This window comes from Budorcas taxicolor, chromosome 12 (assembly GCF_023091745.1).
Source record: "Budorcas taxicolor isolate Tak-1 chromosome 12, Takin1.1, whole genome shotgun sequence".
NCBI lineage: Eukaryota > Metazoa > Chordata > Mammalia > Artiodactyla > Bovidae > Budorcas > Budorcas taxicolor.
In genome coordinates, this window is record NC_068921.1 from 20570000 (window position 1) to 20638689 (window position 68690).

Sequence of the window (68690 nt, forward strand, 5' to 3'; positions counted from 1 at the left end):
GAGAAAGTGTTAGAGGCTTCTCTGTAAACTGATAGTTCTTTTGGTCAAATGCTTAATTTAAAAAAACTTCTTGATGTGTGAAGAACTTATAATGACAATTTTCTTTGCGGAAGGATACACTAATAATTAATCACAGACGTTAACCAGTTGAATCACATTAGTTATGACAATATATTTTGAGGCAACCTCTTGATTTACTTCTTGGTTTAAAATTTTTGAAGTTCCTGATTTTTAATAGGTTTTCCCATTTTCTTTGCTCTGATTTTTTTTCCTTTTAGTTTGTTAGTGCTCATCAGGCCTTCCTGTGATGGGGGTGGTTCAGTCTGGCCGGTTCCACCCACAAGATGATATTCTCCTTGCTTTGTTGAGCTCCTGAGAGGTCCATTTCTTGAATAATTTGTGACTTTGGTCTTCTTTTTGCTTGTCAGTCATGTTTTCAACCCTTTTAAATTCAGGCCTTTATTGAAGAAGATACTTTAATGATGTTTTTCATTCCTGCAATGCAAGTTTATAAGAGTATTTCCAAACAAATGTGTTCAGTAGAGATGAAGAAAGTCAAACTAGCTTTTCTGTGAGCGGAAATTTTTTCCTGACGAAGCTAATGCTCTAAATGATTTCGGATCTCCTTAAAAGTTTTTCTACCCTTGAATAAGATAAAACAAGTCACGATTGGACTGGTGTTTATTAGTCACTGGCAAACTAGTGGACGTTTCTGGACACGCCCTGCTTTATTTGATTGATACATTCTTTCTATCATGGGACCTCATTGGCATTTGTTGATCTAGGAAAGCATTAGAGATTCCCACATAAACCTATTTTATTTATTTTATCTTATGCTTAGTTTACAAAATGCCTTTTATAGAAGATAAAATGTCCTTCCTTTTTCTCAGTTCCAGTTGGCATCAGCCTCGCCCAGTCCAAAGGTCATGACGTAGTGGGGGAACTCACAGGCTGTGAAGTCCAGAGCCTCAGACCAAAGCCTGCTCTGAGTTTTTTCCTCCAGGACACTGAAGAGCAGCTAGGATTTGGGGACACCTGACTTTTTGGTAATATGGTTCATTCCAATCCGGTCTGGGACACATTGAGCAGTAAATCTTACTGCATGTTTCAGGCTCCAAACTAACCATTTGTTTAAACAGCTGGATATTTTAGGGGGGAAATTCAACTTCTTTTTTTTTAGGTCTCTCGTGTGTGTGTGTGTGTGTGTGTGTGTGTGTGTGTGTGTGTGTGTGTGTGTGTGTGTTAGTCACTCTGTCATGTCCGACTCTTTGCAACCCCACGGACTGTAGTCCGCCAGGCTCCTCTGTCCCTAGGATTCTCCAAGAAAGAAGACCGGAGTGAGTCACTCCAACTCTATGCATGTGACTTAGGTGCTTTCTAAGGGTGCACGAGCTATTGTGTGTTATTGATGTGTTAGGAAGGTACAAACCACTGGCCAAGAGCTAAGACCAGAGTCGGGCAGGGCCAGAACTGAAGCCCAGTTCTTAACTCTGTGCCCATTTCCCCATCTGTAAAATGTGGGTAATCATGGACCTACCTCACACACACAGGATCGTACTGGTGCCCAGCAGTAGCAATTACTGGCCCAGCAGCCACCACGATGATGTTACCACCATAGTTTCCTGCATAAGTGCCTGTGTTTAACGCTGCCCATTGACCAGAAGCTGCTCCATCAGGTAGATGCCAGGCCACGACCAGCCCCTCTTCTCCTTAAGCCCGCTACAGCCCTCTGTACACGGGAAGCCAAACAAGAGAAAATACTGCAAGGCTTTGCACTTGGAAGCTGGAAAACAGATGTGCAGAGCAGCTCCTCTGTTTCAATTGCACATGTGACGGGTGGGCTGATGGCGCCTTTACAAGGATGAGTTAAGTGGTTCGTTGACATATCATTATCACATTTTGAAGTTAAACCGCCACGGGATCCATGAACTCTCATCATGCAGTTAATTATTCCTGGATTTCTCTGCGCTCTTGAAACATATTCTGTTTATTTAACCATCCCCTGGGAGCGCGGGCTGCCTTTGTCCCCATGACACAGCCAGTGGTGTAAAACCCCTGCATCTGTCAGAATTCTGTGTGTGCAGCGTAATTGCCTGATTTCCATTTGAAAGTACAGCCCTGACGTTACTACCGCATAGACCCACCAATGATCACAGTGATGTCCCGACACCTACAAGGGGACAGGGGTGTGGGGGTGAGGGGGGGCGCCTGATGCCATAACAAATGTGCACCAGATGAATGCTCGCCTTCAGATGGACCAGGTCTGAGTTTACAGCTGCAGATGAAGTGTGCCTTGGGAACAACAACAAAAAAAGAAAAGACTAAAGAAAAAGAAACCAGCAGATTAGCATCAGCGTGAGTCTGGTGGAGCCAGATGGCTCTCTGTGGAAACGGATCTTTCCCGCCCTCTTCCAGTAACCCCGACCAGCAGACAGTGAGCGTGCTAAGAGGAGAGAAAAATGATCTCACGCCTCAGCCAGGCACACGATTCGCCTTCTTTCTCTCACATACAACTCAAGCTGAAGGAAAGTTGGAAAAGAAGAAGGGATGAAAAAAGAAGAGAGGGCGGGGGGTGCGGTGGTGGTGGTTGGGTTGCACTGAAGAATAAGCTGGTCAGAGCCCAGAGGAGGGTGAGGTGCCAGCTCCCTGGCCAGGCCAGGGCTTCGGAAAGGCAGGCTCAGATGTCCACAGAGGGGACAGCCACGCCAAGGCGTGGGAGGTGGGAGAGACCCCTGGCACATTGTTAGCCCCTCTGCACACACCCACCAACTTGTCCACAGGGGCATGGTGTGTAAGAGGCTGGAGGTGGGTTTAAAAGCGGTGGGATTAAGCTGTGTGCTCCCTTGGGAAGGACAGTGGATGGTGTTTTCAAATTTTTGCAAAGTCACTTCAATCGTATCCGACTCTTTGCGACTCTCTGGACTGTAGCCCACTGGCCAGGCTCCTCTGTCCAAGGCATGAAGACCAGAATGGGTTGCCATGCCCTCATATCCACCTCTCTCTGAGGGCCGGAGGCCAGACTTTGTAATAGTCCTTGACCTGCCGGACGAGGTCGAGGAGAGCTGGATCAGAGACCTGGGATTCCAGTCCATGGCATCCTGGGAAAGGGGCTGGAAAACCAGACAGGGTTACTGGGGAAAAGGAACCTTTCACAGGTTGTGGGTGTGGGAGAGGGGCCTCCAGAGTCACTCCACCTCCCCGGCTGAGCAGAGCATTCGCTGCTCATAAACAGAAGTCTGTTACCTGCAGTGACAACCAGAACTTGGACTGCTGGCCACGAGGCAGGCCACCAGCTGTTGGTGCCCACACACAGCCCTGGCAGGGGCCAGTGGGTGCAGGCATCTCGCCAGCTAATCTAATGTGCCCTCTGAGCAAGTGTGCACACACCCCCAGCCTGGCACCAAGGGCTCCAACCCAGAAAGAATGCTCCCCTGGGAGTGGCAGGGGCTCACAGTCAGCCTGGGGAGGTTTCCTGGGCACCCGAAGTTTGTCTCCACCAGTGTTCACTCCGAAGAATAAATAGTGGGCTCCAGGAGAGGCCAAATGCAGGCTGTAGTCATTCGGTTACAGCTGGAGAAGATTACCTTGATCATAATAAACATGGAACAAAATCCACCCCGTTTTCAGCCAGGGCTGGGACACCTGCTTTGCCATTTCTGGCAGCCTTCAGTGGAGCTGAGCATTAAACTGGCATAGTCTGTCTGGGCCAAGGGGGCAAAGCGAGCTGCCAGCTGGGAGCTGGGGCTGCAGGCTCCAGCTTTTCTCCTTCCAAAAACAAAACAAAAAAACCACTACTCAACCAAGCAACCATTTTGCCCTTCATCTCTCAGGCAGTGCTACCACCTAACCATGTTCCTAGTTCTAGGCGGGTTTCTCTCCCTCACAACTGGGCTGAAGGATTTTGAAAAGAAAGCACACAGGGAAAGTCACAGGAATCACAAGGTGGATCCGCTCTCCCCACTTGAGCCCACTTGAGCAAGAAGACCACTCAACAGGAGAACATTTTAAAAATAACATTTACAGAGGGGTAACTAAATGTCAGTAACTTTAAGTGCTTTGTGGATATGTCATTAATCCTCATGACACCCCTACAATGCAGGTCCTCTGATTACTCCCATTTTACAGATGGAACCTTCAGGCACAGAGATGTTAAGCAACTTTCCCCCAACACATGCAGCTGCCAAATGGTAGAGCAAGGATTCAAACTGGGCTCTACCTGGCTCCAGGGTCCACATCCCGGCTATTCTGCCTTTTTGACCTTATAGTAACACTGGAATGTGTTCCACTCGGCCAGTGCCAGCACTGTGGGCTACTGAGTCTCCCAGAGTTGACTTCCTCATCTGTCAATCAGGGACTGGAAACCCTGGCTGCTTATGGGGTTGTTGCCAAGAGCAGAAGTAACGAGTCACATATGTGCAAGGCCAGTGCCTAGCATTTGATCGAAGGTCTATAACATGTTAGTAGTTACTGTTGTTGTGAATATCAAGGGCAGCTTTGTGCTCTAGCAGTTCACTGTGAGCTCAGTGGAGCAGCTGCCACTAACCCCATTTTACAGGTGGTTAAATTGAGGTACCAAGACATCCAGCAGCAGAGTCTGGACAAGAACCCACATCTCTCAAAGCTGCATTCAGTCTAATCCTGACTCGCTGTGAACTACAGGCTGCACCCCCTATTTCTAGAAACAAGATACCGCTGTCATCTAGAAGGACAGCAGAGCAAGGAATTCAGCTGTCACCTTCTCTTCCCCTCCTGCTCCCGGGATTGGCGGCCACAGAAGTCAAGCCTGCCCTCCCGGAAGACAGTTAATGCCTCTGGGGACAAGTAAGGTTCTGGCAAGAATGAATCGCAAAATTCTGGGTGCCCTTCATGTGGGTTAAAAAATACTTGTCTTTTCACCAAACCCAAGGGCAGATGCAGAGACCCCTGGACCACTTCTCAGCCTCCCGCACCCCAGGCCTCCGAGAGCGTGTCCAGCACTCACCACCACCCAGGTGTCCCCACGCCGCAGCTAGAAGCAGCAGAGGAAACTTGAGTCTGAAGAGGGACAAGGGACCTGGTGGGCCGGCCGCACTCTGCCTCATTTCCCCATCTTTCCTCACTCTGCCCTTCTGGTGATTTTCACATTTTCTCCTCCCTTTTACGTTCATAAAAACCTCTGGGGAAGGCAGCTTTTATTCCAGGGCTGGGAATGAAAGTGATTTCCTTTCACAACCCCTGGCTGAGTGCCTTTCACATCCCGGCTGTGTTGTGGGGTGATTTATCAACGGCAGGGGCCAGGGGTCCTTCCCCATCCTCCCCGCTCCCGCCATCACTTAGAACAAGAGCGTGCCCACAACCGGCTCCGAGGCCAGGGCGTCCTCTCAAGACGGCTCCGAGGCCAGGACTCGGTGGAACCGCCGTGATGAGAGCCGTTTGTTCTCCTCCGAGACAGCAAACGCAGCCTGAAGTCTCCAAGTGACAGGGCTGGCTTTGAACCGAGACTGTGAAAGCATATTTTTCCAAACTTGTCAGGATCGTGTTTCATTTCTAGACCTTTATTCTCCGAGGGACAATGAGAAAGAGACACAGTTTAAGAAGTCTTGGGCTGAGAGATGAAGTTCCTTTTGTTTGTCACCATTAAACCGAGCAGGGGGAAAATGAAGCTGAGGGGTTCATGTTTCGCTGTCACAACAAAGCGCAGAGGCCAGACGGCAGCGGCCCACTGGGAAGGCCACGTGTCTCTGTCTGAGCTGAAGGCCGCGGTCTGGCTGCTGCCTCCTCGGGTTCCCGTCCCTCCACTGGACTCCCTTTGGCTGCTGACCAGTCAGAAGCTGAAACGAGACAGAGCGGTAAGCGGAACAGTTGGCCCCAGACCGATCCCCGGTCAGGGGGGTTCTGTCTGCGCCTGGCCCTGGGGTACAGTGTGGGCACCGTGGGGTTACCATACCACCTCCTGAGGCCGAGACCATCTTCCCATTGAGGCCAGAGATGTCCATTCAGACCTCAGCCTTGTTGCTCAATTATTGCTCTAACCTGTATCACTCTGTTGGCCACTTAGCAAATCCTGGGAGAAGGAAATGGCAACCCACTCCAGTGTTCTTGCCTGGACAATCCCAGGGACAGGGGAGCCTGGTGGGCTGCCGTCTGTGGGGTCGCAGAGTCGGACACGACTGAAGTGACTTAGCAGCAGCAGCAGCAAATCCTGACTCGTGCACAGCTCTCATAAGAGCCCCAAGCCTCCAGACCTGCTGCCCCATGACTGTCTACACGAGGCCTGGGCATCACCACGCACAGGGTTCAGAGCCACGGCTGCCACTGCTCATCACTACCCCGTCCGGGCCTCGTTCGTCCTCATCTGAAAAGTAGGGAAATGCTGAAGCTGAAGCTCCAATACTTTGGCGACCTGATGCAAAGAGCTGACTCACTGGAAAAGACCCTGATGCTGGGAAAGATTGATGGCAGGAAGAGAAGGGGACGAGGGAGGATGAGATGGTTGGATGGCATCACCAACTCGATGGACATGAGTTTGAGCAAACTATGGGAGACAGTGAAGGACAGGGAAGCCTGGTGTGCTGCAGTCCACGGGGTCACAAAGAGTCAAACACAAGTGCACAGCTGAACAACAGCAGCAGTTATAGCCTCCTCCCAGAGTCGTTGTGGTAATTCAATCAGATACCTTCTATGAAGTGAGTACATCATGCCCCACACAGAGCACAAACTCAAAGATGCCAATTCTTATTTTGAAGTGTGGGGAGCCCATGGAGGAGGTACTGGGAAAGAACCTAGGACTGTGAGCCTCAGCAAGGAGGGGGAGGGAGCAGGACTCAGAAGGAATGGAGACCAGCAGGCTGGGTGGAGACGCATCTCCTGCTTGCCCTGCAATTTCATTGGGAAACGTCCGCATTGAAGATTTTAAAGTCGTCCATCATTTCCACTTCTCTCTCTCTCTTCTCACACTCATCATTGTTCTAGAGACATTCAAGTTCAGAGGGGCTCCTGTATTTGATTTGAGGTTCTAATAGTCTAGAAATCAGGAAATGCAGGCGGGGCTTCTGTCTCCAGCCTTTTATCCTCAGATGAATGAATGACTTCCTTCACCACTGGGGGCTGTCAGTGTCTCCCTTCCTCCCCAACCTGGATCGGTTATTACCTCTGTTTTTAGATTCTAAAAGCTATGGGCAATTTTCAGCACAGAGAAATCAGACGGCAAGTTCCATTTGCTAATGGACCGGTCATTAATGAATGTAAGTGATGACACACACGTGGAAAAATGTGGGTGACTGGACCCATCCCCAGGCTCACTCAGACTCAGGATAAAGTGAGAACTTGCAGATCTAGAACCATGTCACTGGGGCAACTCTGAGTGATGATTCATATGGAGTATTTAACTCCTGCAGAAGCCGGGGCTAACCTGATAAGGTCTATAAACCCCTCAAACTCAGCATAGTATAAGGTATGACTTGAGACCAGAGCTGGCTAGGTGACGATGTCATAAACTACAGGTTCATTTGAGCATTGTGGTACAGCCCACTCCACACTCCACCCCGCAACCACACACACACACACGTGCAAAAGACTGACTCCTGCTCAGCAGGATTTTATGGTCTTTGGAAATAAATTATTCCAGTATGGGGTGGGATTTTTGCTTTGTTTTTGCTAATTCTCTGCTAGTTTTATTATTCCACATAGCCTTTATCCCTTTCACTTTGAATTACAGAGTTGATTGCAGTATTGTTTTTCTTTGACATGTAAGCCCAAGTATGATTTAAAAAGGAATTGAATTTTTCAAAAAGGGAAACATTCAGGATAAATGTTAAGGACAGTGTGTTTGAAAAAGCTGAGTTCGGTTTTGTTTGGGCATCATCGCAAATAAAGGAAAAAAAGGAACTGATTACAGACAGAAATTGTAGTTGTTGTTTTTTTTTCCCCAGTAAGTGTAGCACAGCCTCCAGGTTGCCCATCAGCACCAGGAAAGGCTGAACCCTCCCCATCTAGTTTCTCCCTGTGCCTCCCCTGTAATGGGATCCTAGACCATACATCGTCTCCTACTCAACCCATGGAAATGTTATGAGAACCGGCGAGAGTAACTCTCCACAAAGCAGTGCTGCGATCACAGAATGTATTCTGTGTCTTTGTAATTATACCCAAAGTAGTGGTTACCCTGATAAAAACAAGAAGGAGCTGGAGTTTTGTTTTGTTTTTAAAAAAGAGGGAATACAGCAAAGAAAAACTGTCTCTTTCCCTATCAGCAGTTCAGGCTCTGTGTCTAAGGTGCTCCAGCATAGAGATGGCACCAAGACTTCTGTTGTAAACATGATGAAAAATCTATTTTATGACTTAACCTCTCACAGATAATCTTGGAAGTAAACTCAGCACTAGGAAATAACATTTACAGACCTCTTAATCTTCCCTTTATGCAACACCTAATTTCTCTTATCAAAAAAAAAAATGTACAACTTAGCTTTTCACTTCTGATTTCCTTTTCTTGTATCCACAGCAGTTTTCTCTCGTCGTACTTGGACGTGTCTCATTTTCTTGCTTATGTCTTAACTGTGGTCCTCCTCCTCCTCTTCCATTTCTGCTGCCATTTCCCTGCCTATGAAACCTGTTTTCCCCTCTTCCTTTCTCCCCTTGAGGAAAAGTTCCTTGATCATTAGACCAAGATGACAACCTAGGACTGTGTTGGGGAAAGAGCTGAGACTGCCTATTGAAAGCTAAACAGGCCCAACCTGAATGATGCTGCCTGCCAATGTTGAATGAGAATTGGTCAGCACAGAATTGCAAGACTCTTGGAATCTCTACACATATGTATTTGACATTTTACCCAAATCCAATTCCACAGCCCGGATGGTGGAAGAATTTCCTTGTTTACTTGAGATAAATTCTCACTCACCCATCATCCTTTGTTCCCATGAAACCATTGCTGATAGCCCTCGAGGACTGCCTTGCAGGACCCTCACGTTGCTACAGTTGAATGCTCATTATTGTGCACAGCTAGGAAACGCAGCATCCTGATTAATTTCGTGTTCTAACTGAGAATTACAATGTACATCTTCTAATCTAAATACCAAACCTGAATGAACTAGGTGAGTCCTTGGAAAACTCAGAGGCAACTTCAGGACTCACGGAATGTCAAGGTCACCACAGAAGTGGTACAGATCGGCAGAAGGACAAGATAATTGGGGTTTCAATTGGATATAAAGGAAATGTAGTTTTTGGTGTGTAGCATCAGGGAGCAAAAATAAGTGCACCATTTCGAGCACATTATTTTTTTATATACATACAAAATTCGAAATGTTTTGAAATGTTTAGGTGTTCAAAGGAAAGAAATTCATGGCCTGCCAATTTACAAAACAATCTCTGCGTGATAATCCCAGGACTGTAAGAAAAAGTATATATGTACACACATATACACATACCCTCATGCACTCAAGTCTGGGAAAATAGCCACCAAAATTGTAACAATAGTCTCTCTGGGTGATGGAATTAGAGAAGCTTTTGTTTTCTTCTTTTGTTTTAGCTGTACTTTCTAGTTATAAAAGATAATGGTTAAATATTCCTTCCATAATGTAAATGAATAAACAAATAGCCTTAGTTGAGCAAACCAACATGGCCCGATAAGTAATTAAAGGCAGCACAGAAACCCATTTCAGTGTAGATTAAGAATGGATTAAATGGAAAGAGTGGTAGCAGAAGAAACCGTCCTGTTACGAAAACAACCATCACACGAGCCGTGTTGTCAAACGTGGACTTGGCTGGGGAGGGCGGTGCGGAAGTGATATTGAGGGGGAGTTTGGGGGACTGCCACTGCCTTGGAGAGTATACACGGGATTTGGGTCATCGCCCGGTTGTTACAGGCAGGGCTCTGCGAGTCATAAAGGATATGACTATCTTGGGGTCACAAGAAGGGATTCTTAACATTTGCAATGAGAACAATTCCTTGTCTGCATTTTTGCATCTGTTTCTAACTTCCTAGACAGAATCAGATATGGGAAACCACATCTTGGTTTCAATCCTGATTCTCCCCCACTGAGGGGAGGGGGTTTGGCTTGAGCCTGAAGTCACGCCGTCGGGTCTCCCCAGGACCCAGTCTTGGTCCTTCCCAGCACAGGGATGCTTGCTGGCCTTCCCGTCTCACCGGTTCCTCCCACCCCGGCTTTTACTCTCCAGGGTCTCCATGTGTGGGGGGCATGTCATCTCCTCCCCCTTGGTTCCATCAGGGTTAATGTTCCAAGAGACTGACCTGCTCTGAGGAAAAGACAAGCGGACCACACCATAATGTTCGTAGGTGTGAACAGAGAAAGGAGCCATGGGTTCTGGGAATATTTGTGGAGGGAGACACCATCGGTGAGGGAATTTTATCCCGTTCATAAAAAGGGCTTGATGGAGCTTCCACGTTTAGGGCAGGTGTTGCCAGTCTAGGAGTGCCCACCCGCCTGCTTCCTAAATCTGTCCGTGAGCAAAAGAGACCATGCCCTGGAGGAATGACATCTCCAGCTTCCGGAAGCCTCTGCATTCTCCAGGGATCAGAACAGAGGCCCCATCCTTGCTCAGCCCTTTCCTGCCGTCACCTGCACCCTCCCTATGTTGTCATTGTTGTGTTAGTTACTCAGTTGTATCAGACTCTTTGCGACCCCGTTGACTCTAGCCCACCAGGCTCCTCTGTCCATGGAGTTCTCCAGGCAAGAATACTGGAGTGGGTCACCATTACCTTCTCCAGGGGATCTTTCTACCCCAGGGATCGAACCTGGGTCTCTTGCATTGCAGGCAGATTGTTTGCCATCCTGCCACCAGGGAAGTCTGCACCTCCCCAAGAGGCTCTCACGTCCTCAGTGTGCCTCAGCCTCTCCTGTACTTGCTGTTGGCCCTGTAACACCTCACGCTGGGCAGTGGTCCTGACTTCCATGGGGCTCTGCTACACCTGCTGATCTAAAGCTCCCTGTGTATGGCAAACCAGTCTTCTTGAGTTTTGTGCCAAGACTCACCTCTTTGTTAAGTGAAAGGATTCTCAACAATAGAGTCCCTAAGTGATGAAGAATTGGCATCCTTGACCTTTTTATTTTTTAGCCCTTTACAGCTTTCAGATGATGCACAGCATCTCACATGTTCCTCAAAGCGACCTCAACCTCTTAAAGCAGGCGTTCTATCACCCCTGCTCTCCAGATGAGAAAAATGAAGCAAAAAGGGTGGCCCAGAGCCACCCAGCTAGTTACTGGGAGCAGACCTGGGAATTCTGATTAGGGGCTAATGCTCTCGCCACTATGACAGTGGTTCTGAAGCCTGGCAGCTCATCCGACTGCCCTGGGGAGATGGCAGAGAAACCAGGGTGGGATACACCCTGCTCTGGACCTGCGGAGACACTCGGCATGAGGCTCTGCCACCTACATTGTCAACCACAAGTGACTCTGATGCCCCCCTACAGCCTCCCCACACCCCCAGCTCTGACGCTGCATCCCCATCTGTGACCCCAAAGCTGACAACCAGCGACTTTACGGGCTAGCCCTGACCCAGAAAGCCGGGTCACTTACACCTCCCAAGATCTTCCTTCTTTTAGAACATTGCTGAGTTAACAGCTCAAGGTCTAGAAAGCCCGAGGTTAAAAATAACCATGCCTGTTCATCAGCCCCCAGCAGAAGGGGTGAGGAGAAGGTGACAGCCGTGCTTATGAAGGCCTCAGAAAAGCTGCTGAAAAGCTTTGGAGCCAAGAATAAGGGCCCAGGTCTGTCAGCCTGCTCCAAAGCAGGCCTCAGCAGACCTCAGTTCGTGGGACAGGTCTGGGAAAGACCCTTGTGTTCTCAAGACTCTGTAAAGCCAGGGACAAAGACCCTGACGATTAAGTGACCACAAACCCATCCAAGAATTACCCATGGAGGGTGGAGGGTTTGTGTGTATGGTGGAAAGTTCTTCCCGTCGGGAAGGAGCATGTTAAATGTGAAGGCAGAGTCCTCTGCAGGCGGACTACTAAGAGCTCAGTCAGGAGAGAGAGCTTCAACACTCATGTCTCCAGGACAATTAGGAACTGGTGTAAGAAGTCCTCGGAGCTGACTTAACCTGCCCTGAACTTGGCGAGTGGACATCCTCAGCCCATGATTTATGGGGGAGCCCGGGCTCCCTGCCTGAGCGCCGTATACGGGTCAGCCTGGAACCCATTATAATAATCGTCGGGAGAATCAGCTTGGAGACAAGTTGAAGCAAGCTGAAATTTGAAAAAAACACATTAACAGGGGTCTGAAGGGATGCCAGAAGAGCCTGCCAGCAGGGGCAGCTGGAAGGCCAATTTTTCAGTCAATACTGAAAGGTGGTTGGTTAAATCTCTGAGTCAAATACACAAGATTTTCTCTCCAGCTCAATACTCCCGTTTAATTGCTCTGCGGAGTCTCTCCACTGACGCATCTAACACCCAAATACCGAGTGGGGAGGGAGAGAAAAGCGTGTCATTGACGTGCAAATGAGGAAATGAGGTCCTGGGTGCAGCCTGGGTCCTGCACTGACTGCCCCACCCCCCCAACCCCAGGGGGTCACCAAGGCCCCCCTCCATAGAGATGGCTGGGGGTGGGCGGGCGGCACCTCTCAGCTGGCCTCAGGACTCTAGCGGGGGGGCAGCTCTTCACCCCTGCAGCTCCGGGGGAGGCTGACCTGAGGAGGGTCTTCAGGAGCCAGGGTTTTCACAGGTGAGAGAGGGGCAGGGGCCCCTCAGAGCCCAGAGGAAGGGAAATGTGAGCCACCGGAGGGCATTCCCACATTTGACACCCAGGTAACAACCTGGAGAGACTGAGGGCAGACGTGATCGTGATCGGTGAGGAAAGCCTCGACTGGGGTCCTGAGATTGGGGAACAGAGGGGTCCCTGAGGGAGCGAGGCCCAACAGCCTGACCTTCAGAGGGAATCCTGACAGATGGGCGGCTCCTGATAGGAGCGCTTACCGTGACGACGCCCACAGAGGAGCCCGGGGCTAGGTCTCCATTTCTCGGAGCCTCTGGCTCACACAGCACCGTTTCCTATTCACCCGCAGCGTGGGGGCTGTTCCTTGTCCACACTTCTGCTATTCACACCCAACAATCAGAAATCCACTCACATGGGACCCAGAGGATCTGACAGAAGCATGGCTGTCCTGAAGCCAAGAAGTCCACGCGCAGCTGCCTACACCTGGGGGCCTTGACTGCACGCGTTCCCGCAGGAGGGCGCCCATGGTCTGCCCCAGACAGACAGCCTGAGGGGCGAGTCCAGCTTCACCCACTCGCTGGTTGTGGGACCTTCGATAAATCATATAACCATTCTGAAATTCAAGCTTCCCACCTCTTAGGGGGTTAGCCATGTGACTGACGTATAACGTGACTTGTATGGAGGGCACTATGTCTGGAGAAACCTCATTTTGTGGGTTCATGGGTACTAATAAGCTTTTCTGAGTATTAGAGGTTCTTTGGAGGAGGGCAGCAAGGGCCCTTTCAGAATGAGGGGGCCCCTACTTGGGACACTTGGGATGGGGAGGCGGGTAGGGTGGGGAGCATAGAGAAAAACTTGCTCAAAACACAGAGAACAACCATCAGAAGCATCCCGCCCAGGGGCCCCTCTCTGGCCCTTTCCCCTCCCCCGGGAGCCGGGCCTCTGGCCCAGTGCAGTCTGGAGGGCTCTGCAGCCATCTGGGGTACTCCCCACAGGCCGTGTCACTCTCATGCAGCTTCCAGCTGTCCGCATACCTCATGGCAGCCAGAGTCTTGCCATCCCGACTTCCCTGATCACTTGCTTCTGCGAAACAGGCGTGAGGGGAAAGGCTGTGAGTACGGGTCAAGGTGGGACCTTTCTTTGAGCCCCTGGGGACCCCTAACCACACACAGGACACGGAGGGTGCCCAGACCCCTCCCTCGCTGCACACTGGAGACGCCTCCAGTCCAACCCTATCTGGCCATGAGGGGGAAACTCCCACAGCCCCTGGAGGTTCAGGGGTAACATTCTCGAGTCCCCCCAGACCCCGAGCAGTGTCAGCATGGGGTCTTTCCTGAGGGATCCCAGTCTTCCTGTTTCCGGTGGGGATAGGAGGGGCAGACTCCCCAGAGCCTGACAACCAAGGCTCAGCATCAGAAATCCTAGGCTGATGAGGGGAAAGGAGAGGGAGATACAGAGAAGCATGAACATGAAAAGAGGCGGCGATCCCCCCGCTTCTGGGTTCCAAACAGGGTTGTGTTTCTCTGCACAGAGATTCCTAACCAGGGGTTTGGCTGGGGCTGCCATTCACCTAGAAGAAGGGTGACTTTCCTCCATTATAAGCCATGTCTGGGGACTACCTATGCCCAAAGAGTGCCTTTTCCCGTTTTACACACACACACTGTTTGGGGTCTGGGAGGGGCTGTCCCCTTCCCTTTTTCACATCCTCTCTTCCTCCTCTTTTTCTGGGTCCATCGTGAAATCTGCAACCAAGAGACCCTTTACTCATTCCTGTTTTGTTTCCAGCTCAGAACTGAAAGTGGGTTGGATTCTACTGGCCCAGACCAGGAAGAGAATCCTGTTTCTCTAATTTCCAGCTCAAGCGCCCCTACAGGGAGAAATAGGAAGAAGTGGTCCGTGGTTTGAGCCAGGTACATCTAGTCAATTTATCCCGTACAGCCCTCCATCCTTTGGGGAGGACGTGCTGGTGAGAAGGACAGATGATGTGGGTGGGTGAGGCACCCAGAGCCTAGAAATTCAGAAACTCTAATTAGGGTACCTCCTGGTCTTTATTAACCAAAACTCTTTTTACTTTTTCATTTAGATCTTTCTACCTCAAGTGTCTCCAGCAATAAAATGCGGCCAAAATCAATCACAGCTCCCAGGCACACTAAGGTGAGCTGATATTTGAATGACAGCGCCACCAAAGCCATTGAAACAGCTCTCAAATTCCCCTCTCCATTGGTATAACCCCACTTTTAAAAATAGGAACCGTAATTCATTCATCCTCAAGTGACCTCCCGCATAAATGAGCTACATAAATGGGGAACCTGTGGATTTAGAGATTTTTCTCTGTAGGCCCCAGGAGCAACTAAAGATTAGTTCCAATCAGAATGAATGCATTTCCTTCATGAGTTTGCTTCAAACGTTCAGGAAGCTTTGCCTACTGGATTAGTTTTAACCTAAACTCATCCTCTTGCCATTTCTGGAACCAAGTGAGTCACAGATTTTATCTTTCTTCCCAGTTTTGGAAGCCAGCAGACAATGGGGAAGGTGGAACCTTCCAGTGTGTGAAGAGGAAGTCTGTCTGGAGCCTCCCTGGAGGCTGAGGAGCAGAGGGAGGCTCTGAAATCCTCCCCCAGCTACAGGCTGATGGGGAAAGCCCCTTTCTTAGACAGGGCAGAGCCTTAAAAATGAACGCATGTGGGACTCTTGAGGCTGTGTGCGTCAGCAAGAGAGGATTCAGGCACAATGGTCCCATGACTCGTCAGGGGCTGTGACTGAGTAGAAGGTCATAGCCTGGGGGTGGGGGGGATGGTACCCAGGCTGGCCCTCAAATACGCTTGTTGCTGTTGTTCAGTTGCTAAGTCGTGTGACTCTTTGTGACCCCATAGACTGTAGCCTGCCAGGCTCCTCTGTCCATGGGATTCACCAGGCAAGAACACTGGAGTGGGCTGCCATTTCCTTCTTCAAGGGATCTTTCTGACCCAGGGATCGAACCTGCATCTCCTGCATCGGCAAGTGAGTTCTTTACCACTGAGCCACCAGGGAAGCCCACTAAACAGAGCTGAAGTTGTTGGTGGAAAAAACACCCAATAGGAGTATTGATGAAGCTTCTCTTTCTTGCTTACCCTCGGAATCAAGCCGAGCCTGAGGTTTCCCCATGATCTCATCCTCTGAGGCCTTCAGGTTTCGTATCAGAAAGTAGGTGGTCATCTTCCCTTTCCCTTTCACTTTGATTTCACCCCGCTCGGTTATTTCACACCCTTGACTCTCCAAGGCTCTGCACAGAGAAGAGAAAAAGATGCCCCAGGTCACAGAGCTGTGACTCAAGAGTGGGCTGCAGTGGGCAGGATGATGTGCGAGGAGAAGTCTGAGACCCAAGTGAACGGGGAGGGGCCTGTGCAAAGGGACAGGGCTGCAGAATGACTAGGAAACTACACGTGTTTATGTATTTACTGGCTGTGGAGAGATGCCGAAGACACACCACAGACCAGTGCAGACTAACATCATGTCCAGTTCACAGTGAGCTGCCCCAGCCAGGGCTTAGCACTCATCAGTCTTCCCTTGTCCTTGGCTCTGCCTGGTTTCGTGAAGATTTCAGACCCGGTTTCGTGGAGATTTCAGACCTTCACCAGGCTCCTCACATTCCCTCATTAGGCACCTGAGCTCCTCGCCCACATGCTGCTGACCGTGCATCCTACTGCGTGACTTGTTTAGCTGCTCAATCGTGTCAGACTCTTTGGGACTCTATGGACTGTAGCCCACCAGGCTCCTCTGTCCATGGGGATTCTCCAGGCAAGAATACAGGAGTGAGTTGCCGTGCCCTCCTCCAGGGGATCTTCCCAACCCAGGGATCAAACCTGGTCTCCTGAATAGCAGGCAGATTCTTTACCACTGAGCCACCAGCGAAGCCCACTCCCTCACCTGATCTGTCCACAAACTGCAACCCTTAGAGCCAAGACCCTGTGCCTTCTCATCCCATTGACCACACCTGCCCTTTCCCCCAACTTCAGAGGTTGAAGTATCTTGTTGAAGGGTGCCCACAAAAAATCCATTCCCACCTCCCCAAGGCCCAGCCCCTGGGCCACCTCTTCTTTTATCTTCAGCTCCCTCTCCATTTGCCTCCTCCCCTAAGCCTAACCAGCTTGCTAAGGTCTCTTCCACCCTAGTGAGTGAAGTCGCTCAGTCGTGTCTGACTCCTTGCAACCCCATGGACTGTAGCCTATCAGGCTCCTCCATCCCTGGGATTTTCCAGGCAAGAGTGCTGGAGTGGAGTGCCATTTGCGTAATAGAAGTAAAAATCTTCTTACTTGTCCATCTTATGCTCTAATGCCATACGAATGCTCGTTCCTTTCATCCTTCAACCCACAATCCAGTGTCGATTCATTCCCCTGCCCCTCACTGACCACAGTTACTTCTGATAATGTTCCCACACCTCTGACTATTTTTCACTCCTTGCCATGGAATCCATCAGAGAGCCACCAGGGAAGCCCAATTATAGTTGATATTTTCGTTCCATTCTTCCTCCATAAAAATAGCCAGAAGGGTGCTTCTCTTCCTGAATTCTCTGCCTCTCCTGCCTTTTCCATGGCTGCTTCCTCCATCTGCCAGTGAAATGTTAGTTCTCCCCATTGTCCTTCTCATGCGGCATCCCTCTGCAGGCGGGATAACCACCTCTGTGTTATTACTTCAAGCCTGGTTCCCCAAGCAACAGCCTGATTCCAAATCTCACCCAGTGAGTTAATGCCACTTCTCTCTAGATGCTTCCCAGTTCCTTTTATTCAATACTTCCAACCCTGAGCTCATCGTCTCCCTCCTGGACTGGAATCCCTTTTCCCTTGTCGCATCTCAGATGATGAGATTCAGGCCCAAGTTGCCCACGATGGAGACCTGGGAGACAGTCAAGGCTCCTCCCTCTTTCTCAGACCCCGTTTCTAGCAATTACCAAATTTAATTGATTTTATCCTCAGATTCCTACCCACGAATGTTCTGGTTCAAACCAAACTCTTAACAAGTCTTGTCTTTCCCATCTCGTGATGCTCAAATCTGCCCTTACGTGGCCTTGAGTGGTCAGTGTCAAGCAGGACCCTGACCTTGCCGTCGTGTCCAAGCTCACACTCCTTAGGGGCTCACACTCTTCACCGTCGGTGTGAGCCCTGCCCCTCAGGGAGGCACACACAGCTCTCCCCACTTTCTGCCTCACAGCTTCCACCCCAGCAATGCTAAATCATTTGTAGTTCTCAGCCCTTATTCTACGTCTGTGTTTGTACTGCTGGATATTCACTCCAATATCCCAGTTTGGGCTAAACTCTGCTCTGGAATTCCTTGTTCAAGACCCCGCTCAGGAAACTCCCTTCTCCACACAGACTCTCCTTACTGGGCTGGGCTCCCGTGCCCCACAACACACACAATAATTCCCACAGGCATGGGAATGGATGGTTAAAGCCTGACTCCCTGGGTTACATCCAGGCCATTTTCCTTCCTAGCCAACTTGTGACCTGAAGCGAGTGAATTACCTCTTTGTGCCTGATTTTTTTTTCTCATCTGTAGATGAGAATGATAATAGTATATCTTCATAGGGTTGTCGCAACAGTAAATGGATTAACATATGTTGACGAGGGCTTCCCTTGTAGTTCAGCCGGTAAAGATGTCTGCCGTGCAGGAGGCCCAGGTTCGATCCCTGGGTCGGGAAGATCCCCTGGAGAAGAAAATGGCAACCCACTCCAGGATCCTTGCCCGGAAAATCTTATGGACACAGGAGCCTCATGGGCTGCAGTCCATGGGGTCACAAAGAGTCAGGAACGATTGAGCAATTAACACTTACTTACTTATGTTGATGAACTTAGAGACTGTGGCCTTTAACAAGTTCTCAGCAAACTGTAAGTATTGTTTCATGCATATCGTGACCACTGCACTTCTCACACTTTAAAAATAATTATCTGTGAATATTTCTTTCTTCCTGCACTACACCAGGGGTCAGCAAACTTTTTTTCTTCATAAAAGACCAGATAGGAAATATTTTCAGCTTTAGGGACCACGGTCTCTGCTCAGCTGCTCAACGACTCAGCTCTGCTGTGGTAGCATGAATGCAGCCGTGGATAAGATAAAGATCCTGGCTGGGTTTCAGTAAACCTTTATTTACAAAAACAAGCAACGGCTGGAAGTAGACTACCTGCATCTGATAGCTGTGAGGTACTCTGTACCTTCTGGAAGAAGAAGGGGCAAGGAGCGGAATAAGTGGTACCTGTAGGTCGTGGGGCTGAGATGCACTTTGCTGGGAAGCCCATGACTTTCCATCCGAGAGGCTGTGTTCACAGTGTCACCAAACAAGCAGTACCGCGGCATCTTGTCCCCCACAACACCTGCCAAGACTGGTCCCATGTGGATCCCCACTGTGATCTGCACAGAGAGAACCTGACTGAAAAGGGACCATCAAATACTCTTATTTTTACTCTTAAGTTGAGGTATAATTTACATAAAATAAAAAAGACTTTAAGGTATTTAGCTCCACCAGTTTGGCAAATACCCCTGAGCCACCAATCGAAATCAAACACAGACTGTCTTCATCACCTTGCAAAATAATCTCCTCCCCTTTCCAGTTAAGTTCCCTCTCTCCCTGCGGAGGTCACTCCTTTCTTATTTCCTCTCCCCAAGAGGAATTTTCCTGTTCTCCAACTTCACGTACATGGAGTCACGTAGCATATTCTGTTTCGTATCAGACTTCATTGATGAAAACCCATGTTTTTGAGACTCACCCACATTATGTGCATCAGCAGTTCACTCTTTTACTTCTAAACACTATTCTGTTGTAAGAATTACATCACAGTGTATTAGTCCAGGCTTCCCTTCATGATCATTTAGGTTATTTCCCATTTGGAGCTGTTATGAACAGTCTCATACAGATCTTTTTGTGGACATACATTTTCCATTTTTCTTAGGAAAATATCTAGAAATGGAACTCTTGAGTCGCAAGGTAGATCTATACTTGGAGGACATTCTGTGACTGTATATATACATTTTTCCTTAATAAGCAGACGTTTAAAATTTTAATAAATATATTAGTCTGCTGGGGCCAACAAAATGCCACAATTGAGTGGTTTAGACAAGAGAAATTTACTTTCTCACAGCTCTGAAGTCTGGAAATCCAAGATCAAGGTGTCGGCAAGTCTGATCCTGAGGTCCCTCTGCTTGGCTTGCAGATGGCTGCCTTTTTGCTGTGTTCTCACACTCTCTTCCCTGTGTGTACACATCCTTGGTATCTCTTCCTGTCTCCAAATTTCTCTTCTTACTAAGGACATCAGTCAGATTGGAGTAGAATTCACCCTAACAGCCTGATTTTGACTTGTTCACCCCTTATAAGGCCCTGTCTGCCAATGCAGTCCAATTCAGTCACCTTCATGAAGTAGCCGGGATTAAAGCATCAGCATATGAGTTTCGTACGTACCTCGGAGCAATGTGTCATGGTTCCCTTTCCCTAACAATACCCTTCCATGGGCCAGCAACTTGTATTTGGGAAGGCCCCATATACTTCTGGAACTGGAGCTCTCTCTCAGGTCTCCTCCCCTATCCATAGCCTTTGACCAAATGGACCTATGCATTTGTGAAGATCTGTGGGGAAAATGTTGGCAAATGGCTAGAGACTCTGTGGCTAGAACTTATCAAAGTCGAGCTCTTTGGGATTCTAACCCGTCATTCTAGCTCCAAGGTGGCCATGAAAATGTCACTAAACTTTAGATGGGTTTCATCTTAGCCTCCCCTTTGGTGGCTTATTTCTGCTGCTGTCTCCTAGGGAAGAACCATCATGGGTGTCCTCTTGAAAGGTCTTGCCACTTTCTAGAATTTAGTTCATTTCTATTTCTTTTCTATGTGATTTTTTTTTTTTTAACTACTCCAGTGGCTCAGCAGTAAAGAATCTGCCCTCAGTGCAGGAAACACAAAGAGATGGGTTCATTCCCTGGGTTGGGAAGATCCCCTGGAGGAGGGCATGGCAACCCACTCTAGTATTCTTGCCTGGAGAATCCCATGAACAGAAGAGCCTGGTGGGCCATAGTCCGTGAGGTCACAAAGAGTTGGACACAACTAAGCATGCATGTGGAAACAGATTCTCTTGCAGCTTTCTACATCCCACATTACTTGTCTTTTCATCTTTCCATGGCAGATTTTCTTTTCCTTAAAATAAGATTTTAAACTCTTTTCTCTGAATCCTTTAAAGCGCCTTACTTTCATGCAAGGGTGACCTCAGCAAATGTGGATTATAGGCTTCACAAGTGACAGAATGAAAGATCTCAATGAGTATTAATTTTAAAACTGTAGAAGTAGCAGCACAATTCTCTTAAGGGAGAGGATGTCTCCAGCCCTTTCCTCTACTTCCTTAAATAAACTCACATGATATGCAGTTTCTGGTGGATATTTAATGAGACTCCTATGTCACTATTCTTTTTTTTTTTTAAATATTTATTTATTTGGCTGTGCCAGGTCTCAGTTGCACATATGGGATCTTTAGTTGCTGCATATGAGATCTAGTTCCCTAACCAGGGATTGAACCCAGGCCCCCTGCATTGGGATCATGAAGTCTTAGCCACTGGACCACCAGGGGAGTCCCTATTCCCTATTTCTATCCTTAGAATTGATAACATCTTTTCCTCTTTTTCTCCCCCCCTTGGTAAGTCCACTATGCAAGTTTCCAGGAATTCATTGTTCATTTTCAATCATATTGGTGTAGCACTATTACCATCTCTGTTGCCATGCCTCTTTCACAAACAGACACTCCATTTACCCAACAGTGTATTTTCCATATTCTTCAGTGGCTTTCATTGGGGGTTTTTAGGTGGCGCTAATGGTAAAGAACCTTATCCCTGGTTCAGGAAGATCCCCTGGAGGAGGGCATGGCAACCCACTCCAGTATTCTTGCCTGGGGGATCCCATGGACAGAGGAGCCTGGGGGCTACAGTCCATAGAGCTGCACAGAGTTGGACATGACCGGAAGGATTTAGCATGCACAAACGTGCACATGGCTTTCATTAGAATTCTTTAACCAAAACACTTAGCTCATTTCTGACCTTCTTGTCTCTTCTCTCTCGTTACTTCCCTTCCTGATTTTTTATTTATGACATTGGGGGTTTTATACAACAGCTGTCTCTGTGTGTTTGCAGTGGGCCAGTATCATGGCCATGACGTGTGACCAGCTTTTGCTCTGAGGACTGCCACAGACACCACTACCAGTGCCTGCAGTACTCCTCAGCTTCTAAATCGTTAAGGGGATGGTGAACGTGGCACATTTCAGAATCTCCTACACAGGGGCTATCGCTAGGGAAAATCCTACTCCATCTTATAGCCGGCTTTGTTTTTAGCTGGCTGTTTAGTTGATTGCACAGATCTGATTGACAGGAGCTGCGAAGGGACTTCGATTTTTAGAGGACAGAGACTGTTCCAGACCACCTCGGGACCGCTGGGCTCAGCCGAGCAGACAGAAGATGGCATTTACTTTTCATCATCAAAAGCGTCCAACTTTTATAGTGTGAACAAACTTCCATACTTGGAAAAGCAGCTTCCTGTGTTCCTGTGAGAAAGCGAGCAGATGTCTCGCTCGTGGCCACGTGCTGGAGGGAAAGCTATTGTGAATATCTTACGGCACCACGGTGTCTGGCCTGCTGGCTGGAGGCAGTTTCACACCTCAGCCTGAGTTCCAAACCCGTCAGACGGCATGTCGGATACACAACTTCCCTAAGCAAAGAGAACTTGGCTGTTTAGTCAACCTGAACCACTTGTTGAAAATGCTCGAGCAAAAAGGCAGGAATTGGAAACGAGCTGGCTTCCTAAGGATGGAAATACAACTAAGCCAGGATTAGGGACAAAGGAAGCCTGCATTAACCCCATCATAACCCCGAACTCTGAAGCCTCTTCTCAAATTAGGGAAAAGCTGAGGCAATAACCTGGAGAAGGAAATGGGAACCCACTCTAGTATTCTTGCCTGGAGAATCCCAGGGACAGAGGAGCCTGGTGGGCTGCTATCTATGGGGTCGCACAGAGTCGGACACAACTGAAGCGATTTAGCAGCAGCAGAGGCAATAACACCCTAATATCTCTGTTACTTTATGCAAGAGAAGAGACAAGTTGGGAGAAATGATGCATTTCAATTATGTCACATACCCAGGAGCCATCCAAGCAGACTAATAGAATTCTACTATACTGTGTGAGGTAACTGGTATTAAGCAAAGAACTCGGTTGCTCTTTACCTGGATGGGTTTCCCAGTAACAGAATTCATCACTTCTTTTGCAGAAATCATCATCCCCAAGGCAAAGTTCACTACCCTCTGAGCGTGGCTTCCAACAGGCACTGGTATACCCCCCACCACCATATAAGCGTCTCCTATTGTTTCCACCTATGAGGGGGGAAATAAGAGGGAATTCAGAGGGTTTTCTTAATGCTCTAAATATAACGCTACGTATTTTTTTGTCAATCTCTGGTAAAGAACCTGCCTGCAAATGCAGGAGAACCAGGTTTGATCCCTGGGTTGGGAAGACCACACCTCCCCCACCCCGGCCCTGGGAGAAGGAACTGGCCACCCACTTCAGCATTCTTGCCTGAAAAATCCCATGGACAGAGGAGTCTGGTGGGCTACAGTCCCTGGGGTCACAAAGAGCCAGACATAATTGGGTGACTAACACACACACATTGATAGAAGGACCATATTAAAAGCTGGTGGTTATTTTCTATGGATGTGAGGGGCATGAGGGAGGGTGAGGTGAGAAAAAAAAAATGACTCAGGAGATGCCACAAGGGAGCCAAAAGTTCTTTCTGCTTTTGGCAGAGGCAAGTCCCAGAGAGGACCAAGCTGTCTATTACAGCCACATATAACGCTATATATTAGATACACATTTAGGTTAGACTGGCTGCTGAAATGAAGGCATAGTATTCTCTGGGAAAACAGTATGTTTCTTGAAGGCAAACTTACCACTGGGCAGTATAGAAGGATTTTTGAAAAAATTTAAATTTTTAGCTCTTCCTCCCATCCCCTCTGGCATCCACACCAAACCCTAGACTAGTGAGGGGAGAGGAAAAATGAAGACCCAGCACCAGGTACGCACCCTGCCCCGACACACAGGGACACACACAGCCCAGGGCACCACATGCTTACTTTGTAGACCTCATGGACACTGGTTAACCTGTCGAACTTGGAGTACATTGAATTCAGCATGTTCACTATCTGGATAGGTTCGCAGGCAGCACAGATGTTCGTAAACGTCACCACGTCACTGAAGAGAATCATGCAGGTTTTAAATTCTCCTGCAACATAAACCAGATGTCAGGGAGAGCCAAGGATGTAGAATAATAGTTCTATTAATTCTGGATTCAAGTAGCCTTTAGGAACCAAATTTGACCGTGGCGCAGGGAGAAGGAAGCAGGTCCGCATCACCATTTACCATCCACCCACCAGACATCTGTTGCGTGTCTGTTATGAGCTGGTCATCGTGCTGGTGGAATCGTATGATATGAAGCAAACAGGAGTCCTTGCCCATAAGGACTGCCTAGTCTAGGGAAGCAGAGTGCAAACAAACACTTAATAGGATGTGCAGAGCACCAGGGGATGTCAGAATGGTCTGGGTGGACACAGGCTTACAGAGAGGTCGGTGAGTTAAAGCAAAGCCTGAACCACAGGAGACACAAAGGGAAGGGAAAGTTCCATGGAGGGGAGATTATTACCAGAGGGACACCCGCTCAGAACTCAGCAGGCAACCCTTCACCATGTACCCCTGTGTTCCAGGTACAACACCCTGCCGTGTTTACCATCAGAGTGCCTTACCTTGATTCTTGCTGTGCCATTCTCTTGAAATGCCTTTCCTTATTTTTTTTGGCAGAACTCAAGGCGGCCCAACTCAGGTGCTACACTCTATATATCAGCCTTCACCCCCACACCTAACCCCTGTCTCTTTCTCTTCTGACATTTATAAACCATGAATTTCTGTGTTATCTATATTTCCAGAGTAACTTCCATGGTGGGGAAAGAAGGACGAAATTTGGAGTTAAATGGACTTCTGATCAGTTTCCTGCTCTTTTACTCATTAACTGGAGTGAACTTGTTCCACCCTTTTAGCTAATAACACCTCCCTTCTGGAAATGTTCATAAAATTAAATGAGAGAGCATATATAACCTATCTAACAGAGATCCTGGCAAGATAACTTCTCCTTAATGCACATAAATTTCCTTTTTTTCGGTCACCCCCATTAATGTATTCTGTAGGTACCAGTCAAACTCACAAGACTATAAGCTTCTTTGAGTCCCAGCACCCAGGACAGCATCTTGGCATTCAGCTTCCCATGCTTGCCTGGTGAAATGAACACTCACTGGTGACCAGCGGAAAGTGAGTTCGGAATAAACATGGCCGCCTTCCCTCTAGAAAAAGCTTGCTCTCCCAGAATGGTCCTTAGGGACATCCCTTTATTTATTTAGCGTGAATGTATCAGCTTCCCTAGTGGCTCAGACAGTGAAGAATCTGCCTGCAATGTGGGAGACCTGGATGCTGGGGACCTGGGTCGGCTTCCATCCCTGGGTTGGGAAGATCCCCTGCAGAAGGGAAGGGCTGCCCACTCCAGTATTCTTGCCTGGAGAATTCCATGGGCAGAGGAGCCTGGCCAGCTACAATCCATGGGGTTACGGAGTCAGACACGACTGAGCCACTGCCACTTTCATTACCACGTCATTTCCAATTGTGGTGAAGAACCCTATATGGTCACTATTATTATTCTCAAGGTAGAAAGAAGAAAGCTAGGCTATGGAGCTTAAGTAATGAGCCCAAGACCACAGTTGCTAACAAGCGATGGAGACAGACTCCAAACCTTGATCTGCCTGGTTTCAGAGCGGGCGCCCCCAGCCAGCAAGGCGCCCTGTGCGGGGCCGGCACACCTCACCTGCGGCGACCTTCCTGCCCTCCTTCAGCTGGTTGGCCACGTGCTCAGGCAGCATGGCGTACAGCAAGGTCTGGTCTTCTTCTTTTCTGCGGCCAAGTGCGTGGAGAGGACCCGCAGCTCCTCCTTCTTCCTCTCCAGCTGGTTGGACAGCTCGATCTCCGCCAGGCGCTGCTGGTTGAGGAGGATGAGGTCCCTGGTGGGGTCGTGGGGGGCGATGTGGGAGAGGTGCATCCGGCGCTCCTCCAGCTCCTGCAGGCTGCGGAGCCTGGGGGAGCCACAGGTACAACACGCGGCGCAGGGGCTCCGTCCAGATCATCTGGCCTTCCGCCCGGGAGAGAGATGGGACACGGCGGCAGGGCACAAGACGCCCGACCGCCACCCCCACGGCCAGCCCTGCTCACACGGCTCAGTTGCGCTCCTCCCCTCTCCGTGAAGGTCCTGAAAGTCCTCTCCTTTCTTCCTGTCTCCACGTCCTGCACTCCCCCTCTGTCCACAGCAGCTCTCTCCACCGCTGCTTTTCTAACCTTGAAGGGACCCCCGTCCATGACCTCCAAACTACCTTTCCTGTAACACAAGTCTTTTCCTCACTGGGCCCTTCTGCCATTTAAGGGCATAGAGCTAATCCTGCTTCCTGGAATCTATCTCACTTCTGGGGACTTTTCTGACCCTGCTTTCACTTAGATTTCTCCTACCTCTTTCCATCTCTCCTTTAGGACTTTCACTCAACCCTTAGATGCTGGCGTCAGCATGCCCCAACTGCACTCCCACAGTGAATTTATGGAAAAACCTTGCTTCCTGGACTCAAGATACCTATTACTTTTAACAATTTATGTCTGTTCTCTTATTATAAAAGCAGTAGACATTCACTGCAGAAAATGCAAAAAAGTGGAAGAAAATAATAAAAATCACCCACAATCACACCACTGATAATTGCTGTTAAGATTTGGAGGTATATCTTTTCACTCCCCCAAAATGGGATTATCAGCCATCTTCTTTGAGTAAGCTCAATTTTTCACTTAAATTCTATAATAGATATTCTTTCATAGCATTAAATATATATAGGTGTCACTGTTTGCTGGGTACAGGAGTTATACTGTATTTAAGCAATAAGCTAATATTGATTATATTATATCTATTTCATCATTCCATATACAGTGAACTACCTTGAAATACTGAGTGTGATCACTCACCTAGAGCCAGACATCCTGGAATGTGAAGTCAAGTGGGCCTTAGAAAGCCTCACTACAAACAAAGCTAGTGGAGGTGATGGAATTCCAGTTGAGCTATTTCAAATCCTGGAAGATGATGCTGTGAAGGTGCTGCCCTCAATATGCCAGCAAATTTGGAAAACTCAGCAGTGGCCACAGGACTGGAAAAGGTCAGTTTTCATTCCAATCCCAAAGAAAGGCAATGCCAAAGAATGCTCAAACTACTGCACAATTGCACTCATCTCACACACTAGTAAAGCAATGCTCAAAATTCTCCAAGCCAGGCTTCAGCAATACATGAACCATGAACTCCCTGATGTTCAAGCTGGTTTTAGAAAAGGCAGAGGAACCAGAGATCAAATCGCCAACAACCACTGGATCATGGAAAAAGCAAGAGAGTTCCAGAAAAACATCTATTTCTGCTTTACTGACTATGCCAAAGCCTTTGACTGTGTGGATCACAATAAACTGTGGAAAATTCTGAAAGAGATGGGAATACCAGACCACCTGACCTGTCTCTTGAGAAACCTATATGCAGGTCAGGAAGCAACAGTTAGAACTGGACATGGAACAACAAACTGGTTCCAAATAGGAAAAGGAGTACGTCAAGGCTGTATATTGTCACCCTGCTTATTTAACTTACATGCAGAGTACATCATGAGAAACACTGGGCTGGAAGAAGCACAAACTGGAATCAAGATTGCCGGGAGAAATATCAATCACCTCAGATATGCAGATGACACCACCCTTATGGCAGAAAGTGAAGAGGAACTAAAAAGCCTCTTGATGAAAGTGAAAGTGGAGAGTGAAAAAGTTGGCTTAAAGCTCAACATTCAGAAAACTAAGATCATGGCATCCAGTCCCATCACTTCATGGGAAATAGATGGGGAAACAGTAGAAACAGTGTCAGACTTTATCTTTTTGGGCTCCAAAATCACTGTAGATGGTGACTGCAGTCATGAAATTAAAAGACGCTTACTCCTTGGAAGAAAAGTTATGACCAACCTAGATAGCATATTGAAAAGCAGAGACATTACTTTGCCAACAAAGGTCCGTTTAGTCAAGGCTATGGTTTTTCCAGTAGTCATGTATGGATGTGAGAGTTGGACTGTGAAGAAACCTGAGTGCCGAAGAATTGATGCTTTTGAACTGCAGTGTTGGAGAAGACTCTTGAGAGTCCCTTGGACTGCAAAGAGATCCAACCAGTCCATTCTGAAGGAGATCAGCCTTGGGATTACTTTGGAAGGAATGATGCTGAAGCTGAAACTCCAGTACTTTGGCCCCCTCGTGCGAAGAGTTGACTCATTGGAAAAGACTCATGCTGGGAGGGATTGGGGGCAGGAGGAAAAGGGGACGACAGAGGATGAGATGGCTGGATGGCATCACCGACTCGATGGACATGAGTTTGAGTGAACTCCGGTAGATGGTGATGGACAGGGAGGCCTGGCATGCTGTGGTTCATGGGACCGCAAAGAGTCGGACACGACTGAGCGACTGAACTGAACTGAACCTTGAAGTACATCATTGTGCATAATTGTGGCTATTTTGTTAAAGGATATACTCTTAGGCAAAAAATATGCTCCTTTTAAGATTTTTGATACATATTGCCAAATTGCCCTCTAAATTGTGACAGTTTATAGTCCTTGTTAAAATGATTTATTATTGTCTTTTAGGTGTTTATACATGGATGTTTCCAACTGGGCTCACCTTTAGTCCCATCTACAAATCTCTTTTCTTAACTCTTTTATCACAGACATTTTTAGTTCCTACCATAACTCGGGCACACTGCTGTAGGTATGGAAGAGGATACTGACAAAGTTGTACTCAAGTTCTCAATACCGTCTTTCCTTAATCGCACCTTTATGACCAGTTACCTAAGCAAGAAAGCTAATAATTACCCAAATATTCTCTTTTTTAACCTCTACACCAGTTTCTGCCTTAACTCCCTCATGAGTCTGTTCCCCCGTCAGCACCCCAGGGTCCCTGCTTGGCTGCACTCAGCACTCTGAGCTTCCCTCCTGCTCTCCAGGGGCGGCATCCCCTGGCCTCCAGGCTCCATCTTCTCAACACCCCTGGTCCATCCTTCACGTGGCTCCAGAATGACCATTCTAAATCTCAAATCTGATCACAGTAGACACGTAAAAAATGTCTCCAACTACAGGATAAAGCTCAAGTCCTCATCTCACCAGCTCTTCTCCCATCATTCCACTCTTAAGTTCAATCAGTGTTCCCAGAACATGTCATTTTCGTCTCAGATGTCCCCACCACTCTGCCTGTGTTTTTGCCTACAATACCTACTAGTCCAACAGAAAGCTCAATGTGCGCCTTGTAGCATGTTAAAAAATTAATTCAAAATGGGTCAAAGACGAAATGTAAGAGCTAAACCAATAAAACCCTTAGAAGAAATCATAAGAAAAGCTTCATGACGTTGGATTTGGCAATGATTTCTCTGATGTGACAGCAAAACCACAGGCAACAAAAGGAAAAATAGGTAAATTGGAGAATATCAAAATTAACACCTTGTGTGCCAACAATACAATCGACAGAGTGAAAAGAAAACCCACAGGGTGGGAGAAAATATTTGCAAATGATAAGGGGTTAATATCTGGAATACATGAAGAACTCTTACAACACAACAATAAAATCCAAACAACCTGATTGAGAAATGGGCAAATAATTTGAATAGACATTTCTCCAAAGAAGATATACAAATGGCACTGAACATCACTAATTGTTAGGGAAATGCAAACTAAAACCACGGTGAGATACCACTTCATACCCATTCAGTTCAGTTCAGTCGCTCAGTCGTGTCCGACTCTTCGCAACCCCATGAATCGCAGCACGCCAGGCCTCCCTGTCCATCACCAACTCCCGGAGTTCACTCAGACTCACTCACATCCATCGAGTCAGTGATGCCATCCAGCCACCTCATCCTCTGTCGTCCCCTTCTCCTCCTGCCTCCAATCTCTCCCAGCATTAGAGTCTTTTCCAATGAGTCAACTCTTCGCATGAGGTGGCCAAAGTACTGGAGTTTCAGCTTTAGCATCATTCCTTCCAAAGAAATCCCAGGGCTGATTTCCTTCAGAATGGACTGGTTGGATCTCCTTGCAGTCCAAGGGACTCATACCCATTAGGATACTATTATTAAAAAAAAAACAAAAAAAAAAACCCACCAAAACCAGAAACAAACAGTAACAGAAAAGAACACATATCTATGAGAAAGCAGACAGATTGGAACCCTTGTGAACTACTGATGGAAATATGAAATGGTGCAGCTGCTATGGAAAACAGTATGGCAGTTTCTCAATAAATTAAAAATAGGATTGCCATGTGATCCAGCAATTCCACTTGCGGATATAAACTGAAAGGAAGTGAAAGTAGGGACTCGATGAAACGTCTGTACACCCATGTTCCCAGGAGCATTATTCATTATTCAAAAAGTGAAAGCAGCGCAACAATCCACTGACAGATGAGTGAATAAGTAAAGTATAGTCTATACATGTGGGAATAATAATAATTCAGCCTTAAAAAGGAAGGGAATTCTGACATGTGACAACACGGATGAACCTTGAGGACATTACGCTAAGTGAAAATCGACAGTCACTAGGACAAATACTATATGGTTCCACTTATATGAGGAACCTAAATTAATCAGATTCATAGAGACAGAAAGCAGAGTGGTGGTTGTCAGGATGCGGGGTTGGGGAAAACAAGGAGTTGGTGTTTCATGAGCATAGAGTTTCAGTTTTGCAAGATGATTAACTTCTGGAGATGGATGGTGGTGTTGGCACAACTTTGTGAATGCACTTACCCCTACTGAACTGTACACTGAAAAAGGGTTAAAATGATAGACTTCATATTCTGTAAATTTTACTATAATTGAAACAAAGCCAAAACAAAAATGTGTGCCCTATTAACAGTAAGGCAGATGATCACGTTACTGTATAAAGGACAGACCATTACTTGAGTACAAATAGTACCACCTGTATTCTGAAAATTCTGGTAACAGAAACCAGAACTTTATAATTACATGTAAATATAATCAGAGTTCCTTTATGCCTAAACTAGACATGGTTTAAAGAAATAAAATATATTGCTACCAGATGAAGCCAAATGGAAAAAACATACGCCGCTGTCAATGTAGTCCCCCACTTTTTAGCCAACTTTTTTGAGGAAATTAGAAAACTGCTTCTTCCCTTTCTGTCTGGTCTCCCAGGGCAGAGAGCAACCAGGAAGGAGCAAGTAACTACCTCGGAGTTTGAGCGCAGGCTGACTTCTCCAGGCTGCAGGCAGCATCTCCCTGCGCGCCTTCAGGACAAATTGACTGTTGATAAATTTGCAGATGCTGAAAATGTTGAAGGTGACTTGGGGATGGACAATGGAGAAGTACTCATCTAATCGAATCATCTGGGTCTGGAGACCTGGGACGTACTTCTGAATGCTCACTCCAGCTTGTTTAACCTGCAGCTATCCACAGGGGACACACGTAAGACCGCGGAAGAGACAGCAACCTGAACAGTAAACGTTCCCCTAGAAATAACACAGCCCACCATGCTTTGTGACTCGCTACGGGTGAAGGGAATGAAATAAATACCACGGTAGTGATGAAGCATTTAAAAGGCAAACCTGCAGCTGACCTCTGAAAGAGAAAAGATCAGCATGGGAGGGCCTGAGAGCACATTCACTTCTTGACTCACAGGAAAGAGGTTAAAGCTGTCCATGGGGATAACAGTTCTTTCTGAGCTTCAGTCCTGTCTTCTGACTTTGTCTCTCTTTGGAATTAACTAATAAAGGAATGAGAAAATTCTGTAGCTTGGACCTGACACCCAGATCTGGATGAAGAAAGGAATTCATGATGGAGGTGGGGTCACCTTTCACTGCCATCTCCAGGGAACACACAGAAGGAAAAAACAAAATAAGTGTCCTTTACATAAAAAGTCCAACCAGAGTTATCCAGGAACACTCAAATTAACTTCACTCTGTCAGGCTATAGAAATCAACCTAACCATATGGAATAAGGGTCGTTAAATTGTCTATTTCTATGCCCAAAACCTAAAAAGAAAGGGAGTGTTTAAGTAGATCAGAATTTTAAATATTAATAGTAGCAGTAATTATAATTAATACTAATATCCTAATGGCACTGGGGGAAAGTCACAGTACATAGCTTTATAATGTATAGTTATTTCACCCAGGGGTGTTTGATTTTCTCAGATCATAAATTCTTTGCAGCCAGAGATGACCCTCATGTGATGTTTCCTCAAACATCACAGAATCTGTATCCAGCATCTACTGGTAAGGGATCATGTGACATATATATGCATTCACATAAATATCAGAGCAAGTCAGAATGGCTGAAGGCATTTTTAACTGGCAGTTTGGGGACCAAATTTATTTTGCCCTTAAATGAGTTTATAATTCAATTTTATCAATCACTTTTATCCAAGGAAACTGACCACATTTAAATGATCACTGTCCACCACCCCTCCCACAGAACAGTGGGTACAGGCCTCTCCCTCCTTCTTCAGGATGCAGAAAGACAAGCCTGGTGGAACTGAGCCATCCATGGTGGCTGTAAAGATGGGGATTGGTCGCATTTAGAGTCCCACCCTGCCACTGCTGCTGTGGGCTTTTGTCTCTTGCTGGAGTGACTTCAGTGTCCCTTCTCTTTTCTCTAACGGCAAATTTGCTCATGCATCTACTGGTTCAAACCCCCTGGAACTGCTCTCTTCCACATCCATCAGGAAGATGCTGCATTCTGGAAGATGCCACAATGAGAAGGAAGGTAGCAGTCCTACCAGGCTAAATCCTAGCCTCCCAAACCCTGGGTACTCCTCAGAGACTTGAAAGTCCCCACCAGCTGTCAAAGACTATGAGACTTACTCCCCTCCCCAGCCTATCCCCCGTTCAAAAGAGACAAGCCCCCCTTACTGATTCATCAAATATCATGTGAAAGGCAAAAGCAGTGCAGAAGGTCGTCGCCTCTATCCAGAGCCGCTCGGGATAAATCGGCTCAAAGGTGTCCCTGAGATGCCCTGGATGGAGAAAAAGAATCAACATTCATTCACAGACAACACTTGGGCCACCAACCCCAGAGACTACCTCAAACGTTTTCCCGGCAAAGCGCAGTCCTGCCCCTTGGCATCTCAAGCTCCCTCAGCATCTCCAGATGGCCACGGCAATTCTGCTTCCAAATTAAAACAAACAGAAAACTTGCTACCAGGTTGAGAAGCGCCCCCCCTGCCCCCTGCCAAGTTTCTGCCCGCCGCTCAAGAGTTCCTGGGCCAATTGATTGTGTCTCGCCATGAAAACAGGGCCGGCATTGAAACGCTGACAGCCAGACAATGAGCTCGCCGAGTGCAGTGCGTGCGCCCGGCCGGCGTCAGGGACATTTGCCATGGAGCTCTGCAGACTGACAGTTTTGGGTGGCACATGAAAATTTCATCCAACAGCCCTATTTGGCAGGGCGTGGAGATTCGAAACGGAGCCTTTTTGATATGAAAATCTCCTAGACAAAGGATGTCAATTGCATGTTTGACTCGCTTGCAGAGGCTTGAAGGCCTCAAAATGCAGTCCTTTGAGCGCAGTTGATCTTCTCCCAGACGCATGTCGTCATGACCCATGGTTTATGACCAGGGGTCTCCAGCCCCCTGTTCTGACTCAGGTCTTATGTGCTGATCATGAGACCGGACATCAGCAGGGGCATGCCTTTGAGAGCCTGATACCTTCCCTTCACAGGGGGAAGACGGAGCCCTTAGGCTCCCCAGGGACACGGCCAGAACTCTGTGATCCTGGCTCCCGACAGAGCGTCCTTCACACTCCTGGACACCATGGTTTTTATCTACAGACTTCCGGGCCAGAAATGCCTTGCAGTCCCGAAGGCCTGAGAAGCTGCCACAAGCTCCTGTTATTGATAATACGTCAGCATTGATCTGCCTCCTCTTCAACACAGTCACCAACGGGAGCTCAGTCCTGTCTCCCCTCCAGCAGCTTCCCCCGACTGCAAGGGAGACTGTGCCTCCGTGTCACCCCCAGCACAAGTGAAAGGGGCAAAGGAAGGCAAGTTAGAGCTAGTGTTTTGAAGCTATAAACCACGCCCACCAAATCCAAGCTCTGCAGAAATCAGTGACCATCCTCAGGATTCACGCCAAGTGGGTCTTCCACCAGCTTGTACCCTATCCCAAAGGGGTTAACCTTCCGTATCTTTCCCATTGCTTCTCAGGAAATGTTTTTGTGGTTTTTTTTTTTTTTCCAGTATAGTTGGTTTAAAATGTTGTGTTAGTTTCTGCTATCACAAGGTAGGGTGAAAGTTGCTCAGTCGTGTCCCACTCTTTGTGACCCCATGGACTGTAGCCCACCAGGCTCCTCTGTCCAAGGAATTCTCCAGGCAAGAATACTGGAGTGGGTTGCCATTTCCTTCTCTAGGGGATCTTCCAGACCCAGGGATTAAACAGGTCTCCTGCATTGCGGGCAGATTCTTTCCCATCTGAGCCACCCTGCTGTATACCATAGTGAATCCATTATACGCATACATATATCCTTTCTCTTTTAGATTAGTTCCTCTGAAATTATTTCAATTAATAAACCAGATGAATCCAGGGTTGAAAAAGAAATCAGTGGCATCCTGATGATAGAGGACTTGGCCCATTTGTGTGCAGGAAACAATTACCCTGGTCTCAGAGTTGAAGTCAAGAGAGCCCACTCACCTTTTCCGAACATGACTATGTTCCTCACAACTTCCCAGCGGGACTCCTTCACGGCATAAATAGAGACACTCAAATATTTCTCTTTCATCCTAAGGAAAGCTGCCTCCGGGGTCTGCAGATAGCAGGGAGAGAAGCATACACCGCTGGTCATGTGACTGGTCATGTGACAGGAGGTGCACAAGCCCCTTTGGCTAGGATGGGGCCAGAGGAACAATGGGGCCATGCAAGGTCAACTTTAGCAAGATTTCATAAGCCCCAAGACTATTATCCAATGAATCCTCATGCTGTTTCTCCACCAAAGGCAGCATTATATAAGACAGCAGATTATAAAATCTCAAGGGGGGTGGTGTTGGTGACAGGAAAATCACCTGGTGACTTCTCTTCCTGTGGGTGAAGATTCTGCAGTGAGCAAAGCAAGCTTTGAACACTCTGAGATGCAAACATTGTGTGCTCCAGGAATCACAGGCTTCTCTGGATAGTCCTGTGAGCTCTGTGGACACAGAGAGTCATGCACCTGATAGATATGGTCCCTAAATGGATGACAGTCACTCCACAGGCTGCAAGCAAGGCAGCGGTTCGCAGGCTTCTGAGTTCCCTCCAGCCCCCAGCCTGGCCCCAGCTGCAGAAATGGGCACTCGGGACTTAAAAGGTCAATTTGCATCATGGGAATTGCAAAACAAGCCACAAGCTCCAAATTTCAAGGCCTTGATAGTTTTTTAACAGGCAAAAATGTGCCAGGCTAAGGTCCATTCCCAAAGAGCCTCCCAATTTTTATTCAAATGAGCTTAGCCCAGTGGCTCTCAACCAACAGTAACTTTGTTTCCCACTCCTGCTCTGAGGACACTTGGCAGTGCCCAGAGACGTTTTTGCTTGCCGCAACCCGGGTGGTGGGGGGAGAGCTGGGTGCCACTATCATCCAGTGAGTAGTCCAAGGATGCTGCTAAACTCCCACAGGACCACCCATCATAACGAAGAATTATCTGGTCCAGAATGTCAGCAGGGCTGAGACTGAAACACCCCGCCCTAACTCCACTTTTAGAAGGTCCAGTTGATTCTGTTCTTTGCATCAATTGTTCTGAGACTGGTCGCTCCCCAGAGAAACTGTGCTTTCTGAAAACACACCACACCCGGTACCTCTCGACCTCTCTGGCTGTCCTGACTGTCTTGTGATCCCTTTGGCTTTGCCCTTCTCATCTGTCCGTGTGACTTTTGCACAACCAGAAACACTACGTGTTCCTTCTTCCCCGTCCTCTCCTCCTCCTGATTCACGTCAAGGATGTCCACAGTCACGTCAGTGTCTAAGAAGTCCTTGGCCACAGCTTCAATGATCCCTGCAGCAGAAGGGCAGGTGAGGGATGGCAGAAGGCAAAATCTTAAAGCAAATCAAGTTATACAACGTTTGACAAATATTTCCGAGTCCACCAAGCCTAGGCCCTGTGTCAGAGCAGGCAGCACGTGACAGATTAATAAACTAAAAATAATAACTTAAAGGTGGCGATTTCTATAACTAGGCACTAAATATATTCCCACCACTCTAATTTCTAGTTTGGCATCTATTCATTGGTTTGTTTTTTCCAGGAACGCATGCAACTCATTAAACAAACTCTAGAGAAAATGTAAGAAAAAGTCAACTCTAAAAGTATTAACGATCACTTTTTTTTAAGTGTTCCTCTAAAAATCTATCCCAGGGTTTTAACATAAAACATCAGAAAAGCATGCATGAAGATGTTCACTTCAGCACTGTTTGCAACAGCAAAAGAGTAGAATCCACTGAAAATTCAACAATAGGTGACTAGTTAATTACGATATAGAATATGAGTCAGCCATTGAAGACGCGGCTTTAAAGACTCTGTGAGGAGCTTCCCTGGAGGTCCCAGTGGTTAAGACTTCCCCTTCCAATGCAGGGGGTGTGGGCTTGATCACTAGTCTGGGAGCTAAGATGCCTCTTGGCCAAAAAACCAAAACATAATAACAAATTCAATACAGACTTTAAAAATGATCCACAGCAAAAAAAAAAATAAAGAAAATCTTGAAAAACAATAAAGACTGTGAAACTCTGAAAGGGTGCTTTTTCTATAATACTGAATGCAACAAAAGGATATAAAATAATATGCAGAGTTATCACAATTACGTGACAACTCACATGATGGAAATGCTGAAATGAAAATCATTCCTCCGTTTGGTACTTGGAAACTTATTTCAAGGCTCAACTTTGGGAGTTATGGTCACGATAGCAAAAAGTCAGGCTACGAAAGAGATGGGACTTGAACTTCCTAACCACAGCCGACTCTTACTCATTCTGGGGAATCTATGGGGAAAGACATCCTTACTCCATAGACCTCATAGCTCTGGGTCTGGTTAAGCCATCCCCCTACCTGGTACAATGTGGCACAGACCGCTTCTATCAGAGTAGTAATGGAGAAGCATCTTCCCCTCTGCCCCTCTCTCCACACGAAAGGATGGTGCGTTCATCTCCTTTTTAAAAGACACAGTACATTTTTCCCAGTGGATACAGGTTATCTAAACTATGCTCTTGAGACTTTGTGAAGCAACAGTACTTACTTATCACGTCACATAGAACTGTATCCCCAACCCCCTTCCAATCATATCCACTGGAGAGTGGCCTAGGTCCCTACAGGTCCTTAGAACAGTCAGGGAGGAACTTTCTACACCTCTAGGATAGGCTGGGGTCTTTGACCCTTGTCTAGCAGGAAGAAGTTTCGTAAGAAAAGACCTCCAGCCCCATAGCCCTTAAGAACAAGGGTATAGAGTCTTTCCAGGGGAATGAGACAGGCTGGGACCCTTTGCTGCAGTCTCTGCAATGCTTGCGCCTATACACACCTCTTCTCAAGCAACAAAATACAAAGAAACTGTATGGGGCTAAAAATAACCATGTGCATGCAAGCGGTTGGGGCAAATTCTGGACAAAAGATACAGAGACCAAAAATCCCCTACTGCTACTTCTGAAGAGCCAGGAGCAAAAACTTGGTGTCAGGAGCAAAAGCAGGGTCCTGAGCATGCCCCTGCACTCAGCACCACCAGAGGGGTGGGCAAAACGCCTAAGCCAGCCCCCCAGCTCGAGCCCTGGACATACCCCTGCCCTCACCCCATATGGGGAACCAGCATTGCTCCCTTTGGGGAGTAGGCATGCAAGGGCAGCTGTTATTTGTTCTTGCTCCCTCTGCTTCAGTGTTAATAAGTTCAGTTGTGTCTGACTCTGTGAGATCCTATGGGCTGCAGCCTGCCAGGCTCCTCTGTCCATGGGATTCTCCAGACAAGAATACTGGAGTGAGTTGCCATGCCCTCCTCCTCTGCTGCACTAGGGGCTCCAATAAAGCCTTGCCCCCCTCCAAAAAAAAACACCCACGATTTTTCAGCCCCTTAAAGTCAGGAATTTTATATTATACCTAATCACCTAACCAACTCTATATGCAAGTATTATTGCTGCTGTTGTTTAATCACTAAGTCATGCACAACTCTTTTGTGATCCCCTGGACTGTAGCCTGCCAGGCTCCTCTGTCTGTGGGATTCTCCAGGCCAGAATACTGGAGTGGGTTGCCTTTTCCTTCTCCAAGGGATCGTCCCGACCCAGGGTTTGAACTCATGCCTCCTGCATTGGCAGAAGGATTCTTTACCACTGAGGGACCAGGGAAGCCAAGTGTAAAGAGGAGGAAATTGAGGCTCAGGGAGGTTAAGGCCAGACTCACTTTAGAACATTATTGACCCCCCAAATGAGTCTTTCCACCATGCCATGCTGCTTCTGTCTATACTCCAAGAGGTGGCTGGCTGCGTGCTTGGCCTGTGACCAAGTGACCATGAGCATCTTCAGTCTGAATGAGCAGGAGCTTGGAGGAATTGGCAAGTGGAGAAAAGTTCGTCTCTTGCTCTGGAAACATAAGGCCATCTGTGCTGCAGTGTTGCACATCTGAAAAATCAAGGCTACATCCGAAGAGACCATCTTGCTCTGGGAATAAATGTTGACATCCAAGTAGGTACCATGTCATGATAGATGGCGCCAGGATGTCAGGATAATCCCTATGGATGAGTGAAAAATTTGGGGTGTTATTTTGGCGGGGGGGGCGGGGAGATGCCAAGGGGAATCCCTGAGAGTAGCTCTTTTCTTGCTCGCTTGGGTAGTAAGCAGCTCAGCACCCGGGTTCACAGCTTTTGGCCTGAATGAGGGAAGAGATTAAGGACGTGGGTTCCTTCTGAGATTTTTGCTCTCTCCCACAGTGGTGGTGGTAGTGGAGGGTGGGGGTGAGAGAGTCAGAAGGAGGTAAAGAGGGGGTGCTAGTTAAAATGAGGGTTTTTCCCCAAGTATCTATCTTTCCAAAAGCATATACATTGAGTATAGATGGGCATGCTTACATTTGAGTAATCTGAAGATTTGAGGCAGCACAATGTAAAAATATGATAAAACAGGAAAAAGTTACTTTAAAAAATTATATCCAAAGCCTACCTAGTGAGAAATAACAATAATAATAGAATGCAAAAGGGCTGAAACGAAACACAAGCTTTTGCTAGCATTTTACCCTCACTTTGCACCCAAGCCTCAGCTACTTTCTAGACACAGTTCTTGAAGCTGGTGTTTTAATCCTTCTGGTCATGTCTCCAACCCTCTAAATATTAAGACTGTGCTTTTATATTTTACTTGAAATGTGATTTTATAAAAGTGGAGAATCAGGGCAATGGGAAAATACTGAGAAGCCAACCAGAACATTGTTTTTGGAGACAGACACACCTGGGGATGGGTCCTGACTCAGCCCCCACAAGCTGGGCTATTTAGGACAGTTACTTTGCCTTTCTGGACCTCAGTTTTCTCATCTGTATAATGGGAAAAATAAGAGTGCCTAATCTTAGGGGTAAGAGGATAATTCAATGTTTATACACTACTTAGCCCAACATCTGTCTCATAATTGGCACTCAAATGAAATTCAGCTAAAAAATAACAAGATGAATGGCACAGTTAAAACCAGAAATACAAACCTTAAGATTTTACCAAATTACTAGAGATAGACATAAAGAAAAAGTCAGCTTTATCTTATTGTATTTTTGCCTAAAGAGATGATCTATAATCTTTTGCCTGGAAATCTATCAGATATCATTGCATACATTTTATTTCAGCTCATATAACATTTATATATTTTATTTATCTCATTATATGCAAAATGTCCTCACTGACACCAGAGAAGTTCTAGTCTATTGCTCCTCTCATTATCGTTTAGTCGCTAAGTCATGTCTGACTCTTTTGTGACCCCATGCACTAGCCCACCAGGCTCCTCTGTCCATGGGATTTCTCAGACAGAATGTTGGAATGACTTGCCATTTCCTTCTCCAGGGGATCTTCTCGACCTGGGGATCAAACCCTCATCTGCACTGCAGGCGGATTCTGTACCACTGAGCCACCTGGGAACTCCCTCAAGAGTAGTCTGAGCATTCAGTATAGAAATGGTGAAGAGAAAGCTTAGCAAACTGTAAAGGGCCCTAAAAACAAATATCAACTCTTTTATATAAAATAATAAGCTATTATTATGACATGCGCAAATGCCACTTTGTCTCTTTAATACAGCATTTTCCTTTTAAAAAAAAAAGGAAAAGTGAGCCTGGCCATTTAAATTTCCACCGGTGCCTCCAAACAGGAAAACCAAGAACTGAACTCCAGCAGGACAGATCCCAGTAGGGAAATCAGTTTAGCACCTCAGGTAGTCATGCCATGGGTTAATCAGAGTTGGGTGGTGTCCGATTCCGGCTCTTGGCCCTGTGAAGACATTGCATCTAATACATGAATGAATGAATCTGGCTGCACAAGTTATTTATCAGCTCCTTCTAGGCCAGGAAACCTGAGGAGAGAATTTGCAAATCCCCTGAAACCTGACTGGTTCCCAGTCTTTGTTCCCATTGTGATTAATCATTAAATCTTCTGGACTTAATGTCAAACCCCCAGCAGCTACCATCAACAGGGGCTGTCCCCCAGCACAAAGTCAACCTCTCCAGCTTGCCCTTCTTTGATCATTGCAGCCAGTTTATAAAAGTAGCCAACAAGTTTTCATTTTCCATTCGTGCCCCCAGAAAACACCCCACTGATGCCATGTACCAAGGATTCCACAAGCCCCTGGCAACTGCAGCCTCTTAGGGGAGGTGGCGAGATGACCCAGGACTGCTAGAAACACCTGCTTTCTCTCAGGGCCACTGAGCTCTGACCCAGATGGGCTTACCTGATAGGAGTGCGCCAGATAGCTATGGAGGGCATCTAGGTTTTCAATAAACTCTGTGAGGTTTCCCCCCAGTGTCCGTAACATCCAGTCATAGCCAGACATTTTGCAGAATTTAAAGAAGTATTCCCCAAGAGTTTCAGAATGGCTTCCATGGAGACCCCTGTGGAACCCAAAATACAAGCCCTGGCCAGGTGAAATACTAAATTCCACTCGTGTCTTTTCCAAAGGTGATGAGCCCCTGGGAAGAGAACTTCTGAAAAGTGCATGGACACATGTGGAATTGTTGCTTCCTCTTTCCTCCTTCCACCCCTCCTTTCCTGCTGTTAATAAATCTAGCTTATTCAAGGTGAGAAAAAAAAATAGCTGTGTTGTGGGCCCCCTAGGCTGAAGCTCTGAGCAGGTGCATCCTGTCACCTGCTGGGAAAACAACCCCAGAGGCCTCTCCATCCCCAGGACCTCTGTCAGGAGGGCTGGGCTGTTTGCAAAGTTGAGTCTTAAAGTGGCAGTGTGCTAGGGGCTGGTGCACCGGGATGACCCAGAGGGAGGGGATGGGGAGGGAGGTGGGAGGGGGGCTCAGGATGAGGAACACATGTATACTCGTGGCAGATTCATGTCAGTGTATGGCAAAACCACTACAATATTGTAAAGTAATTAGCCTCCAATTAAAATAAATAAATCTATATTTTTAAAAGTTTTAAAAAATTAAAAAGTTAGAAAAAAAAAAGTGGCCATGGCAGCCTTGTGCAGAAACACTGTCTGCTTGACTCTTAGGTTCTATAAAGGTACAAAAATCCATGAAGTTGCTGTTCCAGACACTGGTTATTCTGTTTCTGCCCATCCCACTTTGTTCATAGGAAAGGACCTCTGACTGTTTCTTGAGCAACCATCTTGGGTTTGGGTGTGGTTTTTCCCATCCCTGCTGGGCTTGGAGCCTCCTCTAGGATTCGTAGTTGAGAATGCTTGTAGCTAGACAGTTTCCCTTCAGTGAATTTAGGATTCCCCGAGTTTTCTAAGTCACGGGACATCAGGAATATGTAGGAAATGACAAGACAATGCAAGAAAGAACTAAAGACAAGTCGTAGACGCCTTAGTATATTTTTTGACAGTGTATAGGAGTCTAAAACATGCTTAGTATTCTGTCTTTTGTGTAGCAAATAAGGGGCAATAAGGAAATACGCATCTATCTACTTATTTGTGCAAAGATAAACACCAGAAACTACTGAGATTGGTTACCTATAGCAGTGGTCCCCAAACTTGTTGGCACCAGGGACCAGTTTTGTAGAAAACAGTGTTTCTACAGATCAGGAAGGAGGGGGATGATTTCAGGTTTGTTCAAGCACATTTGAAAAGACCCTGACGCTGGGAAAGATTGAGGGCAGGAGAAGAAGGGGATGACAGAAGATGAGATGGTTGGATGGCATCACCGACTCTCTAGACATGGGTTTGGGTAAACTCCGGGAGTTGGTGATGGACAGGGAGGCCTGGCGTGCTGTGGTTAATGGGGTCGCAAAGAGTCAGACACAACTGAGCGACTGAACTGAACAAGCACATTTATTGTGCACTTTGTTGCTATTATTATTACATCAGCTCCACCTCGATCATGCAGGATTAGATCGCAGAGGCTGGGGATCCCTGACCTACAGGGCGCTGGGAATGGGTGGAAATAGAACAGTCGTGGAGTGTGCGGGCATAGGGAGGGGGACTTCTCCAAGCAAAAGTTTTGCACAGTTCTGGTTTAGGGCATCATGTTAATGATTCTTACACTTGAAGAAATAAATACGGATAGAGAAAACTCCAAGATGGAATACAAACAGAGACAAATGATCAAAATAGTATTTCAACAGAAAAGTTCTGAAGAACCTAATAACCTAGGGGGCAACCAAATAGCCCAGGCAGCAAAAAAATAGTGAACTCTGAACACAGGATTTTGACTCTGTCCTTTAGGCTAAAGACAAAACGAACTTTAAATAAATATTTGACTATGTGAGTAGGCTTCCTTCCCACAGCGATGTGAGTTAGCAAATCTGAACTGACTTTCTGAATGCCCAAGGATTAAACTTATAAGTAAATATGTGGGAAATGATGGGAAGCAGGTTTCTCTTTGTATGAGAAAGAAGAAGAGTAGAAGGAAGCCTGTGGTGTGGATTAGGAAAGCTACCTAAGAAGACCACAGAACCCATCCCAGCTTCAGACAGATACAGATAGATAGATAGAGAATTTGAGCATTAGAATAACAAAAATATAAGATTATAGCCTATTAAGAAAAATAAGAGTAAAGAGTTCACACTGCTATAGATAGGGAAAATCCTTCTTGATAGTAGAAATTCAAATAATGAATTAAAAGGAATGATATGCCTAGAAAAAAATCACCATTTGACCACATTATAATTATGGATTCAAATAAGAATCACCAATGAATACTAAAATTAGGGAAGGGAGAGTTTGAGAGGCAACAAGATATAGACATAGTCTGAAAGTCTCTCTCATAAGATACTATTCAAAGGGGGAAAAATAATAACTTTACAGCAGAGAAACCTGGTAGATTCCATGTAAACCAAGCAATCAAATTAGCACCACTAATGGGACAAATAGGCATAAGATGTCTCCTATGATGAACTGGGAAGGACAAAACATAACCCTCTGGTCTTCCTGCCAAGAAAGTGTAGCCTGAACTGAATCACAAGAAGACAGCAGATAATCCTGAGTTGACGGGCATGTTACAACATGGCTAGCCAAGGGGACTTCCCTGACAGTCCTGTGGTTAAGATCTTGCCTTCCAGTGTAGGTGTGCCGGTTCAATCCCCGGTCAGGGAACTAACTCCCACGTGCCTTGTGGCCAAAACCAAAACAAAACCCTCATAAAAACAGAAGCAATATTGTAACAAAATCAAAAAAGACTTTTAAAACAATGATCTACATCAAAAAAATAGCTGACTAGCACTTTCTAAAGATGTCAACGTTACAAGACACAAAGACTCAGGGACTGTTCCAAACTACAGAAAGTCAAAGAAAAGTGACAACCAACTTGATCCAGGGTGTTCTTTTGTCCTATAGGACATTACTGGGAAAGCTGGGGAAATCTCAATCAAGTCTGTAGTTTAGATAACAGCGCCATAGCAACATTCATTTCCTGAACTGAACTGGTTACATAAGAGCACTTTTGGAATAAAGAGACATCATTTTCTTAACATACCAACGATTCAGGAAAAAAACATAGATATAGAGAGAAGGATACAGCCAATGTGGTAAAATGTTAACATTTTGGGAATATGGATGAAGAGCGTACGGCAATTCTTTGTACTATTCTTACAATCCTTCTGTGAGTTTGAAATCATGTCAAAGTAAAAAGGTTTCCCTGATTGTCCTGAAAAAACCTTAGGAAATCTAACATCAGGAGACCACAGTTCTCCACCACCAGCTGAGGTACAGCTGGCTCCCGGGTGTCTGGAACATTCAGAATTTTGCTAGGTAGAATCATGGCATTATGATTATGCCTTAAAATGCCTTTATCTTGTTAGAGATTCATACTGAAATATTTACGGGCACAATTACGGGAAACCTGAGATTCGCTTGAAGATTTTCCAGCAAAAACGAAATGAGAAATAAGGGAGGAGGAACCACAGAGAAGAAAAGAGATTGGCAAAATATGAATACTGATTGAAGCTGGGTGAGGGGGATGTGGGCTTCGGTGTGCAATTCTCTTGATTTATGTGTGTGGGTATGAAAAATTCTATTAAAAAGTGGTTTTTTGGTTTTTTGGTTTTTTTTTTTTTTTAATAGAAGTGTTCTTTGATGGCAGGAAAATAACAGTCGCTGAGTGTCTGTGCTTCGCTTCCCAGGAGAGAGAGAGCTGTAGGGCCTTTTGGGAAGCTTTTCAGTTGGAATGATGTATAAGCTCAAACTTTCTGACTTAACAAGCTTGGCTCTTCAGCATCACCAGGAAATGTTTACTACTTGCTGGGCAACAGCTCAAGGGACTGGAAAGAGCAGAGGTAGGCTGTGCAGGGCGGGTGGTGGGAGGGGATACCTGGTAAGGCCCAGGAGGGCCCAGAGCTGCCGCTGCCTGCACTGGGCCTTCTCTGGGCAAAGGGCCCTCTCCAGGCTGCCCTGCCCACAATCTCTGCCCTCCTCCTGTCACCCAGAAACAAGCGACAAGAGCTGCTCCTCTGGGGACCCACCTGAGGCACCCAGAAAAGCACGTGCTCTTCCACAAGACCGGGAAGGGACTGCCACGCATTTTCGAGATTTTTCCTTTGCAAATGGATCTCCCCCCCCCACCCCCCCGCCAAAGCTTGGGTACCCAAAGGAATAAGCTTCAGATACCTGGAAAGAACCATTTTTCTAGAGCACTCTTCTTCTCAACAATATTACTTCAACCAGGCATGAGATAACAGATGGGAACATCTTCTGTGAGGAGGTAGAGGCCTTTAAGGAAGGGAGAAGGGGACTGCCCTGGCGGTCCAGGTGGTTAAGACTCCAATGGGTGGGGCACAGGTTTCAATCCCTGGTGGGGGAACTAAGATCTCACATGCCACAGCTAAAAAATAGAAGGCAAAAAAAAAAAAAAAAAAAAAGGAACCGCTCTCCACGTTGGTACCATAGGTTACAAGGAGGAAAAGTGAGAGTGTTAGTCACTCAATCATGTCCCACTCTTTGCAACCCCGTGGACTGTAGCCCACCAGGCTCCTCTGTCCATGGGATTCTCCAGGCAAGAATATTGGAGTGGGTTGCCATGCCCTCCTCCAGGAGATCTTCCCGACCCAGAAATCAAACCCTGGTCTCCTGCATTCAGGCAGATCCTTTACTGTCTGAGCCACCAGGGAAGCCCCACAAGGAGGAAATAGATTCTCAGTTGGGGGGCGGTGGGGGGGGGGTTGATTCCTGGAATAGCAATGTGTGTATCAGGTAGTAGGGGAAAAAAAAAAGAACTGGGAAACGGCTGCAGACAGCTCAGGTGGGAGACTGTCTACAGCCAAGGTGCCGCATCACTCACACCTGGTATGAGCTGCCTGCTTCCTGGTGAGCTGCGGAGCAGTGAAGTCTGCCCAGCAAGGGGTCCACTGGTTGGGCTCAGGAGGGAGGGGCCTGCTTTTCTGAGTGGAAGGTACTTGGCTCACATGATCGAACTTCATCTTTAGGATAACCACCAGATGTAGGTGCTGTAGGGGCCAGCAATGTTTACTGATGAGGAATTTGCCCCAGCTTACCCTATTAGGGATGATGCGGCCAGGGAGTGCACCCAGGGCTGCCCAGTTCCAAAGACCTTGCCAGGAACGTCCCTGGTGGTCCAGCGGTTAAGACTCTGCGCTCTCAATGCAGGAGCCCGGGTTCCATCCCAGGTCAGGGAACTAGATGCCACATGTTACAACTGAGACCCACCACAGCCAAATAAACACAAATAAATATTGTAAAAAAAAAAAAAAAACAAACAACAAGCGATCTTGTGCCCACCCAGTCCACTGCTCCTTCCGCCCACTGGCTACAGTGCTGGCCTGGGCGTCAGGACACCTGAGTTGTATCCCCATTTTTGGTTGGTCGCAGGATCTGGGCTGTTTATTCCACCTCAGAGAGTCACAGTAAAGATCAAATGATAACGCCTGATTTCAGGACCCTGTAAAATGTTATGTTGTTCCTCTTCTTTTTAATAGAGCTAGGTGCAGAGAAGGCTTGCTGGCACTTGCTGATGGCTAGCTGTTGAAATGTGTTTTACTGCTGGTTTCTTAGCGGGCAAAGTCTAGACAGGCACAGCTGTGCCAAATGGCTGTGGTGTGTTGTTTTGAATTTTGTCACTTCAGATCACTAATAACCCACTTACACGCTAAGTAGGCGCTGATTCATACACAGAGCGATTCTTATGCAAGGCCCAACCTGCCATCTGGTGCCTCCCTGAATTATGCTAATTAGAAAGCGCAGAGCTATGCAGTGGCAGAGTGGCCTGGAAAAGTCCCAACAATTGCTTAAAGGTAGAGAAACGGCATTCTGGAGCCCGTTAGGAAGGCAAAGTACTAACTAGTACTTCGTAACCCAGCATGCGCTTATCCTTTGTCTAAGGGAAGAGTTTGTCTCGATTGACCAGTGTCTTTTGTGAAACAATGAAATGCCCTTCCTGCAGACTTCTCTCCTCCATCAGGGCCTTGCTTTCTCTGATTTATGGAAGATAGATAGACAGCCAGCCAGCCAAGACATTCACCCAGATCTATCTGATTCCAAAGGCTTCTCTAAAGACCTAGTGCCCACCCAGTAGGTAGGTACTATTCATATACATCTATGGTGGGTGTGTGCGTGCACAGTCAGTCATGTCTGACTCCTTGTGACCCCATGGGCTCCTCTGTCAATGGAATTTTCCAGGCAAGAATACTGGAGGGGTTTGCCATTTCTTTCTCCAGGGGATCTAACCCATGTCTCTTGCATCTCCTGCACTGGCAGGCAGGTTCTTTATCAGCTGACTCACCGGAGGCCCCAATATCTGAATCTATATTGGTATATCTACAGCTATAACAACATTGCACAGGAGACAGGAATCAAGACCATCCCCAAGAAAAAGAAATGCAAAAGAGAAAAATGGGTGTCTGAGGAGGACTTACAAATAGCTGTGAAAGGAAGGGAAGTGAAAAGCAAAGGAGAAAAGGAAAGATATACCCATTTGAATGCAGAGTTCCAAAGAATAGCAAGGAGAGATAAGAAATCCTTCCTCAGCGATCAATGCAAAGAAATAGAGGAAAACAACAGAATGGGAAAGACTAGAGATCTCTTCAAGAAAATTAGAGATACCAAGGGAACATTTCATGCAAAGATGGGCTCAATAAAGGACAGAAATGATATGGACCTAACAGAAGCAGAAGATATTAAGAAGAGGTGGCAAAATACACAGAAGAACTAAACAAAAAAGATCTTCACGACCAAGATAATCATGATGGTGTGATCACTCACCTAGAGCCAGACATCCTGGAATGTGAAGTCAAGTGGGCTTTAGAAAGCGTCACTATGAACAAAGCTAGTGGAGGTGATGGAATTCCAGTGGAGCTATTTGAAATCCTGGAAGATGATGCTGTGAAAGTGCTACACTCAATATGCCAGCAAATTTGGAAAACTCAGCAGTGGCCACAGGACTGGAAAAGGTCAGTTTTCATTCCAATCCCAAAGAAAGGCAATGCCAAAGAATGCTCAAACTACCACGCAGTTGCACTCATCTCACACGCTAGTAAAGTAATGCTCAAAATTCTCCAAGCCAGGCTTCAGCAATATGTGAACCATGAACTTCCAGATGTTCAAGCTGGATTTAGAAAAGGCAGAGGAACCAGAGATCAAATTGCCAACATCTGCTGGATCATCGAAAAAGCAAGAGAGTTCCAGAAAAACATCTATTTCTGCTTTATTGACTATGCCAAAGCCTTTGTGTGGATCACAATAAACTGTAGAAAATTCTTCAAGAGATGGGCATACCAGACCACCTGACCTGCCTCATGAAAAACCTGTATGCAGGTCAGGAAGCAACAGTTAGAACTGGACATGGAACAACAGACTGGTTCCAAGTAGGAAAAGGAGTACGTCAAGGCTGTATATTGTCACCTGCTTATTGAACTTATATGAAGAGTACGTCATGAGAAATGCTGGGCTGGAGGAAGCACAAGCTGGAATCAAGATTGCCGGGAGAAATATCAATCACCTCAGATATGCAGATGACACCACCCTTATGGCAGAAACTGAAGAGGAACTAAAGAGCCTCTTGATGAAAGTCAAAGAGGAGAGTGAAAAAGTTGGCTTAAAGCTCAACATTCAGAAAACGAAGATCATGGCATCCAGTCCCATCGCTTCATGGCAAATAGATGGGGAAACAGTGGGAACAGTATCAGACTTTATTTTGGGGGGCTCCAAAATCACTGCAGATGGTGATTGCAGCCATGAAATTAAAAGACACTTACTCCTTGGAAGGAAAGTTATGACCAACCTAGACAGCATATTAAAAAGCAGAGACATTACTTTGTCAACAAATGTCCATCTAGTCAAGGCTATGGTTTTTCCAGTAGTCATGTATGGATGTGAGAGTTGGACTATAAAGAAAGCGGAGTGCCGAAGAACTGATGCTTTTGAACTGTAGTGTTGGAGAAGACTCTTGAGAGTCCCTTTGACTGCAAGGAGATCCAACCAGTCCATCCCAAAGGGGATCAGTCCTGGGTGTTCATTGGAAGGACTGAAGTTGAAGCTGAAACTCCAATACTTTGCCTGATGTGAAGAGCTGACTCATTTGAAAAGACCCTGATGCTGGGAGGGATTGGGGGCAGGAAGAGAAGGGGAAGACAGAGGATGAGATGGTTGGATGGCATCACCGACTCAATGGACATGGGTTTGAGTGGACTCCAGGAGTTGGTGATGGACAGGGAGGCCTGGCGTGCTGTGGTTCATGGGGTCGCAAAGAGTCAGACACGACTGAGCGACTGAACTGAGAACTGGAACAGATAAATCTATCTCTATCTATACCTATAGATCAATAAATAGATGTGAAGAGAGAGAAGCCACACAGTCCAGGCTTCCCACGGTCATCCTGATTCCAAGTCTCATGCACGTGTTTACTCAATTTTGAATCCCAACTTTTTATTTGAAAAATGCACTCACCATACCTGTGCACCATTTCAGGGATAGGCCAACAGATGTTCCTGTGATGAAGAAGAGGAAAATATCCTTCTGATTGTGAAAGCTAGACAGAGAGAAATCACAGCACCAGACTTTGGCCTGTGGTAGGAAGGCAGCGTGAGTCAGCCTGCACGTTGGTCTATACACTTGTTGCTGCCTGTAAACGTGTTGGTTGGTTTGGAAGTGTGAGTGCACTGGGCAGGCATGTGATGGGATCTCTCTGCCAAAAGTGCTGCTACACCACAGTGGCATCCACAATCACACACAGTCACCAAAACAGCCTGGGTGTGATATTAGAGGTATGTAGTATTTCTTTCTGGACACATAAAGGCTAATTAGAATTCCTGTGCTGGTCTGCTAGGACTGCCTAAGCAACGTACTATAGCCTGGTGTGTGGTCTAAAACAGACATTTCTTTTTCTCAGTTCTGGAGGTTAGAAATTCAAAGTCAAGGTGCCAGTATGGCAGGTCCTAGTGAGAGCTCTCCTCCTGGCTTCTCCCTCTCTCCCTACATTATGTGTGTGTGTGGTGGCGAAAGACAGAGACAGACAGGCAAGAGACAGAAAACAAGCTCTTCAGTGTCTCTTCCTATCAGGGCATTAATCCCATCATAAGGATCCCACCCTCATAACCTCGTCTAAATTATCTCCCCAAAGGCCCCCTCTCCAAGTCCATCCCATGGGGGTTTGGATTTCAACATAGGAGCTTGAGAGTGGACACAATTCATTCCACAGAAGTGCTCAATTTAAAAGAGATTTTCAAAATCTTGAAAAATATCTGTTTCTTACAGCTCCACTCTCCAGATCCATGAAATGATCACACTTTCCCTGGAAAGGGCAAAGAGTCAATAGCTTCCCTTTTGCAGGTCAAGTGGTCTGTGGGGAAGTGCATGTTTGAATAAGAGGGTATCTACCTGTGAGTTTTGATATTTAACATCGTAAGTGAAAGTTGCTCAGTCGTGTCCGACTCTTTGCAACCCCATGGGCTATATAGTCCATGGAATTCTCCAGGCCAGAATCCTGGAGTGGGTAGCCTCTCCCTTCTCCAGGGCATCTTCCCAACCCAGGGATCGAACCCAGGTCTCCCACATTGCAGGTGGATTCTTTACCAGCTGAGCCACAAGGCAAGCTCAAGGATATTAATAGAGTGGGTAGCCTATCCCTTCTACATCTTCTCTAACATTGTAAACATATATGTAAAAGACCTAAGAAGTCCTGTTTGAGGAGATAAGCCCCACCTCCCCAGACCCCCCCCCAGATCTCTTGGGCAGGTGTGCTAAACAAGGAGACCAAGAGGCGGCACCCTGGGTGGGTGTGCGGCTGTTCAAGAGCGGAGGTGAATGTGGCAGCCGGATCTCCGGGCTCCCAGCCCAGGGGGCGGCCCAGAGCCCTGTAAAGAGCCCTCGCTCTGGGGTCAGACTCCCGCAGGAAATCCTCGCCCCACCTGCCTCTCGACAGCCCAAGCCCCACCGCACCCCCTGGCATCAGCTGTGTGATGACAGAGGTTTCTGGGAGCCCGCCCCCCGGCAGGCAGGACAGGGTAGGAGTTGGGTGTGGACCAGGAGGTACTGGGCCAGCTCTTCTCTAAGTCTCCCTGTGAGCCCCTTTAGAAAGGGGAGTGAGTGGGGGGTTGCTCAAATGTGACCAGCAGGAGGCTGCAGGAGCCCTGCCTGCTGGCCGCCCGCATCCTCTGTCACAGGGCCACCGCCCAAGGAGGTGGGGCACTGGCTTGGAAAGCTGTCTGGAGATGGTGCTCCCTGGAGCCCAAATTCAAGGAGCCTAAGGATCATCTGCACAGTTTACTCCCTGCACCGTATTTTCAGCCTCAGAAACAACCTTATCAAGTTCTATCAGGAGGTGCAAGTGTCAAGTGACTAGGAGTGAACAGACATCTGGCTGGACTAGTTGGTGCCCCGAATTCCTCCTCCTTCCCGTCACCATCATCCCCCCAGTTCTCACTGGCACCCCTGGCCCCTGCTTGGCTCAGACAAATGGCCTGATGAACCAGAGGCAGCAGCTCCTTGGCTGGGAAGGGTCTCCTCATCACACACATCAGCTCCCTAAACCTCAACAGGTCTCCTTCAGGCTCTGCAGACACTCCCGGCTTCTCCCAGGTGCGATGCCCAGGAGGGTTTTCTGCATCCAGGAGTTGACCGGGGACAGAAGAAGGGATGCAGATGTCAATCACATTGCTATGTGAAAATCCAGGGGAAAGCCTTCTTTTCTATTGGGTCCAGGTGCATGAGATTAGGGCTGGCACATTGGTTTGTTTTCTTCTTTTGATCAGAGAATTCTTCTGAGATTCAAAGGAAGGGGAGATAAACACATTGCCTCAGCTGACACAGGCACTTTACACATTCCTGCCACATTCTAGAGCAGCCCCTTGTCCCTGTGGGTTGAGTGGCTGCCCTGGTGTGTTCCTGAGCATACCTGCTGGGCTGGTTATGCTGATATTCAGTTCAGTCACTCAGTCGTGTCGGACTCTTTTCGACCCCATGGACTGAAGCATGCCAGGCCTCCTTGTTCGTCACTAACTCCTGGAGCTTACTCAAACCCACGTCTATTGAGTCGGTGATGCCATCCAACCATCTCATCCTCTGTTGTCCCCTTCTTCTCCCGCCATTAATCTTTCCTAGCATCAGGATCTTTTCAAGTGAGTCAGTTCTTCCCATCAGGGGGCCAAAGTATTTGGAGTTTCAGCTTCAGCATCAGTCCTTCCTGGCCTTAATCTAGAACTGTCTCAGAAAGAGGTCCTCAGGATGGTAGATCTGTTGGCTGGGCCCTCAGAGGTATCCTGAAACTGGCTAGAAACCACATTCCTGCCTCCTGACCCTCTGGGGGTTGCACAGGAATGGGCCTGAAGGCCCTGAGCTCCTGACCCACCCACGTTTCCAACACATCTGCCCCAGGGTCTTAGGTGCCAGGCGATGATCCTGACGCCACCATGTCCACCTGCAATAATTCCTAAATGCCATCCCAGCATGACCCAAAGCTATGCTGCCTGTGAGGAATGGGTAAGGGAAATTTAATTTGGACTTAAAGAAGGGTGTTATCAAAGAGGCTGGAAGTGCTGGAGGGCTTCCTCGCCTCCCTGCTGGCAAGCCTCCTAGAGCTCGGGGCTGGAGAGGCCACCTGCCCCTCCTTCCTCTCCAGGCCCTGGCTCACTGTTTGCTCCAAGCAAGGGAGAAGGAAGGAGAAAGGAAAGGAGGGTGGACTGGGTTGAACAGTGTCCCCATCAAAATCTAGGTCCACCAGAAAGCAAAGAAGGCCCTGTTTGGACTTACCGAGAACCTTGCAGGCCTCTTGAATGAGCTTAATGGTGATGACGTCATCATACACTGTGTAAGTCATGAAGGCGTCTTGCACATCTGCAGAAGCTCTGAAAGATAAATCACAGCGCCATGGAAACCCAGCAACTGGAGTTCTGCCCCAGGAATACATCCATCGACCTGGCAAGATATAGCAAGAACATTCCTGATTGTAAGGAATGGGAAGCATTGGTGTGTTTGTGTCTCAGCTCTCCAGTGACACTTCCCCTGGGCCCTGGTCTGAGCCAAGAGCTCCCTTCTTGAGTAGACGGTAGCTCGCTTCACAGTAGATGATGTGGTTCCCCAACTTCTGTCGAGAACATTGGTCTTACCCTCTGGCCTGGGCTGCTAGATCATGACTTATTGTTAACTATCTTTGCGTGCTCACCCTCAGTCACTTCAGTCATGTCCACCTCTTCGCAATCCCATAAGCCCACGAGGCTTCTCTGTCCATGGAATTCTCCAGGCAAGAATACTGGAGTGGGTTGCTATGCCCTCCACCATGGGATGTTCTCAACCGAGGGACTGAACCTGTGTCTCCTGCGACTCCTGCATTGCAGGTGGATTCTTTACCGCTTAGCCACAGAGCAAGCCCAAGCACCTCCAAACGGCACTGTCTTGGCACGTGTTAGGAACCTAATGCATGGTAGTGAACTTGGAACTCAGTGGTCATGCTCTTCTGAAACAAGTAGAGCAGCTGCTTCAGAATCTCACGGTTTTGCAATGTACCTGGCTGGGTTGTAGGAGTGACTGCTGGACTGTGGTTTTGTAACATTTGACCAGATCTGGTGAAGAGAGACTGAATCTGGGAGTCAGAAAGCCAGCACTCTTGGCTTGGCTCTTGTGTGGATCGCTGAGGTGTAGTTAGCAATTCAGTTAACGTAGGGGGAAGGAGGCAGGTCAGGAAATGCTTCCCTGAGAAAGGGAGGTTTCATCAAAACTGAGGAATGGGTAGGCAAAGAGGAGCACTCTGGACAGAGAGTTTATGCGTTGAGGCAGCAGAGAGCATTTCTGAAGAGCAGGGATGAGTACAGAATATTTGAATTTGTCCCAGAACACATCACAGAATCTTGGAATTGGGAGAGGTGAGAAATTTTCTAATTGTTGAATTTCCCATCCTACACAACTCCGTTTCTTCTTAAAAAGAAGCTCACTGCTCTGCAAGTAATACTTTGTATTCAGAGACTGCTCTCTCTGATAGAAGGTTCTTTCTTAGGTTGAGCTGAGACCTATGTCTGAGCCTCATTTTGTTGAGCATCTGCTTTTGGATAGAGATGATTTCTAATCACCCCTTGTCCTACTGAGGAAACTGATGCTCGGAGAGGTCAGTGTCTCGCCGGCATCAGCCAGCTGACAAATGAAGGATCTGGGCTCTGAAGCCCATAGAGCTCTTGCATTTCGCTGTCCCCTGCATATGCCTCCTGCTTAGTTCTGCCCTTCGGGGAAAGGCAGACTGGGCTAGTCCACCTCCAGATCCCAAGCCTTCTGTATTTGAAGATCCTTTCTCACTCCTAAACCTTCCAGTTTTCCCTGGGCTGAACCCTCCTTTCTCTTTCTAGAACTCACCTTCCTCACTGCAAAATGGAATAACGATCCTTGTCCCAGATTTCTGGCAGGAGTATGTGAAAGTGAAAGTCACTCAGTCGTGTCCGACTCTTTGTGACCCCAGGGACTAGTCCATGGAATTCTCCAAGGCCAGAATCCTGGAGTGGGTAGCCTTTCCCTTCTCCAGGGGATCTTCCCAACCCAGGGATGGAACCCAGGTCTCCCGCATTGCAGGTGGATTCTTTACCAGCTGAGCCACAGGGCAGCCCTGTGGGAGTACGGGTGAGGATACAATGGGGTGAGCAAAGGGAAAAGCCTGGGGGCAATGAGAAGCAGGCTCTCCTGTGGCCCGCAGGGGCTGTGACTGTCCTGAGAACACAGAGGTGGTCTGGGCCATGGTGGGGGTGGGTGGGAGGGGGCGGCCACTGCGGCAGGGAGGCAGGAAACGTCCCAGGCCCACCCCGACACAAGTGAGCTCTGAAGGAAAATTACTTCCTCCCTGTAGGCCTCCATTTCCTTATCTGTAAAGGTGGTGGTGGATGAAATCAGTGTTCCTCCGCCTTCTTCTCAACCCACGCTCCTCCCCCTCATACACACACTCGTCAGAGAGCCCTGTCCCCACAGTTGCAATCACTGAACCAGAAGCCCCCAGTCTCCCTCTGTCGATGTGTTTTCCCTGCTGGGTCCATGTCGGCACAGGGGCCCCTGAGCATCAGTGGATCCAGCTCTTCCAAGAGGCTGCATAAGGGGCCCCCCGCCCCGGGCAGATGAGGGTCCGAGCCACCACCTCTCCCTTAAGTGGGGTGCTCTCTGCCATGTGGCCATCACCCTCCATCCCTGCCTGAGTCTGCCAGCCTCTTCTTTCCTGTAGGCTGAGCTCACGGTGTCAAAGGTGGATGTGGTTTGTGCATATGTTGCACGTTCGTGGAATGCCAGACATGCCCAGACTGAGAGGGTTATTCAGAGACTGTCAGCCTTGTTTATTGATCCCAGAATCTTGCATCTAACACCTCCCCAGAGTCAGTGCACACTGGCATACAGTCATTTGATCCGCTTTAGAGAAACAATATGTTCCCCAAGAATTTAAAAATTAATTAACTAATCGATATCTTGCCAATGAGATGACAAAGCCTCTGGTAAGAAGAAGAAAAGGAGAGAGAAATGGCCATCGGAAAACATGCTGATGAGATTGGGGGTTGGAAACATCAATGAAGTAAGAGGTAGATGACCCCGGCTCAAAAAAAATGCCATGCATGTAGGTGGCCACACGGACACATATTCGGGAGTTTCGACAAGTCAGTATTTACCTGAAAGAGTCAGCCATTAAATGTATGTTTCTCTTTAGTTGGTTCCAGCTAGTGACACCCAAAACATCTGGGCAGGAGACTAGGGCCAGGTCACCTTTTCCACAATAACTTGGGGAGCAAAATAAACATACAGATTCTTGGGCCCTGGAGGTGGGGTCTGGAAATTTATATTCTTTTAACCACTTGTCTCCAATGACTCTCCAGTCTTGGACACCACTGCTCAGTAACACTTTCTAGGATTCAACCTGGCAAGGCAAAGAATTACAAGTTATAGATCTTACATTGTTCAACATGACTGACCTGATGTAATGGTTTCTAAGAGTTCAGAGCGAGCTGTAAAGCCCACAGGAAAAAATAAATAGAACTTTGTAGCAAGTTTCAGGCCAAGAGAACGAGATTGGTTCTAAAGCCTGGGAAACCGTTCCTTCGAGAGTTCCCTTATGGCAGGTGGGGAATTCTTATAACAGATCTGAGTGTCGCCGTGTGGCCCAAGGGTTTCTCTGGTGGCTCAGATGGTAGAGAATCTGTCTACGATGCAGGAGATCCAGGTTTGATCCCTGGGTTGGGAAGATCCCCTGGAGAAGGCAATGGCTACCCATTCCACTCTTCTTGCTTAGAGAATTCCATGGACAGAGGAGCCTAAGAGTCAGACATGATTCACTGAGAAAGACTCTCTTGCTTCAACTCTGATGCTCTCAAGCTGTATTCCAGGGAACCCCTGTGGGTCCCTAAGATGCTTTAAGGGGCCCGTGAAGTCAAAACCACTTTCATAATAAGATGAAGATGTTATTTGCGCTTGTAACTGGTTGATATTTGTGATAATGGTGCAAAAGCATTGGTGGATAAACTATTGGTGCCTTAGTTTGAATAATAGTGGTATCAATCTGTACTAAATGGTCACTGTATTCTTCACTGCTATACATTCATGGTTTAAAAAAGAAAAAACAAAGGTCAGGTTCACTTCAGATTGTTCTTTGTGATGCAGTGAAAAATGCCAGCTTTATTAAATCTTGGCCCTGAGTCTACCTGTTCTGAACATTCTTCGTGACACAGTGGGAAGCACGCGTACACAGAAAGCACTTTTCTGTATACAGAAGTGTAGGGGGCACCTCAGGGAAAGCCCATCTACGATTGCTTTTGTGAGACGAATTAGCCACTTTTTTCATAGGACATCATTTCTGCTTGAAAGAACCACTGAGAGACAAATAACGATTACTCAGACTTGGATATTTGGCAGACATTTTCTTAAAAAAAATAAAAAAAGAACAAAGTTAGCTTGTCATTTCAAGGAAAATAACTGACAGAATTTGTTGCCAATGATCAAACTCAAGCTTTCAAGTGAAAATTGGAATTTTGGAAAACTTGCATCTGCTACTGTGAGCTCATTAGCTCCCCAATTCTAAGAGGCTCTGGTGGGATTGTGGTGATATTGACAAATGTGATTTTGATATTGTATAATGTACTGTATCATGTCAACATTCATAAGATCTGTATAACTCAGGGAGCTAGTAGTTTTCAAATGACTAGTGCATGACAGCTCAAAATGATGGAAAAAGATTTATTTCAAAAGGTAACACAGGCCACGGAACTTTCACTTAATGGAGTATGGACAAGGTCATTGGTGTTTGGTTTCAAGGTCACTGAAACCAAGGTCGTTGGTTTCACACTCAATATTGTAACTGTGGGCTTCCGAGGTGGTGCAGTGGTAAAGAATCCTCCTGCCAATGCAAGAGACACAAGAGACGTGGGTTCCATCCCTGGGTTGGGAAGATTCCCCTGGAGGAGAGCATAGTAACCCACTCCAGTATTCTTGCCTGGAGAATCGCATGGACAGAGGAGTCTGGTGGGCTACAGTCCGTGGGGTCACAAAGAGTCAGACAAGACTGAAAACACATGCACACAGATTGTAACTGATCTTTGAGAGACGACCACTGGTGGAGCTTTGGTGAGGCTTAAATGAATCTCCACAATTACCTAAAAAGAGTATTAAAGTAATTCCTCCTATGTTTTCTTCACATCGATCAACCAAAACCTCACATCACAACAGACAGGGTGCAGAGGAGAATATTCAGCTGTCTTTCAGCAATTCAAACATGAAAGGACTGCAAAAATCTAAAAAGAGTGACACTTCACTCTTTAATTTTTTATTTGAATGATGTTATTTTTCATAAACATAAATGTTATTTGTGCTGACATGTAATAAGCGTATTACATTATTTAGTAAACTAAAATTAATTTGCTATTTTAGATGAATTTATGAGCAGCCATTTTTTTTATTTCTCAATTTAAATTTCTAATATGGTAAATACTAATAAATAAACAAAAGTTCTTGGGGTTTTCGACTGTTTTTAAGAGCAAAAATATTACCTAGCCCACTGTATAACACACGGAACTCTGCTCGATGTTCTGTGGCAGCCCGGATGGAAGGGGAGTTTGCGGGGGAATGGATACATGTATATGTATGTCTGAGTACCCGGTACTTTTACGGTACTTAGCACAATCTGAAAGATTTTCATTTCATTAATTTTTTATTTACTTGTTTATAGTCTGCCACCCCACCCTGGAATACATATTCCTAGAGAACAGAGCCCTCATCTATTTCCTTGATCACCATTCCCAAGGCTGGGAATTCTGGCTGGCACATACTAAGGACTAAATGAATATTGCTGAGTAAATAAACATGCCCAAGTCAAACACCTAGTAAACGATCTAGGCAAAAAGTAAAAGTTTATAGGACTCCAGGGAACTTACTCTTCTTAATCTATTAGTTGCTTCTCACTGTTAAGTCTTGGTAAAGGTTTTAGCCAGGAGGTTATGAAAGAGTGGTTCATGATTAGAAATCTATAAATCTAGGGTATATGAGAGAGCGATAATGGAGACAACGAGGAGAAACATCTGTTTCTGATTATTTCAGACAAAGGAAAATTTATGTCGTTAAGTCTGGAGACATACTTCATTTTACCTGATCATTGCTTCTTAAAATTTGTCTAGGAATTGATGGGGTTTTCTTTTTTTGCTGTAATTCTATTTTAAAAGCACCAGGGAACTTGTTATTGAAATGTAGCCTGAAGGAGATATTTGCACGCAAATAATCTTGCCTTAATTTGCACTTGATGAGTTGAGTTTTCTGCACTACAGTTTTTTTTTTTTTTTTTAATGAGTTATATGCAATTTTTGTTGGGGGCTGAGCTTGTTACATAGACTTTTTGCTTTTGGTTTAAAGATGCCTTTCCAATGCGATCACATAGGTGTCTAGTGCTCAAACACATCCTTTGAGACTTCAAGATTAAAGAGGTGAAATCTAGCAACACAGACCTGGGATATGGCCCCACCTGGTTCTCTGTCCCTGGACACATTCCTCTGATTGCCTGGCACCTTTCCTCATCGCTTGTTCAAATATCTCAGTCACCTTCCTGTAGATACCAGGGCAGCCTGCTTGTTTGGGATGCTGTGAGGAGTGCCCTTCTGGGGCAGGAAGAAAAAATGTACCATTTACAGTGAGGTCACACCAAAGGTGGAAACTGGGAGAAAAGTTTCTTGTATAGCATCTACTTGCTATACATATGGGAAGCTGATTTTCTCCCCCCTAGATTTACAGAGATATGTCGAGTATCTCAACCAATCAAAGTCCTGATATTTAATAGCTGGTCATGCTATATCTGTTCCATACATAGGGGAAGGCAAGAGGCATTCCGTAGGGGCCCCCCTGGAGGCTCAGTGGTAAAGAATCCACCTGCCAATGCAGGAGACATGGGTTCAATCCCTGATCTGGGCAGATTCCACACGCCTCAGAGGGACTAAACCTGAACCACAACTATTGAGCCTGTCCTCTGAAGCCCGTGAGCCCTAGAGCCCAGAAGAAAAGCCACCACAATGAGAAGCCTTCGCACCGCAACTGGAGAGCAGCCCCCTCTTGCTGCGACTAGAGAAAAGCCCATGCGGCAAAGACCGCCCAGCACAGCCCAAAATAGGCAGCTACCAAATAGAAAGAGGCCTTCTCTAAGCAGCGCCGTTCAGCTGCCTGTCACAGGCAGACAGCACCTTGCTGGTTTATCTCCACTGATGTCTAACTGCCCCGGCTATTTCTGGTTATTTTCAGTTACTTCCAGAACCCTGCCCACTCTCCTAGTCAGGATAGATTCCTCTGGGCCAACCAGTCGAGCGAAGGCTCAGACGGTACAAGGTTCACAGCCGAAAATCGATCAACAAAAGTTGTCCTTCCCTCCCTGTCCCAGGCTGGTCACTGGCGGGTATGGGGGATCCTTCAGGCAGGTCTGGACAATGAGTGTCGGGGAGATCAGTCTGGAGACAGAAGCAGAGGCAACGCCATCCACCAAATGATGCTCGTTTTGGGAGCCAGGTTTCCTCTGGGCAGAGCAGACACCCTGGAGGAACGTCTGCCTCTTCCATATGGAAGGCAGGGTCATCCGACCAGCGGTAAAGTGGCGCCTGTGAATGTCACCTATAACCTGACCCAGAGCAGCACCTGGATTCTGGAGGGGGAATCACACCTCCTGGGCACCTATTATGTACTTTGGGGTACCTTAGGAGACCCTAAAAGACAAGGTCTTCACCTTTTATCATGAGTTTCAGAGAAGTGAAATGGCCTGCCCCAAGCAGCAGAAAGTGAATGTTAGTGCTCAGTCGCGTTCGACTCCTTGGGACATTATGGACTGGAGCCCGCCAGGCTTCTCTGTCCATGGGATTGTCCAGGCATGAATACTGGAGTGGGTTGCCATTCCCTTCTCCAGGGGACCTTCACAACCCAGGAATCGAACCCAGGTCTCCTATATTGTAGGCGGATTCTTTACCATCTGAGCTATCGGGGAAACAGCAGAGCCAGGACTCAGTCCAGTCCAGTGGGAGGCAAACCCTACCTCCCCTGGTCCTCTCCCCAGCCCACCGAGCACCCGCCTCTGGAACACAGTGAGCATCGGCTCCTATCACACAGCTTACATCTGTTCAGTGCTCGCCACTGACCAGGCACTCTTTTTCTAAGTGTCTTGCTTGCATTATCTCATTTAACCTGTCAAACAACCCCTACGAGGTTAGCTACTTTTTTTTTTTTTTTATGTTGAAACACCTAGGTCACATCCAGGTGCATCTGGGCTTCAACTCTAAGCATTGTGGCCTCAGAGCCCCTGCTGAAACTGACCTTGACTTCCTGGGACATGCAGCCACACCCTTGAGAGTGCAAACCTCTCTCCCTGGAGTTGGTTCCTACCCACCCCTCCCGGCAATGTCCACCCGATGTTCTCTGTGCTCACCACCTGTCCTAGGACTGGCCACGCCCTGGCAGGCAAAGGGGGCAGGGCTGTGGCGTGTCTACCCCCGTCCGGCTATGGCAGAGCAAATGATACCAGTTTCTGTCTGCCTTGGGCCTTGGACAGTAGTCCCCATGTCCGAGGTATACAGGCAATTTCTACAGACTACAAAACCATCCAGGCAAAATGGCTTATCTGAGTCATTCATCCTCCAGTGTTTTCCACAGAACCAGGCATTCTACAGGAGCTCAGAAAAACCAAGTTTACAGAAATGCGCCTTGCTTTTCACTCAGAAAGGTCTTTCCTGGTGGCTCACCCACTAAAGAATCCGCCTGTAATGCAGGAGACTCAGGTTTGATACCTGGCTCAGGAAGATCCCCTTGCAAAGGGAATGGCTACTGACTCCAGTGTTCTTGCCTGGGAAATCCCAGGAACAGAGGAGCCTGGTGGCTCAATCAGACATGACTGAGCGACTAACATTCTCACCCAGACTCTCGTTATGAACCGAAATCTGTGTTGCCAGTTGCTCGTCCTTGCTTCAGGCAGCGTGGCCGATTAGAAAGAGGAGCTTTCACAGTCACAGGTCTGGGTTCGAGTCCCAGTCCTCGTACTTAACCTTGTGACCTCTGGCAAGTTTCCTTCTGGACGAAATGAGACAAAACCCTGCTTTGTAGTGTTCTTATTGGGCTACTAGGATCAGTTATGGTAGAGGTCTGGCCCAAAGCAGGGGCTAATCTAAGACTATTCTTTTCCTTCCTCTTCTTACTGAGTTCACCCTTTACAATGTAACAGCATTAAAAAAAAAAAAAATCTTCAAATATTTTTGTTCCCAAGACAGGTTAGTGTTACAGTAACTTAGTCAAGTCTGACTCTTTGTGACCTCATGTACTCTAGCCCCAGACTTCTCTGTCCACGGAATTCTCCAGGCAAGGAAGCTGAAGGGGCCCAAAGGGAGCACTTCAAGCATCTGACATTTCGTCTTGGCTCTGTTGCCCACTTGCTGCTCAGTCTTGGGCAAATCCCCTAACCTCTCTGGGCCTTAGTTTTCTCAGCTGTAAAAATGAAGAGATCTGGGCTAGATGATCTCTCCAGCACCCTCCAGTTCAAGCAGTCTCTGATCATAATTATGTAAGTGTTCCTCTCAAAATACTTGGAAATGAGTTTTCTTGGCCTATATAGTCCAGAGCCCAAACTTGCAACACTCTAAGCGAATTACCCCAGGGATGCTGTGGGAAATGGCTCAGGCAGCCTTTCCCTAAATGAGGGGGTCAGGGCACACGTGTGAGCAGTGTGTGGTCAGAGGGGCTGAGGCTGTGGGGCCCGCTGGGCCCCTCCTCAATTCAGCCTCCTGCTTGCAAGACTCCTGAATTCTCAGCTCTATCTAATTATTTCCTTTGTAAAATGTGGGTAGGAGTGAGGAAAGATGGCACTAAGCATTTCCAATGGTTTTTACATTACAAAAGCAATGAAAAAATGTAGGTATTAGGGAAAAAGTCAGTCATAGGCATTTCATCTTTCTAATTCAATTAGTATGAATAATTCGTTATTTTGTTCTTTCTCTTTTTTCATTTGCGTCCTTTACTCAGTGGTTATGTAAATTTTGTCTTGTTTGGGGAGGCTTTTTGTTTATTTGTTGTTCGTTGTTTTTACTTACACTGTTGTAAAATCTTACAAGTTGCTTCATGATCTTTGTTATTATCTGAATAATGGTACATGTTTCTTTTTTTTTTTTTTTTGGTACATGTTTCTTTTGCCATTCCACTTGTTAGTTGTTTTCGACCATCTAAAGGATTTTTTTCTTTTATTATTTATAAATGTAAGGCTGTGTTACATATACAGGCACACACACGCATATACATGTGCGTCTCTAAGGGAATCAATTCTCAAGAATAAAATTACTACTTCTAAAGATCTCCTCATTTTCATAGTTCTGGTACATGTTGTCAAACTGCTTTCCCAAAGGATTGCACTAATTTAAAATGCTGTCAGCAATTACCCATTTTGCTGCATCTTAACCAGAATTGGTAATTATCATTTAAAATTTTGGGCGATTTAATAGGCAGAGCAGCGCCTAATTTTTTTCATTTTCATGCCTTTGAGTAACTGAGGAAGCTAATAATTTTTCCAGATTTTTCCGTTCTTCCCTCTTCATAAGACCAGGAGATTTCTGAGACCCCATTCAACCCTATCCCCTGATGTTTTAAAGCTGGAGCCTCCAAGAAAGTGGAAGAGCTGCCCAAGATTACAGGAATCAGACAGGAGACTATACGGCCGAGTAAATAACAGTGTTAAGGGACAGAGGCAGAGAGGAAAACTGTAACAGTTATCTAAAGAAAACCTAAGGAGAGATTCTGGCTAAATTTAAAAAAGGGGTATTACCCCCTCTTCTGTGGGATTTCAGCAGCTCCATTTATGTGCCATGAGAATAATGTAGATGTTTTCTCTTCTGTGATTAAAAACAGCTAACTCATTCATGAAATAAAAGCTAACACTGAAGCTGCAATACTTTGGTGCAAAGAGCCAACTCATTGGAAAAGACCCTGATGCTGGGAAAGACTGAGGGCAAGAGAAGGGGGTGACAGAGGATGAGATGGTTGGATGGCATCACCGACTCAATGAACATGAGTTTGAGCAAGCTCTGGGAGATAGTGAAGAACAGGGAAGGCTGGCGTGCTGCAGTCCATGGGGTCACAAACAGTCTGATACAATTTAGCTACAGGACAACAATAATACAATGTTGTATTATTCACAGGAGAGCCCTATTTTAAGGCTGGTTTGGGGAATTAATAGAGAGACCTTCCTTAAAGACAGATTGAGATAACCAGGCTTTTTCTGTATTTACTTGGTGTGTTCATGGAATCTGATCACCCTAGTAACAACCAACTGACTTAGTCAAAAGGTTAGTAAAAGCCTTGTAACCTTCAAAACACCAGAGCCTTACCAATTGTACCTGAGAGTTTTCAGTTTTCCTTTCATAGACTTACTTCAGTTTTTCCCATGTCTCTTCACCAAATTTCTCTATCACAAGTGACTGCAGACAGGTGTTGATGGATCCATACTAGAACACAAAATGAAGGAGAAACGTGGTTGACGAAGCATGGAACCCCCAGTGACAGATATCTGAAGGGTCACTTTTAGGAAACACACAATAGCCTCCTCTTGGGGAGATGAGTCGGACCTTTCCCTGTTTCTCAGGAGTTTGTTGTGCTCATTCCCAGCTTAGGACAAAGTCATTTCCATAGAGAAAACATATGAGCCAAATTGGAATCGGATTAGAACTAGAAGATGTTCATTGTAATCATCTTGGAAATAGGGAGTCATATGGTTAGAACAAAGAGTTCAGAAGCAGAAAGGTAGCAAAGGAATGTTTAGAAGGATAAAGACGGACCCCACCCACTGTCACATCAAAACAGCAGTGAGAAGACAATTCTCTTTACAAAAATGGATCTCGGGCTGTGCGTGTCTGTGGCGTGCATGCGTGTTCAGCTGCTCAGTTGTGTCTGACTCTTTGCAACCCCATAGACTATAGCTCACTAGGCTCCTCTGTCCATGAGATTTCTCATGCAAGAACACTGGAGTGGGTTGCCATTTCTTCCTCCAGGGGATCTTCCTGACCCGGGGATTAAACTCATGTCTCCGGTATTACAGATGGAGTCTTAACCTACTGGGCCATCTAGGAAGACATCAAAAGTGGAGGAAAATAGAGACAGATACCAATAACACAGAGCAAACACTGGAATTAACAAAAAGAATTTTCTACTGGGTTTGCTCTTTCGTCTGTGAGATTCCTTCTTCCTTCCTCCTTTCTTCTGATTAAAAAAAATTTTTTTTTAATAAAATAGAGAACCCATGAATGCCTCTGCTGAGTGAAGAGCAATGCAACCCATACAGGCTGCCCCACTGTCCACAATGCGGGGCTCCTAATCTGGGGGCTTGTGGATGAATGGAGTCTGCTTAAAAGTACCAAGGGCACTCAGTTTTTAAAAAAAGCATCTTCATAGAGTGAAGAATTCTCCTGTCTCACAAATATCAGCCTCAAGTTGTCTTATAAGTTTGGATTTTCATCTATGGGAATTTCTTAAAGGGAAAGAGGCCACTGCGACCAGGAAGGAGAGGGCTCGAAACCCTAGCAGAGGACTTCCCTGGTGGTCTAGTGGTTAAGATGCCAAGTTTCCACTGCCAGGGGCGCAGGTTTGATCCCTGATCAGGGAACTAAGATCCAACAGGCTGCACTATGTGGCCAAAAAGTAAAAAAAAAAACAAAAAACACCAGAAACCTAGCAGCTCTTTTCTGGGGACAGAAGGTGTGTCCTGATCGGCTGCATTTCCGGCTCCCCACCACAGTGTGGCCCGGTCCCCTTTGTTCATCTTCTCCTAGGTCTGCCCACCCCACTGTTTGTGACCCATTCACAAGGCCACACCCTGGCCTGGCCTTCAAAGCACCCACTAGAACTGTGTTCATTTACGTTCACTGTTACCTATTCCTGCGGGCTTAGGCTCACCCCAAATAGCTCCTGCCCTTCCCCAAACAGACAACACTTCTCCTATCGTCCTTTCCCCCTTCTGTTCAGTCATCTGTGGCAAGTCTCAGCTCCATCGCCATCTCGTCTCTGAGACTGTTCTCACTCCCTACACAGGCCACTGGCTGGACTTCCCTGGGTCCTAGGCTCATCGTTCAACCCCCTGTATCCTTGTCACCATGGGATTGTTTTGTTAAAATACCACACGCACACAACCCACATTTCCTATCTATCTAAATATGAGCCCATATATACACACAACACATAAAATGTGTGTGTATAGACACACACACACATATATACTATTTTTCCCTCCCCTCTACTAAATTATAAGCTCCTCGGAATCAAAAAGTAGATACAATTTATCTACGTTTCAACCAAAGTGCCAAGACAGTCCATGGCACATAGGAAGTATTTAATAGATACTTACTGAAAAAGTAAGTACTGAATTGAAGCCTCAAGTATGATCTCAGGAAAATCGTTAAATACATTTTTGTTTGTTTTTAGTTGCTAAGTCGTGTACAACTCTTTTGCAACCCCATGGACTGTAGCCTACCAGGCTCCTCTGTCCATGGGATTTCCCAGGCAAGAATACTGGAGTGGGCTGCCATTTCCTCCTCCAGGGGATCTTCCCAACCCAGGGATTGAACCTGCGTCTGCTGCATTGGCAGGCAGATTCTTTACCACGGAGCCACCAGGGAAGCCCTTCGTTAAATACCTTTTAAAGGCATTTAAAATCAATCCAACAGTAACGAAGATAGCTACTATCCATTCTAGCCATCTTTCAAGCCAAGTCCAGTGAAAACATCCTCCCTAAGGCTCCTAGGGTATGATGAAGGGAACCCAGATGTGGAGAGTCCAGTCGTCTGCTGCTGGGTCACAGCCACACGGGGTGATGTAACTAGGTTTGAAGACCTAGGGTCAGCCCGGCACTTGATATTCAATGGTCCCCAGAGGCGGCATAACTAATCACTGGGGACCCCGAGTATACAGTCTGAGAGCAGCTGCCTCACCCTCTGCTGACAGTAAACACGCCTCTCTTCTGGGCGCTGAAATCAGGGGACTCCCTCTATCCCCAGAGAGAGCCAAAAAAAACAGGCCGGTTCTGCAGAACTTGTCCAAGGTATGTGTTAGGCCTTCTGTATTTACTTCTTGCATACCAGGTCGGGGCTTCTCCCCAAGACACACTCCTTATACATTTGAGGGCCCCAGGGAAATGGGGAAGAATGACAAACAGAACCCAAGTTCTCAACACTTGGGAACTAGCCCCATAACAAGTAGATCATCAAGCAGGTAGGTGCTCTCATTGGCTGACAGAATCCAGATCCTTCCGGGACTCTTCGAGCAGTAACCACAGTACCTCTGAGAAACATCAGTATTCGAAAGAAGCCATTTTTTCTGTTTATCTGAAGTCCAGCAAGTGTTAAGTTCTTGCTAAATCTCCTTTGTACAGTCCATACCCAATTTTGCTCACCATGCCTCTCATCATTTTTCTGGGGGATGGAGCCCACAGTGTAACACAGGTCTGGACAGGGGGTGTGGCTTAGCGCAGGGGTCCCCAACCTCTAAAATCGAATGTCTGATGATCTGAGCAGGGAGCTGATATAATCGTAAGAGAAATAAAGTGCACAATAAGTGTAACGCCGGAGAAGGCAATGGCACCCCACTCCAGCACTCTTGCCTGGAAAATCCCATGGACGGAGGAGCCTGGTGGGCTGCAGTCCATGGGGTCGCTAAGGGTTGGACACAACTGAGCGACTTCACTTTCACTTTTCACTTTCATGCATTGGAGAAGGAAATGGCAACCCACTCCAGTGTTCTTGCCTGGAGAGTCCCAGGGACGAGGGAGCCTGGTGGGCTGCCGTCTATGGGGTGGCACAGAGTCAGACACGACTGAAGCGACTTAGCAGCAGCAGCAGCAAGTGTAATGCGCTTGAATCATCCTGAAACCATCCACTCACTCACCCTCCCCCCTCCCAGTTTGTGGAAATATTGTCCTCCATGAAACCGGCCCCTGGTGCCCAAAAGGTTGGGGACCACTGAGAGGAAACAGCTTGGATCCTGGAGCCAGAGTGGTTTCTGTCTCTGTGTGGCTTTGGGTAAATTACCTAACGTCTCTAAATCCAGCCTACTTACTCACAGGGTAACCTGGAAAACAGAGCGCTTGCTCTTTTGGAGGACTGTTATTTAGGTTTACAGAGAGAGAGTTCTGGAGCTGGGCTATGGGGGTTGACTGGCAAACACACGTCTCATCAGCTGTTGGACCCCAGCCCTTCACCAAATCTCACTGGTCTTCAGTTGTTTCATCTGGAAAGTAGGAATGAGAATGGTCCCCTCCTACAGGGTTGTGCTTGCAATGTGTGCTAAGTTGCTTCAGTTGCGTCCAACTCAGCCTGCCAGGCTCCTCTACCCACGAGGTTCTTGAGGCAGGAATGCTGGAGTGGGCTGCCATGCCCTCCTCCAGGGGCTCTTCCTGACCCAAGGGTGGAACCCCAGTCTCTTACATTTTCTGCACTGACAGGCAGGTTCTTGATCCCTAGCACCACCTGAGAAGACCCACAGGACTGTAGTCAGGATTAAACAACATAACAGGTAAGAGGCACTAGGTGCTTAGCAAGTGCTCAGGAATTTGAGACGTTAGATGGATGCTCTTCTTAGACAATGAGTCCTGCAGTTAATAGCTGCTGGACAAATGGGACCTGAGGGGGGAGTCAGAATAGAGGATGCTGAGAGCTCCTTACCATAGTGACACTGCGTCTTCAGGTCTGAGTGGTCACCACCATCCTGTCTGCCCCCAGCGGCTCAGGAGAATCCTAGGCATCTGCAGAGGAAGCCTGTCTTATAGAGGTCGGATACCCCTGACCTTCGCTCCCCAGGGAAATTAGAGCTGATCCCCAGCCCCCAGGCCAGGAGCTGACACTGGGGCCCTGACCTGCCGAGGGAGTAAAAAGTAAGGCCGCTTGTCTCCCCTGAGCCCAGGCAAGCGTGTGGGCCCTGCTCCCCAAGGCTGACCCCCCGCCGACTTCTCCCTGAGGGGCCGACAGCACCACTGCGCCTTTCTGCCCAAGCAGAGCTCACAGGCTCGAGTCCAGAACCGGGGAGGCGGCTCTTGGGCATCACCACCCTAGGTGGGAGAAGGCTCGGAGGACCAGCACGTCTGGATCACAGCCGGACACTGGGGTTTCTGGTCACTTTCCACTTAATCTCGCTGCAAATTCAGAAACTCACTTTGATCCCTCTCCCATCAAGTCAATTCCTCCTTAACAAGGTCCGCGCAGAGTCTCGACTGAAGCCTTGGTTCCTGGATTGGCTTCAGTGAGAGATGAGGACTCCTGGACCATCCGAGGCTTTTTTGCATGCATTCGTCCTTTCCTTGGACACGCTGTTGGTTGCCTACCTGCGTGATGACGAGCACCTGGGGAGCGTGGAGGCTGAGGGTACGGGCTGCACTCTCGGGT

General features: G+C 47.0%; 1 protein-coding gene across 1 annotated transcript; it reads right to left on the bottom strand.

The window, feature by feature from the left end:
• Positions 1 to 5772: 5772 nt before the first annotated feature.
• Positions 5773 to 52654, bottom strand: LOC128057740 (guanylate cyclase soluble subunit beta-2-like). The gene is given in 17 exon segments (XM_052650234.1): positions 5773 to 5810; positions 13676 to 13724; positions 15752 to 15903; positions 18868 to 19022; positions 22859 to 23005; positions 23762 to 23910; positions 25534 to 25605; positions 25608 to 25806; positions 25808 to 25854; positions 30992 to 31208; positions 32670 to 32773; positions 34445 to 34556; positions 35579 to 35775; positions 36820 to 36919; positions 40660 to 40790; positions 40793 to 40819; positions 52573 to 52654. Coding segments are annotated over 17 exon segments (1932 nt in total). The 5' UTR covers positions 52640 to 52654; the 3' UTR covers positions 5773 to 5803.
• Positions 52655 to 68690: the final 16036 nt, after the last annotated feature.